The 72,089-nt window shown below is 41.2% G+C and overlaps 6 protein-coding genes across 6 annotated transcripts; 1 reads left to right on the top strand and 5 right to left on the bottom strand.

Moving 5' to 3' along the window:
• Window positions 1-14,833: 14,833 nt before the first annotated feature.
• Window positions 14,834-15,157, bottom strand: GCK72_012395 (uncharacterized protein; the record flags this gene model as incomplete). The annotated part of the gene is made up of 1 exon (XM_003101778.2): window positions 14,834-15,157. One exon carries the CDS (start codon window positions 15,155-15,157, stop codon window positions 14,834-14,836), a length of 324 nt encoding a protein of 107 aa, XP_003101826.2.
• Window positions 14,906-16,095, top strand: GCK72_012394 (uncharacterized protein; the record flags this gene model as incomplete). The annotated part of the gene is made up of 3 exons (XM_053729077.1): window positions 14,906-14,977; window positions 15,668-15,857; window positions 15,908-16,095. The coding sequence occupies 3 exons, from the start codon at window positions 14,906-14,908 to the stop codon at window positions 16,093-16,095; spliced, it is 450 nt and encodes a 149-aa protein (XP_053583849.1).
• Window positions 16,096-16,829: 734 nt separating this feature from the next.
• GCK72_012393 (uncharacterized protein) lies at window positions 16,830-17,558 on the bottom strand (the record flags this gene model as incomplete). Its single annotated transcript, XM_003101754.2, has 1 exon — window positions 16,830-17,558. One exon carries the CDS (start codon window positions 17,556-17,558, stop codon window positions 16,830-16,832), a length of 729 nt encoding a protein of 242 aa, XP_003101802.2.
• Window positions 17,559-49,865: 32,307 nt separating this feature from the next.
• GCK72_012392 (uncharacterized protein) lies at window positions 49,866-51,469 on the bottom strand (the record flags this gene model as incomplete). Its single annotated transcript, XM_053729076.1, has 2 exons — window positions 49,866-51,158; window positions 51,425-51,469. 2 exons carry the CDS (start codon window positions 51,467-51,469, stop codon window positions 49,866-49,868), a joined length of 1,338 nt encoding a protein of 445 aa, XP_053583848.1.
• A 12,349-nt stretch (window positions 51,470-63,818) lies between these two features.
• On the bottom strand, window positions 63,819-64,163 carry GCK72_012391 (uncharacterized protein; the record flags this gene model as incomplete). Its single annotated transcript, XM_053729075.1, has 2 exons — window positions 63,819-64,063; window positions 64,142-64,163. 2 exons carry the CDS (start codon window positions 64,161-64,163, stop codon window positions 63,819-63,821), a joined length of 267 nt encoding a protein of 88 aa, XP_053583847.1.
• Window positions 64,164-64,349: 186 nt separating this feature from the next.
• GCK72_012390 (uncharacterized protein) lies at window positions 64,350-65,049 on the bottom strand (the record flags this gene model as incomplete). The annotated part of the gene is made up of 2 exons (XM_003100167.2): window positions 64,350-64,622; window positions 64,672-65,049. The coding sequence occupies 2 exons, from the start codon at window positions 65,047-65,049 to the stop codon at window positions 64,350-64,352; spliced, it is 651 nt and encodes a 216-aa protein (XP_003100215.2).
• Window positions 65,050-72,089: the final 7,040 nt, after the last annotated feature.

The raw sequence follows: 72,089 nt of genomic DNA, 5'->3' as shown, positions 1-72,089 counted from the left end.
TAGTAAAATTTTTGATCACATTTTATAACGATATGATGGAAAAAGTGGATAAGGGAAATATTTTCTCCGAGTTATATCATACGAACATTTATACAACTCTTCAGTAATTTGAAGGAGAAATGTAAAACATGTACTTTGAGATTTAACATTGTCAAACAAAATTTTAAACCTGAATGAGAATAAAGATTGGAATCTGGAACAGCAGAAATTATTCGCAAAAATGTAAATACTAGCCAGATTGCGCTTCGTCTATTGATAAAAACACTGTGAAACAGAATTTCACCAAATCTTCTTCTCACAAAGTAAACAAAAATCGAGAAAATCTCGAGCGGTCTTGAACCACCGACCTTCTGTGTGTTAGACATGCTCTTCTGTTTTTCAGGAATTCAGATATTTGTACATAGAAGTCAAAATTGAAATAACGAACATTTCTTACCCAAATAAATGTTAATCTTTCACTAATGTGTGATGTTTTGTTTTCGGTTGGAGTAATAAAGTAAATAAAAGTAACATGGTATCGCATTTTAATGAACAAGGAACGAAAATTTGATAGTGTGTGACATTAACAGGAGCCTCAAAGTACAATATTTTTCATTTTAAAAAAACGTGTTTGAAGTTTACAGTAATAGCTTCTTCATTCCGTTTGTACATAATTTCTGTTTCAAAGTGTTTTCGTTTCTTTTGCACACACAATGTAAGTCAGTGTCAAATTCGGTTCCGTATCGGAGTCAACAACAAGAATATATTTTCATCGCTTCACAGTTTTTTCTTGAAAAACCATTTTTGTGCCTTTTTCGTTTCTGCTTATCAGTTGCATATAAGATTTTTGTTTAATATCATAGTTTTCTTTTTTCACATTCTTCCGGTTTTTCATAGCAACCTTGCTTATGCACAAACGAAAAACATCAGGCTGTTTGTCAAATTCTCAAAAATAATTCTGCATTTTCAGCAATGAAGTAAATTACCCTGATTGGACACTTGTTGTTTCGTGAAAACTTTGCAGAAATATTGTCAACGTAGACTAACTTTTGGCTTCAAATTCCGGATAATAAGGAATACTTGTAACCGGACTAAAAAGCCATGCATACTTGGATTCTTGAGCTCAATAGTTAGATATTCATTTTTTTTCAAGATCCAGACTACGTATGTATGTGGTGAATCTAAATAAGTAACGTCAGTTATAATTTGAGAAACACTTCACAGATCTGCGCCATTAAATCAAACATTTGAAATATGTACATGTGATTATATTGAAACAGTTTATTAGTCGGAAGAACACTCGCTAAAGAAAACCAATGTTTCAGAATCTTACTATCAATTTCAATTACAACATGTGAACGTAATCTAAACATCTTGAAACTGAAAAATTTTGGGATGTTTAGTGAATTTCTTCTTCCTACTAATGGAATAGTTCTGTGTGTGTGTCCAACGCTTCTTCCTGAATAACTTTTTTCTCTCTAAACCGTTTCCAAAGATGTCTGGGGGTATACCCATGAACCTCCGAGCGCTTCAATTTTTTGGACCACGGGTGTCAGATTACTGTAGGATTACTGTAGCTACTGTAACCCAAAAAATGAAAAGGTGTTCCAAACAGAACGAGGGAAGACGAGACTGGGGTGGTAACAACCTGGACACCTCAGTGAGACACCCAAAAAAAATTGGGCCGGTTACTGTAAGATTACGGTAGTTACAGAGTTTTGAACATTAACAGTCGAACCTGAATATTTTGAAAGGTTCAGATCCCCACTGATGAAGTACGTTGATAAATTTGTTAACTCTGTAACCCTGTACTTTTCCTCGAGAATCTTTGCAGATTTTCCACTGCCATAGCCCTAAAGGGGTAATGTAGCTACAGTAACCCAAAAATCGGAAAAGCAGGTTCAAACTGAAAATACTGGGTCTTGACTTTGGTAGTGACACCCTTGGCACCATAAAACAAGCCTTCAAAACATTTTAGACAGTTTGGCCGCAAGATCCAGAAATTCCCAGAAGTTTCCAGAATGTTCCAGAAACTTCTAGAAAAATAGATTTGGAAACTTCCAGAAAGTTTCAGAAATTTATAGACACTTCCAGAAAATTCCAAAACCTTCCAGAAATTTCGGAACATATCTGGATACCGAAAAGCGTGAGAAAAACGCGGCGAAGCCGCGCCAGCTCTGCTGGTTCAGATTTATTGGTTAAAAAAAGTAAAGCAATGAAGTTACTGTTTCAAAACACAGGCATAAGGGGAAATTGTTATTTTTAAACATTTCCATACGATTTTTGAAGATGCTGTCTGTAGATTTCCCCGTGTGTTTTTCACGATGTTCGAATGAACATTGAGAAATAAAAGAGAACAACTATCAGGCTTGTCGTAGGAAGAATTTGGGTAGAAATTGGAAACGTACTGCGTGAAAGAGAGAACATTTGAAATCCGTGAATCAATCACAGTTTCAAAATATCAAGAATGCCAGAAACCTGGTTTAAAGTAATTAAACTGGAATTAGAAATTCATATTTTCTCACTGAACAGTTCATCGAAATAAAAAAAATACCGTTTCGAGAAGCTCGCATTTCGGGTTCACATATATACATTTTGACTCATTAAAGTAAGACCAGGTTGTTTCGTTTTGTACATCGTTATATTCAAACGTTGTAAAGCTTCAGCTTTGTTTCATTTTTGTGATTCTTCAATAATTTCTTGAGCTCGCATGCCATTTCCTCATTATCCAGTTCTTTTTTGAACGAGAATTGTTCTAGCTTTGAATAGTTTACACATTCTTGAACCCACTTAAAGTTCATAAACGTTGCTGTTGCAATCTGAGGTCATTTGATACTTTAATTGTCTGTTTCATCATCGTGCCCTATTAATGGGAATACAGTTGGTTTCTGTTTACAACATTATATAATATTACGCTCCACGGGAAATATTCCATCAACAGTCAGTTCATTTTTGCGTGGACAAGGCAGGTAAATTTACCGTTGCATTAGTAAAATTTTTGATCATAGTTTATTACGAAAGGATGAAAAAGTGGATACGTGGAGATTACAATTACTCAATTCTTTATTAAATATAAGAAACATATGTAAAACACGAGTTTTGCGATTAAAAATTTTGAAACTGCACTTTAAACCAAACTGAGAACAAAGATTTTGATCTGGATAAGCAAAAAATAATGTTCGAATCCATAACGAATAAAACGCGTTTTAAAATGTAGTTTATTAATAAGAACACAGTGAAACAGAATTTTAGTGCGAAGTGTTCTGTTTCTAAAAGCATGTATATTTTACTCCATCTCAATATTCTTCAATGATATATTATTGTACATACTGTCACGTTATTTGAAACTTCGATCGCATTTTTATAAACATCTGAATTTCCAACACTGTTCTGATAATTGAGCGTAGTTACTGCTCCATAAAATAGAAAAATAGAATATTACTTCCGTTGTTTCTGATAAACTTTTTCGTCGAGTGTTATTGTATCAAATTTTCTTGTTACAAAGAAAACAATAAATCGAGAATGATTTAGGGTCTTCTGTTTCACGTCGAGTCTTTGAAATCTCAATCTCAGTAATTCAAACACTTGTAAAAGTGAAAACATTGAATAATGTACTAAAGTAATTGTGCGTGTCTCACAAATGTGCGATATTTTGTTTCGGTTACAGTTATTTAGCGAATAAAAGTAACCTCGTATCGTATTTTAATGAGCATGTTATAAAGACTTGACGTGATCTGACATCTCACATCTGCAACACGCTGCAAACTTTGAAAAATAAATTGCTATAGTTTTAATAAAAAAACGTGCTTGAAGTCAACGGTAAGCAGCTTCTTCAGCGTCATTGTTTGTACATCTTTTCTGTTTCGAAGTGTCTTTATTCCATATGCATTCACAGTGTAGAGCTGTTGTTTCAATCTTTCTGATATTGAAAATCAGCTGTTCTTTAATGTTTCAGCTTCCCACCTTCAGTATCAGTTTTAGTTCTTTACGGTTTGAGAGTTTCATATTTTTCACTGTTAATTTATTGTACCAAATTTTAAAATAAACTTTTGTTTTAGTTTTTTACCTTCTTCGAACAGTCTTACTCATACCGCAAACGAAAAACATTCAGTTGTCTGTGAAATTCTCTAATTTTATTCTGCATTTTCAGCAATGAGGTAAATTGCCCCCTGACTATTGGAAATTTGTTAATTTGAGCAATAATATTGATAATATCGATTAACCTTTGGTTTTAGATTCCGGATAAACAGGGAATCTTGCAGCCGGACTAAAGAAATTATTATATCAAAATTTTGAAATAGGTACAAATGCTTATATTGAAACATATGATTAGTCGGAAGAACACTCGCTGAAAAAAAAGAAAACCTATGTTTCAGAAACCGACTATCAATTTCAATTACAACATGTGAACGTAATCTAAACATCTTGAAACTGAAAAATTTTGAGATGTTTAGTGAATTCTTCAGATTTATTGGTTTAAAAAAGTAAAGCAATGAAGTTACTGTTTCAAAACACAGCCATAAGCGAAAATTGTTATTTTTAAACATTTCCATCCAATTTTTGAAGATGCTGTCTGTAGATTTCTCCGTGTGTTTTTCAGGTTGTTCGAATGAATTTTGAGAAATCAAAGAGAAAAACTAACAGACTTGTCGTAGGAAGAACACGATGAAAAAAATTGGAAACGCACTATATGAAAAAGAGAGCATTTGAAATCCGTGAATCAATCACAAACATCAAGAATGCCAGAAACCTGGTTTAAAGTCATTAAACTGGAATTAGAAATTCATATTTTTTCACTGAACAGTTCATGGAAATAAAAAAATACCGTTTCGAGAAACTCATATCTTGGGTTCACATCAGTGTGTGCTCTCGATATTTTTTCTCCAAAATCTCTCGAGAGATTCTCGAGGGATTTTTGAGCCTCTCGAGAGATTTCTCGAGAGAAACCGAGAGATAACTCAAAGACTGCTCCCAAAAGAGCACAGTGCGAATTTCGACTCTGGGACATTGCAAACGGACATTTCGATACCAGACATTTTGAAAACGGACATTTCGAAACCGGTGAAACACAAATACCTTTTATATTGAAACAAAGGTACATTCTGTTTTCAGCTTTTTGGTACCAATCTGAAGACAATAGTTTGATCCCCACTGCGGAAAATAAACAATTTATTCATTTTTCACCGGTTTCGAAATGTCATGTTTCGAAAACCAGGAAATAGTCTGTCGAAAGATTGATTTCTCTCGAAAGATATCTCGCGAATCTCTCAAGAAAATCTCGAGAGAAATCTTTCGAAAATCTCTCGAGATATTTTCGAGAGATCTGTCGAGAGATTTCTCGAGAGATCTCTCGAGATGCTCTCAAAGACACATACTGGTTCACATACATTTTGATTCATTCAAAACAAGGTATTGGTGTTCCACTTAGTTTCCTTGTTAACTAACACTCACAGCATAACATTTGTAGAAAACAGATATCAACACGCATACGGCATCAATATAATTCCCATGAGACGCTGCTGTTACATAAATAGCGAAACTGAAAGCCACAGAAGCCAGGTTCTGCAACGGTTGGTTGAAAAAAGTTAATTTTTCCAAATAGACACACACAAGTCAGTCTGTAGTGAAATCCTGTTTTCCCAACTGAAAGTGTAGCGCTTGTTAAACGCGTAGACCCTTTGACTACAATGACTGAAGTTATTCACAAAATGTTGACTTCTGTCACATTAAAAAAACTACTGTTTTAAGAAAGTGTTATTCCGGAGAATACACTGCTCGACATAAGTATACGGCCACTTCATTTTTCAAAATTTTTTCATGAATGAGTAAATCTTCTGCGGAATCTCAAATGCAGAAAAATACTGCTCCGGTGGCATTAAAATATGCGATAGAAAAAATAAGATCCCTTTCTATATTTTTGGAAAAATGTGATTTTTTGTGAAAAATAGCTTTTTTCGACGCGACATAAGTATAAAGCCAGTACTTGAAAAATGAACATAGAAGTTCAAACAAGTGTCAAATCAACAATAATTATATTTACAGTCCAAAAATGATTGTTTTGATGTACTTTTTGACATTTCAAGTTAAGAAAATAAAATATTTTTGGGCACAATATAGAGAAAAATGCATAAAAATTTGCAAGGCATTTATGAAATTTTTATCACTCTGATATGTTCTGTAGGTTATGAGAAAACTACAGATTATATCTAGAATTATTTTTTGAACCTGTTTTAAGAACTTCCATCACTCAACGAAATAGGGATTTGTGACCTTGTACTACTATTTCCTTGTTTTTCATGTAAATTTTCTCACTTTGGTCAAAAAATAACGTTCAGTGTTGAGATTCACGTTGACCCAGTATAATTTTACAATTCTAGGATTCTTTATAAACATTTATTCCACATTTTGCTGGAAAAAAACTTGCTTACTCGAAGTCTGGAAGGGGGTCATTGAGAGAAACCAAATGCCAACCCAAACTGAAAACTGACAAGAGAAGTTTGAGCAAAAAAGATTATTAAAAGATTAAAAATTATTTTAAAACAAAAAAACTAAGTAGTAGTAGTAGTTTTGAATCTTTTGCTGCAGAATAAATGTTTTTATTCGGTTGTTTAACCCCGAACTCAGTTTTCGAATTTGCATCCCACTTTCCTTCTCAAAAATTTCATCCCTGACCTCAAATAAGCAAGTTTTGTCCCAACAAAATGTGGAATAAATGTTTATAAAGAATCCTAGAATTGTAAAATTATACTGGGTCAACGTGAATCTCAACGCCGATTGTTATTTTTTGACCAAAGTGAGAAAATTTACATGAAAAACAAGGAAATAGTAGTACAAGGTCACAAATCCCTATTTCGTTGAGTGATGGAAGTTCTTAAAACAGGTTCAAAAAATAATTCTAGATATAATCTGTAGTTTTCTCATAACCTACAGAACATATCAGAGTGATAAAAATTTCATAAATGCCTTGCAAATTTTTATGCATTTTTCTCTATATTGTGCCCAAAAATATTTTATTTTCTTAACTTGAAATGTCAAAAAGTACATCAAAACAATCATTTTTGGACTGTAAATATAATTATTGTTGATTTGACACTTGTTTGAACTTCTATGTTCATTTTTCAAGTACTGGCTTTATACTTATGTCGCGTCGAAAAAAGCTATTTTTCACAAAAAATCACATTTTTCCAAAAATATAGAAAGGGATCTTATTTTTTCTATCGCATATTTTAATGCCACCGGAGCAGTATTTTTCTGCATTTGAGATTCCGCAGAAGATTTACTCATTCATGAAAAAATTTTGAAAAATGAAGTGGCCGTATACTTATGTCGAGCAGTGTACCATATTAATACAATTCACGTGTGATTAATTGTTGAGAGTTTCTATTTTGTTGAAGAAAACCAAAATAAAAAAACTGGCTCAGAGCTCAGAAAAATGACATTTCGATAAATACGTGCTTAATTTTTAACTCTTTCTCAAACAGGGCACTGACATCAGGAATATTTCATACCACTTGAAAAAATGAAACAATTCCCGTTGTTTGAAAGCTTCAAGTTATTTAGAACTTACAATGCGCGATTTCGACGTTTCTCATACAAGCATCTTAAGTACAAATTCTGGAGATGATAAGTGGAAACAAATTATAGACATGGAGAAACAGAACATGTGTGGTGTTAGGAAAAAAAGTTAACACAGTAAGAGTCGTTGACTAACTTGAGAACTTCAACACGTTAGGAAAAGCTCAGATCGAAACAGATGAATTTTTAGAGAGCTAACGGATGAACAATAGGAAGGACGGGTAAAATGTTTGAAGCAGGGAGATATTTGACTTACAATGCAAAAATACAGTAACCAACAAATTTTTGGAAGTTTGAAACCTTAAATCTTTTATGAAAAATGCCGTTTCAATCGGTTAGTTTTTGAGATATTTGCAATGATAACTCACTCATGCGGAGTTGAAGACATCGATATGTAAAGCAAGAATTGAATGCGTCTCATGGAAACATAATATCAAAAAACAGATTGATCTATGTTTCAGTTCGTCTATTTAGCTATATTATGATTTGCCCATACATTATGAACATCCGATTGGACAAAAAAAACGAGAATTCGATATGTGGATAGTTTGAGATCAAAGTCTTACGGTTGTGGTATAGATCATTCTGAAAATGCTAAAAGTTCCTGTTTCATGATCAATGTAAAAACTGTGATTTGCTTATTTGTTATTAACGTTGAATTGTCCATTATATTTGAATTCAAAAATGGGAAATACACACCGACACACTTCTTTGCTTGTGTGTCATCTCTAGTCATTTGTTGTTAGTTGTCCAGACTTCATACCGTTCATGTTATTTCCATTGTGCTCATTATCTTTTTGTGAAACTGAAAATCAGTCAAACAGTGATCAGTCACAATGCTAAAACGCGCTTATTTTAGTGCGAATGTTCCTGTTTCAAAAACATTACAGCTTTGTGTGTGTTTTTTTTTCTTTTAGTAAATGGTGTCTGTAAGATAAGCCTTTCATTGTCCTCCTGCTTCCATAATAAGTGACATATTCGAAATCTATAGCAAGTTGCTTTTTTAACAAAGCTTTAATTTTGCCACTGAAACAGAAGTTCTCACACACTGAATTTAATCGCTGTTCCAAAATTCTCATTTTATTTAACTAATCGATTACGAATGTTTCAATACCAGTCGGTTCACGTCGCCTAACGGCGACTAAACCTCCTTCTCAACACCACCATTCTAGGTGTTACAGAAAATCGTGATTGGAATCCTCTATTTTTTCTGAATCCGATGAAATCAAAAAATCTGTCACGTCGTCACTTTTTAGAAAACGGCCTGTAACTTTTTATGACGTGGATCAATGCGAAAACGGACGACACGTTTGGAATCCTCTATTTTTTCGGAATCCGATGAAATCAAAAAATCTGTCACGTCGTCACTTTTTAGAAAACGGCCTGTAACTTTTTATGACGTGGATCAATCCGAAAACGGACGACACGTTTGGAATCCTCTATTTTTTCGGAATCCGATGAAATCAAAAAATCTGTCACGTCGTCACTTTTTAGAAAACGGCCTGTAACTTTTTATGACGTGGACCAATCCGGAAACAGACGACACGTTTGGAATCCTCTATTTTTTCTGAATCCGATGAAATCAAAAAATCTTTCACGTTCTGACATGGGTTCGAACCAACTAACTGTAGTCAACGTTGCTTAACTTGCCAGATCGGACGCTGCGACGCACCCACTTGATCCATGTGGCGAGGAGAAACGGCGGCCGGGCGAGGAAAGAAAAGGCGACCGTCTCCCCCCCCTTTTTCCGCTGTCAATTCCCCAATGCTTTATCAGTGTTTCTGTCTCAGAAGACGTCATTTTAAGAATTTTGAAAAAAGAAAAAGACGGGCATTGAGTGGTGAAAGTTTCTGATCTTTTGGTCCAAATTTGAAGAAAATCGGTTCAGTAGGAAGGGCGGTAGGATCGGCGAACCACAGACAAACATACAGAATCTGGTGTTTGTTAATAGTAAAGATCCGTTCCGATTAAGATATCTCATTCCTGTTATGTTCTTTTCGTATTCTTTTCCAATATTTCACATTAGTATGCTCCGAAAAAAGCTCATCTAGTTCAAACGTTTCTATAATTACAATCATTTGCAGTTTCAAACAGTTCCTATTCAAAGAAATACATTTTTGTTACAGTAAAAATAAGTAAAATACAATTTCTCATTCCAAAATATTATATAGCCTTAGTTTGAGTCTCTTGCCGGACTTTCTATCCAAATCATTGAATAGTAAGACTAATTTTTACAATTTTTTTTGGAATGTAATATTTTTTCACAATAAAGAAACACTGTTTCCCAAATGCTACAATTCCATACCGTTACTTCTAGCTTAGTTCCAAATGCAAGAAATTTGAGTCAAATTTTCTGTTTCTTCATTGTGTGATGTATTGCTCAATGGGAGTATACATAATCGGTTCCTGTTTTCAAGACCAACGTTTCACGGCTACAGTAACATATTTCTTTCTCACAAGGATAATCTCACTAAATAACTTTTACATGGAAATCAGCGATTTCGTTCATTAAATAACCAATTTTCATCCCAAATTATTCCTTTAGTATGCACCAATGAAATAAGAAATTGTGCATTTTCCCACATCAACATTTATAAAAATCTATTGTAGACTTAAGAAACAAATGTGAAACATGGGTTTTGGAATTGAAAACTTTTAAAACAAAAATACAAAAAAATATATCAAAAAATGCACTTGGATAAGCATAAATTATTTTAGAGTAGGGAACTTCTCTTTAACGCATTTTTAGAAAAATTGTATTCATCAGAACGCAGTGAAACAGAATTTTAGAATCAAGTTTTCTGTTTCTGAAGCATGTGAAGTTGCATCCTTCTTGTTATCCTTTAATAGCAGGTAATTTTTCGCATTCCTCAAACTGCCTCTGTCTTTTTCAAGGTATGAATTTTATACCTCGAAAAAATAGCGTAGTTACAAACACTGCTTCATAAAAAAGATAAATGAAACATGGATTTTGCAGTTGTTGATAATTCGTATCTACTACTTCATTTTGTTTTGCCTACTTCCGGAATGTTCTTTCATCCAGTATTTCAATTGAAAAAACTCAAGGCATCAAACTTCACTAGCAAAGTAAAAGTAACTGTTTCGTCAATGTAGTTGTCAAGTGAACATCCGTCATAATCCTGGAAGTGTTAAATAGAAACGATGATTTGACGGAATGAATAAATGTCTTATTCAGCTAAGTTCGTTAAAAAAATGCCATAGTTTTCACAAACAGCGTGTTTTAAGGTAACACTAACTAGCTTGTTCAGTGTGTTTGTTTTATTTTGTGTCTCATTTCTGTTTCGAAGTCATGTTTTGTTTTGCGCAGATCAAATTAATCTATTCTGCTATTTTTTTCTTCTAACGCTCCTGTACTGTATGTTTCCAGTAATCAGTAAGAACATTCTGTATCGAAAACTATTTACAAATGCTCCCCAGGTTTCAATTACTTTGTGTACTATTTTGACCATTTTATCGCGGCTGATACCTCCAAACAATAGACTTTCAGTTGAAAATCACTGTTTCTTGTATGTCTCAACTTCCCACCATCAATTTTTGATTCGGTTCATCATCTTTGCTGAGTTCGTTTATTTTTTCAATCAGCAATTCTTACTATTTTTTTTCCAAACAGCTGGGCATTTTCTTATTGTCAGAATGAAGACAGCATACTACTGAAACTTTAAGATTTTTCCGTTTGCCGTTCTTTGATATCCAAAACAAATACCGGTCTCCGATCGATAGAAGCCGTCTCTGTGCAGAATCGAAAAAGTTCGATATCTCAAAAAACTTGATGTTGATGTTTCAATATAAATACAAAAGACTACTGGAAAATTTACTGTAATATTTTAAAGAAATGTGAATTGAAGATTTGCAAATGTAGTTTTTGAAAAAACTCCGCTCCACTAGAAGCTGATTATTGTTGAGAAGAAATTATTTTTTGGAGAATAGGGTTATATTGTTAGAATGGATTTTGAGAAATACTCCATTGATCAGAACGCAGTAAAATACAATTTAAGCGTAAAATTGTCTGTTTCTGAAAGTATGTGAAACTTCATCCTTCTCAAGATCCCTTAATAATAACATCAGGGGTTATCTCTTTCTTCCAACTTTCTTTATCTTCAGAAAAGTATGAATTTTATAGGTTCCTACTTTGATAAAAGAGCGTAGTTATAAGCACTGCTTTATAAAAAAGATAAATAAAAATGGTTTTTGCTGTTGTTTATTGAACTGCGTCTTCTTGAATAACTTCGAAACTCTCAAACTTCATTTTGGTTCGTCTATTTCCGGACCAATTTAATTGAAAATAGCCAAAAACATCAAACTTCACAAGCAAAATAAAAGTGACTGTATCGACAATGTGCTATAGTGCGTTACTGGTTATCTTGTAGTTAACAAGTAAGTTCCTTAAACTGTTTACGTGGAAGTGTTATAAAAAACTAGAAACGATGATTTGGCGGGATTTACCATTGGCATGATAAATGTATCATTCAACTAACTTCGAAAAAAAAAAGTTATAGTTTTCACAAACTGTTTTAATTTGATAATGAATAGCTTCTTCAGTGTGTTTGATTTATTTTGTGTTTAATTTCTGTTTCGAAGTCATTTTTTGTTTTGCACAGATCAAATTAATCTATTCGATTGTTCTATTGTTCTGTTTTGTATGTTTCCAGTAATCAGTAAGAACATTCTATACCAAAAAAACTACAAATGTCTCGCAGGTTTCAATTACTTTGTGTCCTATTTCAAAAAATAAACGTATCTCTGCAATTTCTGGGCGGAATACCTCTAAAGAATAGAATAGACAGTTGTTGAAAATCTCTGTTTCGTGTATGTTTCAGCGTCCGAAAATCGAACAACCTTAGTTTCGTTTCACAAACTCCTACTTTTTCAACTTTTTTTACCTTTCCAATTATCAACTCTTTCCATTTTTATACAAACAATTGAACATCATTTTCTTAATTTCAGAAGGAAGGCAGCTGACTGACTAGTAAGATTTTTCCGTTTCCCGTCTTTGATACCCAAAGCAAATACCGGTATTTTTTCTGTTTCACTGTTGTCACATCTAAACATCAGTAATGTTTTCAGCTGCTAGTTTTTGACTCACATATGCCCTTTCCCTTACCTGTTTTGTTATCTACTGTTTGTCGGAACCCTCATCCATCTAAACACGTTCTCCTATTGAAAAAGGTCGTCTCTGTGCAGAATCGAAAAAGTACGCTATCTCAGAAAAAATTATGTTGATGTTTCAATAATAAGACAAAAGACTACTCGGAAAATTTTCAGCAATCATATCATGTGATTGCTGAAAATATAAAACTTTGGGTGTCTTGGATCCATTTGAATTGAAGGTTTGCAAAAGTACATTTTTTAAAAACTCTGATCAAGCAGAAACTTATTATTGTTGAGAATGACAGATAAAGTAATGTGAAAACGAGTGTCATTTTTATAAAAACTTCTAGTAACCTGGCTATCAAAAGCTCAACAAAAAATACGCCTTCTATTAATGCAGAAATTTGTTAAATCGCGCACATTGTTTAAAAAATAATCATTGAACTGATTGTTTTTGTGAAATGCAGAGAAGTTGAGGTACAACAACATTTGATCATAGATAACCACTAGAAAGTTAGAAAATTGAGATTTTCATAAGGCGCGAAAACTGAAAAATTGATGAGCGGAAAATTAGAGATGTCAACGAAACTGAAATTTTAACATGAGAGATGTGAAAATATGTTTAAAATGAGATGGAGACATGAAAGTTACTCGAAATCCAGTTACATATTTGAAATCATTTCTGATGACTGTGGAAGAAAAATTGTCAAAACGGAAGTGCTTTCTGGAAAATAAGGAAAATCCCCATTCAAAATGTTAGGAAATCGGGGCGAGTAGGAGAGCAGAATTTTGTTTTCATACTAATGAAATGAAGATGATGAAATAGTGAAACTTTTCAAAAAGGGGATCAAAAAGGGTTTGTACTTATTTAGTACGGTACTCACTATTTATTGATAATTCATGTTTTAAACTATTTCAGTTTCACACGAGTGATGACCACAATTGAACCCTGAGAACAAATTATTCTCGCTATCACTTTTTTCCATTTCTTCAGTCACTTGATACATTCACTCTCACCTATCATTTTAATATTCCCCTCTCTCGTTTTCGTGTCATTCTCTTAGTGATTTCCCAAATTATGGTGTAGCATAAATCGCATGGCAATTTTACAATAAACAAATACAAATAAATCGTTTTTCTTGTCACACAAACCACCTTCCCTCCTTCATATCGATTCAAATATTTCCGTTTTTAGATTCTCCTAAATGGCAAGTAACAAGACTTATTAATAGTATTAGTTTCATTTTTTCATATCACATTCAAAATATTTCTTGCATCTTGAAAATGGAGTTCATATCTGAAAAGGACGCCTTTTGTTATCCCGAACTTCACGTTTTGAGTTCGACTTCCTGTTAATCTTGATAGAAACGGAGGGTAGTGGGTGGAATTAAAAAAACATCTTCAGCAATTTGTGAACCAAAAAGATGAGAAGAAATTATAATTTCGAAACAGATAAAATAGAAGTAGACTTTAATTCTATGATATTTCGATTACTGCTTCACAAAATATCTTGATTGGTGGAAATTGATTAGTATGTTTCATGGTACCTGTAAAAGTAAGAGTTTTTTATTTGCATATTCAGATGGAATTGTGAAGGGGACGCTCCCGATGCCCTTCGTTCTAGCTCAACCTTTATCCGATCCCTCGGACTTGGGGTTACGGTAGGACACAAGATAAATAGAAGACAGTTGGTTATTGAATATATATAGGTTTATTATAGTTGAGTAAATATCGAGTGGAGTAACCTTAGTGAGACCCTGAACTACGGGGTTACTGTAGTTTGGGGCCTCATCCCTGGACAGGTGACATCCCAGAGCTAAGGCTATCTCGAGACTAAAGAAACGAGAGGGCGCCGTCCCTGCTCCTTAGAGTAGGGGCGGAGCCTGTCTCCTCCGTCTCTCCTCTTGGTGGTGGGCCGCTAAGAGGAGAGGATTGCGAAAGAGGGGAAGCCAGACTAGAGTCTGGTTCTCCCCGTTCACATCCCCCCCGGTTGAGAAATGTGGCCGTCCCGGTCACCAAAAGGAGGAGACCTACATATTATCAATTAAATATTGTATATATAAAAAAACATTTACATAAAAAGAATGAAAAGAAAGTGATGTTAAATACAATAGACGCTAACCTAAAATTACCTAAATTATTATTTTGAAAAGAAAAATTATCATCCTTGCTACATTCTGAATGGGTATTGTGGGTATTGGGGTGGGAGAATGAATTGTGGGGCGGGTTGTGGTGAGACATAATGGATGGTTGGTTGTGGAATCAATTGGGGTGGAATTTGGGATGGGATTTGGGATGGAAATTGCGGTGGGAAGTGAGGGGCCGTGATCTGTACTACCTGCGGTTGTTGGTACATCGGAGTAGCATACTGGAACCGTTGCTGCTGACGTTGCGCGTTGTTCTGTTGCTTCCTCTTCTGCTGTTGCTTCTTTGCTGTACCTTGGCCTTCCTTCTTCTTAATCCATTGTCCTCCTCTTTTCCCATTGTTTTCCATCCTTGTATTTCCTCCACGTCTCCAATTCCCTCGTCTCGGACCGGTGTTCCTTGGTGGGCTTCGTCTTGGGGAGCGTCTTCTTGCTGGGCTGCGGATTCTGAACGGTCCTCTGCCTGCCGGAAACTGCACCCTTGATCTTAGAGTGGATCTGGAAAATTCTATATTTTTAGTTTCTTCCGACTTTCTTTGGCAATTTTCTTTTTTCGGAAATTCATTGTTCGCGGCAATCAAAAAATCCATTTTTAAATTTCCGCGCAAATGATTTCCCGAGGTGGCCCGCAAGTGCGCTCTACTGGACTGGCGTTTTCAAAAGTTGTTTATTTGTTTTTGGCTATAATTTTCGATTTTTCCTGCTATTTTTCGACGTTTTCTCGTTTTTTTTTCCCGTCGTTTTCCTTCACCAATTCCATTTTTAATCAACAACTTAGCCATTTTCCAGCATTTCCTCGTTTTTCTCGTGATTTCTCTCACGATTTTCCATTTTCCGTTAACAATTTAGCCTTTTTCCAGACTCCCGTCATGCAACGTGTCGCTCTCGGGCTCTGTCCCTCAGACTGCTCAATGCGTGGTACTTGTCGTCTCGTCGGAGGATTTGCCAAATGCTTTTGCCGAAAAGGGTGGACCGGAGCCGCCTGTGAGACCGCGACCGCGGCTGTTGCTTCCACCGTCCTCCCAAGTACTCCGGACTCCAGTATTCTCGGTAAGCTGAAATTCTTAACCAATTTTTTCACCTCTCATCTCTTCTTGCAGTCCCCATCTTGCTCGTCGCGTTGCTGAGCCTGCTCGTTCTCTGCCTTGCGGCCGTCGTCGTCTATCTGATGTCTGGTAGGCGCTCAGTTGGATGTGTCGATTTCGACGCCGAAATCGAGAGTGGCAAGGCTATGCTCCACGAGAAGGCTACTTTCTGGAAGAAGGTTAAGGCTCGATTTGTTAACTGAGGCCCGCGGATTCCTTGAAATTTAATTTTCCCTTCTCTGCTTTCCCTTCTGAACCTCTCACTTTAATTGTTACTTCTTTTACTGCACTGATCTTATTTTCTTAAGTTTTCCATGTTCGATTAAGCTAGATCTCTCTCTTTGATCTTATTTTCTCTTTCGCCGGGTATTTGAGGCGTGTAGCTTAATCCAATTATCTTTTTATCTGATTTCCCCGAAATCTCTCGATTCTACTAGGATTTTTCTCTCATTTCTTCTCGTTCTTCTGATATCTCTTTTATCTCTTCTCATTCTTCTACTCATGTTCTCTGTTATCTCTCCACTTTCTAACCTTTCTTATTTTTTACCCATTTTCTCGATTTCTCTGTACTCTCTCGTTCTCCTGTTGTCTCTCTATTTCTCATCTCACGGGTGTTTCAATTTGTTGACGGGTTGCTTTTTATTGTTACGGCTACACAAAAGAATGAAGTCCCGTTGTTAATAATCATTCTTAGCTAATTTAAATATTCGCTTTTTCAGGAGTTTTTCTCTAGATGAAAGGATTTGAATATTCTTTTGGCGAAACTCTTTTCTTCTGGTAACCAGCGAAACAAAGTGAATGATTCTCTTACGAACTGCCAACCTTCTCGACCACTTTCTATTTTCAGATGACGTTTATTTGAAGGGATAAATTCTCTGGTATATATGGTATTATTCTAAATTATGATAGAGGAGACGAGAAAAAAAAAATTCGACTATTATTCCAAATCGTCTCTCGCCACGATTTCCCATTCTTCGTTCTCCGAATCCTCCTCCTGAGGGTTTCTTCCTTGCTGCATGGTGATTCTTGCGAACCCTCTGAGTGGTCTCTGTCCCTCCGGAAGCCAGACGTATGGGTGTGGGGACCGGAGTAGTGGCTGGAGTCCTGCCTCCTCTGCTGATTGATATCTTGTTACAAAGGCTGCATTCCCCTCCTTTTCTTCCGTCGTGAACCGTCGTGCCATTCCGATGGCAATGGCTCCGTCCCTTCCCATTTGGAGCTCCATGCTCAGTTTTTTCTCCTTCGAGAAGGTCTTGAGCCATGCCTCCACTGCTGAGTTTGTATGCTTGACTTTCGCGAACGGAAAGAATCCGTTGTAGTAGTGGCCCGTCTCCCCGAACCACGGAAACTGATTGTGAAAGAGGACCTTCAGTAGCAGTTCCCCTCCTTTTTGATTTTGGCTGGGAAGGTAGATCGATTGAATTCCTAATTTTTCTCCATCCAATTTAACTTTCCATCCAGAACAAGTTGTTTCATCTAATTCCCCTTTCCTTGGATGGTAGTCTTCGGAATAGACAGTGATTTCAAAGAGCTCTCCTGGTTGCCTTTTCTTTGATTGGTTGTGGATGACTAGGTTTTCTTCGAATTTCGGGGTGAAGAGCATGACTCTTCCTCCTTCTTCCGAGATGACCATAGCCTTGACAATCGTTACGTTGTTGCACGCCATCTTCAAGAAAACTCAATTAGTGATGCATGTCTAGTTCCTTCCTTTAATAATTTTCTTTTCCGACTAGGCCTTCCCCCTTTCGCTCTTCTTTTCGCTGCTCTTCGCATTTCTTTCTCGTTTCCCTTTCTATTACAACTCATTACACTTTCTCTCGTTTTTCACGTTCTTTCTGACCTTTCTGGACGGGGATTTTACTAGAGCTCTTGTTTATTGATTATTTATTTACGCAAATTTTTAAAAGAAAAGAGTAGGTTATATGTTTCTACAACGAAATAGAGTATTTTAATAGCATTTTAACAGTATTTTGAGAAGCTTATAACTGGGCGGCTGTTGACGGTGACTCTTCTTGTGCTTATTTTCCCTCAATGAATTTCTTGCAACGGTCCTTGTGCACCCATGCCTCTCTTCTCTCTCCACTTCTGGTGGCTCTTCCAAACCCTTTGATGGCGATGTTGGGGTCTTCGACCTTGACAACTTCAAATGGACCTAGAAAAGGTGAACTAAGCTTGTCCCTTGGTCCTTTTCTGAGCAGAATCTTGTCTCCAACTTCAAATTGAACGTCCTTTATGTTGTCCTTATTGTTGTAACGGTCGTTTCTCTCCTTCGTTCTTTCTTCAATCCTTGCTCTGCAATACGCTTGTTGCCTTCCCAGCGTTCTTCTGATGTTATCCATATATTCGTTGACTGAAACTTCACCGGTTTTTAAAAGGCTATTTTTCATCGGGGTTCCCGGACTAAACGTGTGCACCACCCGAAATGGCGCAATCCCCGTTGTCGCGTGAACAGACGTATTGTAGGCGTGAACGACCTTCTGCAAGTAGATGTCCCAACATCCCTCGTCTTTATAGGGTCGGAGTGCGATTTCGATGACTTGATTCGCTCGCTCAACCTGTCCATTTTGATGAATGGTGGTATGCCGTGGAGATTTGGTGAGTGACGTTTTTTGAAAGAAGAAAGTGGGCTACCACTTTAGACATAAAGTTAGTTCCTTGATCGGTGACGACGATCTTGGGGATTCCAAATCTCGCAAATAATCTGTCGCTGAGTGTTTGGACTGTTGTCATTGCTGTTTGGTCTTCTAGGGGCTCGGCGACAATGAATTTCGAGAATGCGCAGCACATGACCAAGACATATTTGTAAGAGCGTTCCGTTGTTGGCCAGGGTCCCACGAAGTCGCAGTGGACTCGTTCGAATGGTTGTGAGACACTTTCGAACTCGTGTAGTCGTGCCCTGGTGCGAGCAACAGCCGGATCCTTGGTTTTCTGGCATGTTGGGCATGCTGCAACAACGTTTCTTACAGCAAGCTCCACTCCTGGCCATGTCGCTATCTCCTTGACCTTGTGATATGTCTTATCTCTGCCCATGTGTGCTCCTTCGTCCAAATCTCCATGAATTTTCTCGATCAGTTCCTTTCCATATTTTGTGTCTTTCGGCAGATATACGACTGGTGTTCCTGTCGTAACTTTGTAGACAATTCCATCATGGAGTGCAAAGTGATCCAGTTTCTCATGGATTGCTGCAAAGTCCGGGGCCGTTTGTTGTTCGGCTTTGACAACTTTCATGTCAATCCATGTGGGGATGACCGCGTTAACTAGTGGATGATGTCTTGACAGCGCGTCTGCGATGACATTGGCTTTTCCTGGTCGGTATACTATGGTCACATTGTATTCCTGCAAGATGATCTGGTATTTCGCCAAACGTCCTTGCAGGTCCGTCCGGTATAACAGTGCCTTGAGCGGCGAATGGTCTGTTATAATTGTTGTTTCCGCTCCGTCGATGTATGGACGGAACTTTGTCACCGCAAAGATAAGTCCAAGCGCTTCAAGTTCGATGGCTGGGTACCGTTTTTCATGCTTGTTGTATACTCGCGAGGCATATGCGATCACTCGAGGCTCGATGGCCTCTCGATCTTGAGATTGCATGAGAACGGCTCCAACACCTTTCCCTGAGGCATCCGTCTCGATGATGAACGGGTGTCCCAACTTCGGTGCTGCCAAGACTGGACTTGACACGAGAGCTAGCTTCAATTTCTCGAATGACTCTTTTTGTTCCTCGTCCCAATGGAATTCAGAATCCTTCTTGGTGAGTTCGGTTAAGGATGTGGTGATTTTTGAGAAATCCTTAATGAACCTTCTGTAAAATGAAGCAAGGCCTAGGAATGCTCTTACATCCCTGACCGTCTTGGGTGTCGGATATTCCGTGATCGCCGAAGTCTTTGACGGATCGGGGTGTATTCCTTCTGCGGAAACGACGAATCCCAAGAAAGTAATTTTGTCCTGACCGAACTTCGCTTTGCTTGGTTTCAGTTTCATCCCTGATCGTTGGATCATTCCCAGGACCTCTTCGATGTCACGTAAGTGTTTTTCTGCATTTGGTGACGTGGTGATAATGTCATCAATGTAACAGAATACTCTGGCCTTCAGTGGTCTCAATAGACTGCGCATGATTCTTTGAAAGGTGCCTGGACTTCCTTTCAGACCCATGGGCATTCGGATGTACTCGTAGACACCCATAAAGCTTGCGAATGCAGTTCTTTCACAATGAGCTTCTTCTACCGGGATCTGATGAAATCCTGATGCAAAATCAAGAGTGGTGTATATTGGATTCTGAGCTGTTACATCCAATAACTCCTGAATATTCGGAAGTACTGATTGTACTGGCTCCGTGATATTATTCAGAGCACGGTAATCAATGCAAAATCTCCATGATTCTTTATCAGCCTTTTTCACCAAGACAATCGGTGCTGCAAATGGAGACGAAGACTCCCGAATGATCCCTTGCTTTTCCATCTCTTTGATCTGCTTTTCGACTTCTCGACGTCGTTCCAGGGGAATCCGATAATTCTTTGGTGGGGGAATTATCGCGTCCTTTACGAAATCGATTCGATGTTTGATTGGTCCCGTGTAGCATCCTAAGACGCCATCCGGAGCGACGAAGGCTTCCTTGTGTTGGTTGATGATTTCCTTCAGTCTTCTTTTCTGGTCTTCTGTGAAGATGGATTTGCTGAGATCGATTTCATCTGATGGTTGATATCCTGGAGGAGTTTCTGTTGGTAGGCGCGGCAGTTTCGATGTCCAGTCGGCTTCTGGTGGTGTGTATCCTTCGTCCCAGACTTGTTCATAGATGGTGGCTGTCGCTAGCGCTTGGCCTGCATACAACTGGATTGATTTTGCTGAGGGATTACACAATTGAAGCAACGTTTTCCCTTCGTCATCGGTGTTAACTACCGTTCTGGCAACAGTGTAGATGTCGTCCGATTCTCTTTGGTTGTCCTGAATCATGAACTCATTTCCCATTTCCGTTCGATAGTTCTCCAGTTTGGCTGGAATCAACGCTTCGGATCTTGGATTAACGATGCATTTGAATAGTACCACTACTCTGATGGTATCCCTTTCCGGTGCTAACTCAACGCTACAAATCAATGCAACTTCTTTTCCGATCGTTAGCTTCTTGTTCACCATATCGAAGTTAATGGGGTGTCCTTGTCTATTCAGGTTTCGGACGAAGTCTATGCCTAACAACATTTCAGATGGACAATCGCCGTTTACAGACACTAGTAGTAGCTGATCTACTACGATGTCTCCAATTCGGATTTTCTGTTGGGTGGATCCGATGAACTTGATGACTGATCCGTTTGCTGCATTTGCAATCTGCTTTCCGCTCTCGATTTGTTCTGGTTGGACCATTGATTCTGGAAGGTAACTCACTCCTGCGCCTGTGTCGATCAATGCATGGAGTGTTCTTCCATCCATTTCCACTTGAATCACTGGTAGATGTCCTTTGTTGTGGTGATGTAGAACTGAGTGAACTCCAGGAATAGGATACTCATCCTCTATGTTTGTGGCAACATAGCATTTCCTTGTTGGTGTTTGGTCCACGTAGTTGACTGATCTTAGTTGTTTCGTGGCCATCTCTATCATCTGTCGTGCTGTTACAGTGGCTGCTTTTCGGGCAAGCTTGTATTTGCAATAGGCGTATAAGGTGATTACGAGAATCACAATTACTGCAAGCGGTACAATTATTATCAGCAAAAATTTGGTCACATCGAAGACCACAGTTTTCACTGTTTCGAAAACTCGTTTTCCAGCTTGATTCCATATTGACTCCAGTGTGTTGGCTACTCGATCCTTGTGAACCTTCACTGTGTTGGTGATGAAGTCCTTTGCTTTGACAACATTTTCTTCTAACAGCTTGAATGCGATGTTATTGACTTTTTGACGATACATTTTGCTCAATTCTTCGTCTGCTGCCGATGAGGTTCCTGGACCTAAAAGATCTTTTCCAACAACAGTCGGTGTTTGGAAGAGAAATTGGTTGGCTTCTCTTCTGATTGGTCGATTGAATGTTTGGACCCATGTTTCTGATCCTTTCTCGTTTCTCCAAACGAGATCTTCTTTATGGATTTTCCCCGTTTCTTGTGGTGTCGTACATTCAACTGATCCCGATTCGGCAACCAGGTCATCGGTGCCTTCGAGTAGGAACCATATCTTTCCATCGATCATCATCGGAACCAAGTCGAAACAGGTGTTATTGATTTTCCTGTCCCAAATGATTTCTTCTGGTTCGACGGTCTTGCATTGGGTGACTAGTATTCCTTGTCCTGCTTTTCTGGCTGCTATGTCAGTTCTTTTCATCAGCTGTCTGACTGCTGCCGTAGGGTCAATATTCAGTACTGTTTGGAATAGAATAGTCGCCTCTCGTTGTTGCATGCAAGTGTTCATGAAAAGATCAATAGCTGGACTATGAAACGGTCTCTCTTGTGGTTTCTCGAATACCACATTCCTGTTGCTTTCCGGAATGTACTCTTCCCATGTTTGAACTTGTGGAAGATTGGTTGTTGTTGTTGTAGTCGAGGGTGTCGTTACTGGTGGTAACCTTGGTGGAGTCGGTTTCGGCGGAGGTGTGATTGCTGGTGTTGTTCTCGGTGTTTGTGGTTTCGGAGTCGTTGTTTTTGGTGGATTAGTTGGCTCTGGTGGATTTGGTACTTGGGCTCTTGTAGGTGCAACTGTTCTGGGCACTACTACAGTTGGCTGCTGAGTGGTTGTTGTCGTCGGAGCAATGGTCACGGTTCGAATGGTTGGAGGTACGTATTCTACTTCAATGTATGGAGTTCTGTATTCCATTTTTAATACTTTGTCCTCGTCGAATCTGGGAAATTTGTAGCCAGCATGTGGTGTGGAATCTGTTTCCTCACTTACTCCAAATTCGAGGTCTAGTAGTGGGTCGAACACGTTTACCAGATCACTGCTCATGATCTTTAATAGTTCTGATTCAGCTGCAGTAAGTTCACGTTTCAAGTTGTTCAGTCGTTCCGTTGTTCGGAACTTATACTGCATGATTCTGATACACTTCAGAACAATCAGCTGATGCCCTAGAGAGTTTTTCCTCTCTGACTCGTACCTTTCGGCTCTGGTCATTAGTAACTCATTTGTTACTCCAAACGTCTTGATCTCATTCAGGATCCTAGGATCACTGATTGGCTCAGTCTCGAAACGCTCTATCTTTTCGAGAGCATCTACACTGAAGAGTCTCTGTATGATGGGTACAGCAAACTTTTCTCCCAAGTTTAGAGCCATAGTGATGTTGTTTGGTCCTGGAACCAACAATAATGTCCTTTTCCTTCTGTGATGGCCTTCCTTCATTCGGACATAGTCTGGGATCCAAAGATCAGAAGGCAACTCTGGGAATGAGATCATTTTTCCGTCGTCCGTGAAGTACACGTTTCCAACGGTACATCCTTTTGCTTCTGTGTCCGTGAATCTCATATCTTGCGATATGGCTGCGAACATTCGAAGCTCTGGGATTGCAATATGTTTATCCGAGATGAAAGCATCCGCTGAAGTCATGCGTTGGTATTTACATGACTGGAATGGGGCACTTTCCATCCACACGATGGTGGTTTTCTCGGTCTTGCAGTATCCGGACGAATAGAGACATTTGGACGTATCTCCAAGAGTGGAGATAGTGGTTGCGCCGTCGAACGAAGCGACTTCACCCACCACGATGATGATTTCTTCGTGATTGAAGTGGGTGCTGCCGAACCACGCCGTGTGATTTTCAGCTACCTCCGATGCATGTGCTGAACGGAACACGCCTTTCGGAGATTCGATCAGATCTTTTCCAGCAAACTTCTTCAGTCTCACTGCTTCTCTGCATTCTTGAACGCGAACCGACTGGAAGACATTCTCTCCTGGGTTTGTCATTTTAGCTGTGACGTAGAACTTCAGAAATGAAAAAGTTTGTACTTGGAACGTTTGCTTATAGCAAGAATGAGCAATCTGTCTCATTGGATCTGATCTGAGTTCGAAGATGTCCGCTTTTGTGGCTACGATTGGTGTTTTCGGTGGCTCACAAGGCAGAACTGACGGTGGCACGAACATATTACCTCCTTGCTGAAAACCACAAATTTGGGGTTTGCCTGCCTGGGCTAGACCAACCAGCATCATTGATATCGTGAGGTATGCGAGCAGCTTGTTGGGAAAGCCTCTTCCACGGTGGAAGTTGCGCTCGTCCTGAGATCTTTCCTCGTTACGATAGTTGCGACCTGGTGGTTGCTCTGGGCGAAACCTGTTTAGAGGGGATTCCATAGGAAATCTACCTCTGGGAGGTTCCATCGGGAATCGATTTGGTGGGTACTGAAGTGGAGGACCTCTACCTCTCATGGGTGGCCGATTATCTTGGCGATAATTTGGACGATCGTTTTGGCGAAAATTTGGGCGAAAGTTTTGGCGATCGTTCCTTTGGAAGTTTGGCCGACCTCCATTTCCGTAGTTTGGTGGGTCTCTTCCTCCGTATCTCCACGATGGTTGGGTTCCAGACTCAAGTGGAGGCGCACTAGGTTGACGATAGCTTGGGCGGCCGGTCATTTCCCGATCTTGATCCGGTGCTGGTCTCATAAGCTGACTCATGGCAGCAACGAGCTGTTCGTCTTCCTTTTCCTCATCGAGGTTATGGAGTCTTTGGAACCGTTCCGCTTTGCGGATCATTTCCTCCAAGGTTTTTGGCACGTTCTCCATCTGGAGAAGCTTCTTCCGGAGATGGGGAGCAGCATGATGCATGAAGTGATTGAGAAGGAGACTTTCTCTCACGTTCTCTGGCATGCCCTCATAGGCATACTCACCCAGCGTTCTGAGTCGTCTGGCGTACTCAGTGATCGTGAGCTCTCCTTGTTTCAGAGTCGTGATTTCCTGCTGAGCAAGTTCACGATCTCCTGGGACTTCGAAAGCTCTAATCAAATTCTCCACCACATCTGTCCACGTTGCCTTTTGAGCGGCGGGCAGTTGGTGATAGCGCTGCTTCGCTAACCCATCTAGGAAAAATGGCAAGATCCTGGCCCCGGCTTCTTGCTTAATGTTGAGGTTGTGGAGGGCAAGCCTGTAATCCACTAACCACCTTCGCAGTGCTGCTGTGTTCCCTTTGCTGAACTTGGGAACGTGGCCAGCAACTGCCCTCAAGGCCTTGAGAGGTTCCGTCTCTGCGGGCGAATCCTCTTCCCATTGCAGATCTCCTGCGAGCTCCTTTTTCTCCATGTCTGGTTTCTCCGGTTTACGAGTAAAGCTTTTTTCCTCTTTTCCGGGTTTTCCAGGGGGTGTGGAGTTAGGAGTGGGGTTCTTCTCCTTGAGGTCACTTGGATTCGGTGTTAACACTTCCTCCTGTTCGTTCTCAGTGGACTTTCCGCTGGTCTGGTCCTGTGGGTCTTCCTCCGAATTATCAAAGAACGAGAGAAATCTGGCGAAGAAGTCTCTAACCTTATGAGTTGGTTGAGGTGAACCAGTTGGACCTTCCCGGCGAGAAAGTATAGGAGTTTCTTTGAGAGGAAATTGGGATGGAGTTTGGTAATTACTCCCGGGGGATGAAAAATCCTCTACCGGATTCGCAATATGCGCGCGGGGTGTTGGTAGTTCTGCGTTCAGGAGCTGTCCTGGCGTTTGCGGTAGGGTTGCTGTGAGATCCCGTGGGGTGCTATCTGCTGGATTCCCACGGACTGGTCTGCTAGCCTGTTTTGGCTTTTCAACGCTTTTTGTGAACGCGTCGAACTGCTCTTTCTCCCTTCTTTTCAAGCGCTCTTCTCTTTCGCGATTTGCTCTCCTCCTATCTTCTTCGCGCTCTTCTTTACTCCGGTTCCACTGAAGACTCAGTTTGGCCGAATCAGTAACTCTTACTCCTTAGATTTCTCTTTAGGAGTAGGAGTAGGAGTAATACGGTAGAAGTGAGCGGTTCGTCAATTATGTGACGAGAGGAAACGAAACCGGGAATGGTAATGAATGAGTGATGAGCAATCAACAATCAGCTGTGTCGTGTTCTTTATACAGCTGGTAGAAGAGAGATAGAGAAATAGATTGAATGAGCAGGAGAGAGTAGCAATAAATCAGACGCAGACCGCGCTCAAATCCCAACTGGTGGAAAAGAGAGAATTGAATGAGCGGTTAGGAACAGCGATAATCAGAATTGAACGCGCCCGCTTTGCAACTGGTGGAGTTCGAGAGAGCGAGAGAGAAATAGATAGAGAGAGAATTGACTATGACTGATGAACTGATTTTTGAAGTACCTATAAGTTGACTCTTATTTTACTTATCTATTATTTTCCTAGGCCGGAGAAAAGAAATAATTAACTCACTTGTATCGGATGTTGGACTGTCTTGGCGCAGGCAAGTGACTCTTCTTTTGATCGTTTTCCGTTGGGAGGGAACTTTTGACTTTTTGTAGCACGTGAGCGAAATCAAGAATTACACAAGTCTGGAAGAATCTTGATGTTGGTAACGTAAGAAGGAAATGAGGAAAAATGAGGCTTTTCACTGCTTCATCCACCTTTTTATACTTCCCACGTTACCGTCTTCCTGGGCGGAGCCTATCCTCATTGGTTCTCCGGCTTCTGTTCCATCTTCCCTTCGGACCCTTTTTGTTTGTCACGTCTTGCTGACTGATAACCCTTGACCTGCCTATTGCGTCGACGGTTCATCCTTCTATCCGTTCTCGTAAACAAGTGGCTTCTCATTTTTGATTCCGGAACCCCTTTCCTGTTTCTCTTGCGTAGCTCTACTATTTCTTCCTCCTGGTTCTTCGTTTCTTTCCTTTACGAATTTTCGTCAGGTGGTTCGGTTTGGCTCTCGGATCATGAGATTTCTCCTATGCCTCTTCTTTGGTTCCTTAGTCATTTCTACCGTAGTCCTCTGTTTTCCAAATATCCAACATCCTCACATCTCAGAGATCTTTCTGAGGCGACCAAAGTGTATCTGTCCTCTCACAGATTTCACTCCCATCTAGTGTCTATTTTTAGATATACGTGATTAAAATGTGGCTAAAAAATTTGAGTAAGATGATGGGAACAATTAACCAATCTTTTGTTTCCCTGACTCTGCCCTAGGATCATTGGTATTTTATGGGCTGGCCCTTCAAAGAACAGCGAGAAAAAACTTCTTAAACTTATTACACAACTTTCTAACCATGTTTTTCTAGTGAGTCTGAACGGCCGATTCAGGTTGTTCACCCATGGTGTGGGGCCCTCTTAAACTTAACTCTAGGAGAGACTCTTTTCCCGAGGTCCTTTTCGGGGGTACGGACGGGCAGTGGTCCCATTTCAGATTCTACTTCTTAAGATCTTATAATAGTTCCTTCCTGAATCTGCCTAGAGCTTCTCTGCATACCGCTATGGAGAGGAAACTACATGGTGTTGGTTAGCTCTTACGTTCAAAGATCTTATCCTCCATTTCTGACTAGCTATACCTTTACACCATCTACAATTATTTATGATATGTGAGGTTAACTTGAAAATTTTGAATTTGCTTATATTTTCATAGCGGCACGTCCTACTGTTCTTTGGTGATAAACATGATAAACTACTAGATACTGAACCTAACTCCATAGGTTACTGGGATGGGCGTGACTTTCTGAGCAAATTTTCACCTGATACCGTAGTCTTCTGATCCAGAGAACGGCTACGTTCAGTAGATTACCGTAGTTTCAAGCAAGATACTAACTATGTTCTTCTAGTTTTCTCTTTTTGTGCCACTTCTTCACTCTGAATGAGACGTGACGTTGCCTGAGAACTGTATTTCGTTCCCGTCTTTTTATGCTTGACTGCCTCTGACCCAGTCTTGCATAACTTTCTAGGAATACTGTTCTGCTACCGTAACATTTGCTCAGTGTGATGATAATTGGTTTTGGCTCGGTATGACTTTTGTTAGGAGAACCAAAGGTTAGTACTTCTCAATCAGTATGTTCATCAGTGTTTCGTACTGTTTATAATACTCTTATAACCTTTTTACCTAGTAAAACCCGTCAGAACGTAGATATTTTAAAACGAGAGATATGTACTGTTTAACCCGATATTACTAACACGTTTTAAGAGATATTTTTATGAGAGAGAGATTTTAATGAGAGAGATTTTGATGAGAGATATTTTAATGAGAGATATGTTTAATGAGAGATATCTTGATGAGAGAAATTCTAATGAGAGATGTTTTAATGAGAGATTTTGAGAGAATTTTTCGAGAGATTTTCAGAACATTACCCTTAGAATGTAGTTTTCCTTTCACATGAAATCGTAACCCTAGTATATCTTCTGTCGTGAATAACAATTTGGAGCTACAGAAGACATTCCCAAGTCTCCGTTTCGGAATGTAAGGGAGATTTGAACTGTTCTAATTGTTCAGTTCCTTAAGCGTACCTGCATCTCGTCTTAGTTGTTGGACCTTCTCCAGAGTGTGTTTGCAACCACACCCGGGAAGTCGACGAGACCTACTTGAATCCTTTGACATGTGACATGAATAAAGTACAAACGTGAATAAATAGAATAAAATGTGAAATATGAATAAAGAATGGTTCAAGTAGAGGTAAAAATTTTCAGATGAAGTGAAAATTTAAAGGTGGGACCTCCATGTGAAGGGGACGCTCCCGATGCCCTTCGTTCTAGCTCAACCTTTATCCGATCCCTCGGACTTGGGGTTACGGTAGGACACAAGATAAATAGAAGACAGTTGGTTATTGAATATATATAGGTTTATTATAGTTGAGTAAATATCGAGTGGAGTAACCTTAGTGAGACCCTGAACTACGGGGTTACTGTAGTTTGGGGCCTCATCCCTGGACAGGTGACATCCCAGAGCTAAGGCTATCTCGAGACTAAAGAAACGAGAGGGCGCCGTCCCTGCTCCTTAGAGTAGGGGCGGAGCCTGTCTCCTCCGTCTCTCCTCTTGGTGGTGGGCCGCTAAGAGGAGAGGATTGCGAAAGAGGGGAAGCCAGACTAGAGTCTGGTTCTCCCCGTTCACAGAATTTTCGATAAACTCATTTATTAAAAATCTCAGTCTTCTGGCATGTCTATCCTCTCCCAAATCCTATCCCAAATAAACGGCGATTTCAAAAAAGTTACGCCATAATGGAGGACACCCTTGGAGTATACGGTATGTCCCTGGTACAGGAAGAGAAGATATGTGGAGACGTGAGTAGGATGATGACTGGACTAAATGGTAAAATTTGCCCATGATTATACTAATTCGAGACGAAAAGTGTTTTTATTGGAACAGAAGAATTACGAGACAATTTGGTTTAGAGCTGAAATTATTCTACCAGAAAGTGGAACATCGTGTTTTTTGCGAATTCCGGTATTTATGCAATAAATTATTATTATTATTATCAAAAGTAACGGTTTCGAAACGGACCTTTCAGAGCTATTATTAGAATTGCAAACTGATTTTTTCGTTAATAACACGGATTGAGAACACATGTTTTAAAGTTTCAGGCGACATTTCTATTATATTATTTAAGTGAAAGTACTATTGTTTGAACTTTACCGCGTAAAGCGGAAAAGTTCAGTTTTTTTGTAATTTTGAGCAGAAGCCGTCTGAGATCATTATGGACAGTCAACCATTTTATGGTTAAAAGAAAACGTATTGCACGTGTAAGGAGGCTAATAATTGTTCAGGTTCAACCGAAGACCTCTGATTGGTGACCACTATATACTGTAGCAGAAACAGAGGAAGAGTAGCCATACTTCGGGAAATATTGGTAAGAGATCTTTCTACTTTTCGCTAACACAAAACAGACGGTACTGAAAAGAAATTTCACATCAAGTCCTATTGTATAATTGTTTGTTTCGTGGTATACATAAATGTAGTGAAACAGTCATACTTCTAATACTTGGCAGTTCATTGGAAATCGGTTGAAAGATTATCGAAGCACTAATTACATAAACGACTTCTGTAAGAACAACCAAAGTTATCGATCTGAAACAGACACAAAAAAGACAATTTTATAATCTTTCTCACTGACTAAAATTCCCAAAGATTCATAAACGGATTTCGATTTCACAACCAATTTTATTTCAGTTTCAGGCATGGCTCAATATTTTATATCTGCTTCAACAAACTGGTATGTATAAATCGGAATGGGACTCGAAAGAGTATGAAAAGTTTCCATTTTTGAACAATTTCAGAGTGTTCACTAAACGTAAACATCTGCTCTCTGTTTCACTGTCTCCATAACCGAACAGGGTGATAGCAATAACGTTTTGACCAAAAAAGGAATTTACCCTTTACCAACCCGTTTCCTCGCTTGTTTCCTCTTGTTTCTGATACAAAACAGAACCGTAAGAGTAAATTATTATAAAATTTCGGTACCGTATTCCATCGAAAATTGTCGGTGCCTCGTTGAACTGGTAGAATGACGATTGTAGCCGCAAACTTTTGTTCCAGTTTCAAACTAGTTTCACATGTTGATCGAACGGTAGTTCTGAGCTTGGAGTCGGATATTATCACGGCACGTTTCTTACAACCACGCTATCTCGAAATCGAAGAAAATTGAGTGCCAAATTGATAGACTCAGCGAAAAAGGCATTTTTCAAGGGCATTTCGGTGAAGCGTAATTGTAAGAACTGTGCCGAGCTAATTATTGAGTAATGTTCTCGGTGATAGAAAATAGTAAAAGTGAAATGAGTGATTTTTGAAAAACGGATAAGTTGCAGAAGTGTCCAAATTCAAACAAAAAGGTGACCCAATCATTGAGACATTGGGCGGACTAACTATAAGTATAACGACTAGCTGTAGCATAAATTGTTTGGGAATCAGAAATATCTGTTACAAGACCATGTCAAACTGAATGGAATTTGGAAGAGCTTAGTGTTTTGGTCGATTTCTGTTTTTAAAACGCCGTTAACACTAAACAGATAAACGACTGCACGGTGGAAAAAAAAATCCTTCATAGAAAAATTGTATGTTTTTGAATATTTGGAAAAGTTAGATATATATATTAAAAAGCTGATCCACTCTATATCAACGGATCAAACCTATTTAGCGGCAACATGAAAAGAAAAAACATTGTCCTATGGATGGGTGTCCCTAATTCACAATCATTTACAACTTGAAGAGAATCAGGTGTTTTTGAGACAATTTGTAGGGGAAACAAGAAAATCTTTGACTAGACTAGGAAGGAAAAACAAATAATGACCTTGTTTCTTACAATGATGAAAGCAATGTTAACTAAGAAAGAAACAATAAAAACATTCCAAATTCAACATATGAAAGTAAGAAATTAGGTCGAAACTGAAAAAAAAAACCTGTTTCATTAAGTTGATATCAATGGAGTGGCCTAGCTGTTTAGATCACTTCATAAATGATTTTTTATTCAAAGTTACTGTTTTAAAACTAATACATGAAAGGCAATATACGTAGTCGACAATTTTTTAAGGCATTGATAACTTACATAACAACTCGTATTCGGTATTTGTGAAAATAATTGGAACTGTATATAAACCAAATTATAAGTTCTGTCATGAGACAGGTGTTTGGATTAATTCATGGATGTTTCTTTGAAGTATATGAAAATAATGTATATGAAAAGCACCGAATTCGGTTGCGGTAGTTTATTTTTCAAACTGGAAACAGAAAAAACTGATTCAATGAGTTGGAATATTGCGGAATGTGATGACGGGATAGTCCGACGAGAAACATTGAAATTTCTGAAAACAAAACATGATCGAGAACATTTTCAGAAATTTATTTCCAGATATTTTCCACCAATTTCAGTTTCACCATCTCCATATATGAAGGGGTACTATCAATGACATTCGGATCTGATTTTCTACTTCAAAAGGCGCCTCCGACACCCCAGCCCTCTCATTATGAGACAACAGGTAATCGATACTCCGCTCACCGAGGTTTTTCAGGTTTGAGGAGTTTGATTTTTGAATTCGGTAATCCTAGAATAACTGGGGTTTCGTTTCGGAAGTTTTTTGAGTTCCGCTTAAATCGATTTTGTTTCTTTGGGACCGTCCTTCTTGTCAGACTGATGATCGCTTTAGTTTAGTTTTCAATATTTATTTCTACCGTAGTCACCGTTTCAGCTATATGACATAAGTTTTGGTTAATTATCTAGTGTTAATTTTATCGATGTTCGGTTAATTGTGAATGTACGAAAGCATTTTACACTGATTACTGAAATCGCCCAGAACTAGGTATCCCAAAATTTCTGGCTCTGATATATTGACTTACTGTTTCCTTACTTTCATAGAATGTTGAGTGAAAACTGGCAGTCTGATCATATTCTCTTGGAAATTCTCAGCTTGTAGATACTCTCATGGAACATTTTTGTTACTCTTTCTTCACACCCAAATTAGTTGAATTTTCCGAAAAGCTTCGTTGCCGTATCTTATGAAATTTTTCTCTACTCGGTATCAGATATTCTGTATTTACTCCTTACCTTTTTCCTCTGTTGCTTTCCTATCTGACCTAGCAAATATACTACAACAAGTAGAAAAATTTCAGTTTCACAACTACTTTATCAGTTTTGAGGCAAGTTTCGGTTTACTTGTCCATATCTTGACTATCTGCTTCTTATCAATTTTCTTTTTTGACTATGAACTCACTGACAATCAAACTTCTGAAAGTTTGTTCAGTTTCACCATATAGTCTGCAGTTTTTCGTACACCGTACAGTTCTGCTGTATCCGTTCAAGTTCTCATTCCAGTCAGCAACAACACAACCCTAGAGTGTTCTTCTTGTCTCATTGAATTGTCACGTGCTATCAACTTCCAATTCCGTGCTTTTTTCACGGAAGATCACACCTAAAGCTTCAATTTTGTGGTCGATTTTTTTTTTGAACAAACACTCCGTAGAGAGTTATATCCGACCGTCGACCGACCGCCGACCCGACCGACTGCCGACCGACCGAGCCGACCGAGGTCCGCATTTGTGCGTGAAGTGTTTGCGTATTTATCGGCGGAAGTTTAAATTTAGTTTATTTTTTTCATAAATTTCAGAATTTTTCAAAATTCAAGTTGTGAAAAGTGCGCTGAAAATTATGTCAAAACATGATTCACTTTGAAAAATTTGACGAATTTCGAGTGATTTTTGAAAATCGGAATAATAAACATGTGGTCATAAAAAATTGCACTATGACCGAAAATTGGTATTAAAAATTGTTGGAAGTACTAATTTTGTTCAAATTATTCCTAATTTATTTCATTTTTTGTCATCCTTGCCCGGAAAAATGTCAGTTTTCAGCCGGATTTCTTTTCAAAATTTGCCGTCGATTATGGCGTATGCAGACAGAAAAAATTGCGTAGGTCGGCGATCGGTCGGTCGGGGGTCGGTCGGGTCGGCGGTCGGTCAGGTCGGTCAAAAATTGGACCGAATGGAAGCTTTAATCGGGACCCAATACATTTAAAAAAATGCATTTCTGCCACCTCAGTCCGTTTCACAACCTACGTGTGCTGTTTCAAAACAGAAAAATGAAAGTAAATTAGAATTTATGTCTCGTTAATACCGCGACAATACCAATAAATACCTCGTTGAACGAGTAAAATGACACTTGCATCCCAAAAAAAGTGTTTCAGTTTCAAACAAGTTTAATATGTTTTTGTTTTTATTAAAATTTAGTGGTGGGTTTGGATTATTAAAAAAATCGGAAGAAGCTCGGCTTGTTTCTTTAATATTTTTACCCACTTTGCAGACAGTTGCCATTGGAAAACTATTTGAAAACTCCAAAACGAGACCAGTTTGTAACCGAGATCATTAGAAGCGATTTTCAATTTTGTATCAGAAATGACTGTTACTGAAACTTATGAAGAGTAGAAATGTTTTTGGAGTATTGATAATGTCATAGACCTACACCATTTTAAGCCATTATTCACATAAAACCAGAGGTAGCCGATTGTAAATTTTCTTAATACTTTCTTAACCGACTTTAAAAAGGATGTTTCATAAAATCTGCATATAATCTTAGCTAACTCGTTTTCTAATGCATATCCGTGAAACATAGGACCTGTGATCGCCGTCATCAAAAAATGCCGTGCCTCATGGATGGGTGTCACTTACAATCACTTTTAACTTGACAGTCAGGTGTCAAACTTTTAAAAAGCAATTAGAATTCAGTTCTCGATTATACAGACGGTGGTATAGAAGCACGACAGACGACTTGGAATATACGCAAGACAGAAGACTTGCGTGGATGTCTGGTGGATAAGGAGACAACGTGTTGGTTGATGGAATGGATCCTAAACAACTTTTTTCAGTTTCAGACTTGTTTCATTTTTCTGGTTTGGGGGTGAAAATGATCGTTCTGCATTTTGAGCTACTACTCGTTTTCTGGAAGAACTAGTCATTCTCTTATTTGTATGCAATTTTAATGCATACTAGGAAACAAAACAAGGTTTGGGATTGCCAAGTAAATGAGAACAATGAAAATGGGGAAGCGAGGGAGCGATTTAAAAAAAACAAATACAGCATATGGATGGATTATTAATTGGAAAATTCCAAAATGGTAAAAATGTCCAGATTGAAACGGTATAGAACTCAAGACAGAAGACTTGCGTGGATGTCGGGTGGAAATGGACTACGTGTAGCAGAGTTGCACGAAAGTGATTTTTTCTAAAACGGAAGTCGGAAGTAAAATTTTGAAAACGGAAGTCGGAAGTCGGAAGTAAAATGTCTAATCCGGAAGTCGGAAGTGAAAAAACGCCCGGAAGTCGGAAGTTGGAAGTCGGAAGTCGGAAGTCGGAAGTAGATTTTTTCGCAAAGATTCAAAAACTCCTAGAAAGAGTTCATAAAATTCGCGAAAATCAGTGAAAAATTAGTTTTTGGCTGAAAAGAAGCCTATTTTCTGTCCTTTTAGACCATTTTTCCTTGTATTTCTGCAAAATATACTTTTCGGAAATTCCACAATTATGGAATGACGGAAATCGGAAGTTAACATCCGAAAACGGAAGTCGGAAGTCGGAAGTAAAGTTTTGAAAACGGAAGTCGGAAGTGAAAAAATGCCCGGAAGTCGGAAGTCGGAAGTCGGAAACCGGAATTCCGCGCAGCTCTGACATGTAGGTTGATGGAATGAATCCTAAACAACTTTATTTCAGTTTCAGACATGTTTCATTTTTCTGGTTTGGGGGTGAAAATGATTAGTCTGCATTTCGATCTACTATTCGTTTTCTAGAAGAACTAGTCATTTTCCTGTTTTGTATGCATTTAGAATGCATACAAGGAAACAAAAAAAGGTTTGGGATTGCCAAGTAAATGAGAACAATGAAAATGGGGAAGCGAGGGAGCGACTTAAAAAAACACAGCTATGAGAACTAAACTCAATAGATTATTAATTGGAAAATTCCAAAATGGTAGTAAATGTCTAGATTGAAACGGAAAGAAATCATCAAAAAGTATAAGGAATAAAAATTTATTCCTATTTCAGTAAACTTTTTCTTGCTCCTTCCAATAAGAGATAGTGTTGAAATACATAGGTGTGCGCCATCTGACAATTCGGAAAGAACTCGAAGATTTATCCACAGTTTGATATGTAGAAAGGTGTGCAGTCAAAAAGGAGTGTTGTAGGAGATTCCAACGAAGAATCAACTTGAGAAATCACAAAAAACTATAAATGTTCCAGTTGAAACCGATATCACTTACAGGACTTTGGTTGAATGACTGTTTCAAAATCTCACCAAAAAGTACAACTTTTTTTTTGAAAGTACTAAGATCCTCTGAATTGTTATTTTCTTGGAGTAAGTTATTTGGCGTTCAAAAAATAGAAGGATTTAAATTTCAGAAAAATATGAAAATGTTGTACTTCCAGAAACTTGATGTTTCATCAGGAAGGACAAAATCACATATTTTTTTTAAAGGAGGACTGAAGTCAATTTATATCGTAAAAAAAGAAGAAAAAACACGAAATTATGTTGAAAAAAACAAGAAAACGAAAAATAGAGAAATAAAAAGAAATAATATTGTCCGAGAGGACTACACGAGGGCAAAAATTCGCGTGGGAAAACTCTTCCACGAACGCTCCTTTTGAGCCGGGAAAACGTGAATTTAGGGCGTTTAGAGCGATTTTTAGCACATGCTCCGATTATGAAAGTTATTCAGAATTTTCTGTAGTATCAGAATCTGAATTAAAAAAAAATGACTTCAGTCCTCCTTTAAAGCAGTGAGCTCCCACTTTTGATTTTGAACTTACCGTTTCAGTACAGACTAATGGGAAACACTCAACAGTGATTATGTTGATTTGTTGATTGTTAGGGGTCCGATGAAATATATAACTAGAAACTGATTACTGACACTAGATCATTGAGAGCAGTACGGTAAGTTACTGCTACAAATACCAGTTAAAACGTTTTTTGTTTAATCCTTGGACTTCTAGAATTTCTAAAATATCCGGAAGTTGAAAATCATAAAACCTGTAAAAATTCTACCCCGTTATCGGCCCCCATCAAAAGAAACACCTAGTCTCATGGATGAGTATATCCGATTTACAATCATTTACATCTTGGAGACAGTCAGGTGTTTTTGCGACAATTCGGATATCAGGGAACTTTTCAAACAAGTGGTCCGTTTTTGAAGGGGAGGTGGACAGTTTGGCTAGGCTAGGAAAGCAAATAACGACCGTGTTTATTACAGTAATCGACGATATCATCATGATGTGATTTTTATCTTTTCCGAATAGAGAAAACACCTTTGTATGTCGGGGAAGAGAGAAAAGAGGTGTTTTACCAGAAAATTTGAAAAAATTATCACAGAATATTTCCAGATAGAACAATAACATTAGAAATTTGATCCAAGAAAGGAAGAAACTAGGTAAGAAACTAAAACATTTATTCATTGAGATATCAATGGGAATGAGATGGGAGATATCGATCCTTTCTTAGAATGACAAAATCCCACGCATTTTCAAAAACGAATTTCAGTTTCACCATCTCCATATCTAAAGAAAGACCTATCACTGACATTATTATCATAGATGTTTCCAAAAAACCGCGCCCCCGACACACCAGCCCTTCTTTCTCTCCTCGTTATGTATTTTGCGTTATGTATTAAGGAACCCTAAAACTTTGGTATTGATATTTTTGGGGACCGCCCATTTTTGGCCGGTGTAGGTTACCATAATCACCGTTTCAGCTATATTTCATAAGTTTTGCTAATTTACTTAGTGTTAATGGATCTTTGTAAATTAAGCAAGTTACTATAATCACACCGTTACTATAATTGTTGATTCATTAGTTCTCAACCTACTGTTTTACTACTTTTATAAGAGGAAGAGTTGAAACCGGATGTCTAATTGCTGATTTACTAGAGTAACCAGATGGTTTTAGTAATAGAAAACTGAAAAACTTTCGGATAATCATTATTTCATCAACCGTTTTATACGTATGATGTGATTCATCTTATTGTGGCGCTGCCCTTGAATCTAAATAAAGCGCAAACAAGCTCTTCAGAGAATTCTGTAAATTTGAAAAACTTCCGTTTCACAACTATCTTATCACTTCTGGCTAAAGCTTTTGATTACTGACCCTAGATGCACGATACTTGACAACAATATATTCAAATATTCCATTCTCTAACGTGTCTATCCTATCCCAAATAAGCGGTGATTTCAAAGAAGTTACGCAAGTTATAATGGGAGACACACTTGGAGTACAGTACCGTCTGTCACTTGCAAACATGGAAAAGATGGATTTGGAGACGGGGGAGGTGGTGGTGGAGAACGATGGAAATGAGAGGAGTATACCGTCTGTCACCTGCAAACAAGGAAAAGACGGATTTTGGAGAAGGGGGAGGTGGTGGAGACGGTGGAGATGGAAATGAGGGAACAGGCAGGTGGGTACTAATTTTTTATGAACAACCAGTTATTTAGAATCCGGATTGAAACAATCTTTTTTCAGTACATTGTTCTAGCTAATAAGGAATGTTTCCCAATAGACTTATCAAGATCAGTTGGAATTCCGTGTCGAGAACACGTGTTGAACAAAAAAAACGGATCCCAAACAAGTTTATTTCAGTTTTAGACATTTTTCATATTTATCTTCTGGAATTCACAGTATTCGTATGAAAAATGGGACATTTAAGTTATTTTAAAGGGATTAAAGGGAGTAAAGAAAAAACTTCGAAAGGTAAGAAACGCTCTGCTTGAAACAGATATGTATAGCTAAAACGAATTATGATTGATAACCAAAACTGATTGCTTTGAAAATCTATGAAAAAAGTTTACCCTCTTTTTGAAATTTCGATCGACTTGAGGATGAAATTGATTCAAACGCCCGTGTTTTGTATTTAGTGGGATTATGAAACCGGTGAATATTCCTCTCTCTTATCGGCCCCATCAAAAGAAACACCGTGTCTCATCGATGGGTGTCCCTAATTTACAATCATTTACAACTTGGAGACAGTCAGGTGTTTTTGCCGCAATTCGGATATCAAGGAACACTTTCAACAGGTGGTCCGTTTTTGAATGGTGTTAGGGAAAAGGGACAGTTTGGATAGCCTAGAGCAAATAACGACCTTGTTTATTACAGTAATCGACGATATCATCATGATGTGATTGTTATCTTTTCCGAATAGAGAAAACACCTTTGTATGTCGGGTAGGAGAAAAGAGAGGTGTCTTATCGGGAAATGTATTCAAAAGTATGACAAGTTGCATTGAAAATCCAAGAAAGCAAGAAAAATAATCAAAAAATCAGGACATGCGATAGACGATACAGGTACATTTTCAGAACCCAATTCCAGATATTTTATACCAATTTCAGTTTCACCGGCTCCATATCCAAAAAGGGTGCTATCAGTGTGAATCCATGATCTAATGAGAACGCGCCTCCGACACCCCAGCCCCTTCCTGTTTTACTTTCTCTCCCTCCCATCAACTCATTATGTGCATTTTCCAAGAAGGCGATATCAAGGATATTACGAGTCGCCATGGACCCCCACCTAAAAATATGATTTTCTGACACCTCAGCCCGTTTCCCACACTATATTTTACCTTTCCTGTTTCGAAACAGAATCATAAGAGTAGATAACAATAGTGATCTCGTTCTTTGGATAAAATTTTTTTCAAACAACTTTCTTTCAAGCTCGGGTTTTTTAAATGCTTTCAATCAATGTGCAGACAATTTCTGTTGGAAAACTACTTGAGAACTTCAAAACGTGAAAACTAGCCCGTTTGAAACCGAGATCATTAGAGGGTGTGGCCACCCCTTCTAAGGATAGAAGGCCGCCGGTTATTAGCCGTCGAGGGTGTCACACGTCTCGGTGGTTTCCTGCCAATTCAGGTGGTTCAGTGGAAGGCAGGACCCGATGTACTGTTACGCGGTTTATTCAACAACCAGTTTATTAAGGGAAAAGCATGACACGAGGTGTCGGCATTAAAACCTTTAACTGATCGAGCTCTTACATCAAAGCATAGAGATAATGGGGGGAACGAGGTAACTGATTAGAAAGCTACTGCGGTGGAATTCTCTGTAGAGAATCCTCGCGGTTTCTTACTAAGAGCTCTCAGCGAGTTCATACCAGCGCTTCCTAGAAGGATTCGCGGTAAAAACCCACTTCTCTCGTGGTAAAAAACAACAACTCTAAAAGGGGTAATTAATTATAGGCCAGCGAAGATGTCGGTCAGCTACTGTGGCAGTCGTTTCCCGTGTGTCGTGGTGGGAGTTCCTCGTGGTGGAAACGGCATGCGCCTTGAACTGTAGTAGAGACGCAGACATCGTAGTTGGCGGCGATTTGAACTGTAAGAAAGGAATAAATTCTTAATACAGTAATAGTGAAAAACAAGGAAAAAAGGGAATTAATAACAGAAAGTAAAATACATAAATATAATTGAATAAATTAGAATAATTTATCCAATCAATTAATGCATTTTAGTTTGGAGTGGGACAGAGGCCTGATCGGGGACCTGGCAACTGTCAACACTCCGGGGGGTCTGAGGCTCGGCGGCTTGAGTTATGAGAACATAACGTGCAAGCTTGGCTTTCGCTTTACGAGGTTGATAAGGCCGGACGCGGTGAATGGCAATCGGATTTTCGCCCAGTCGTCAATGGTACGAGGTCTCTTCAACTTGACGTTTTGAGAGTACTCGGAACCTGATGACTTCTGGTCATCCTTGCACTTGGATGCGCCTGAACGACTAGCTCCAAGAGTCGGATCGGACTGTTTAGTATCTTCCGTGGTTGTGCCAGATCTACTAGCAACCACTTCCGAACTAGTGCCAGATGAATCGATCGTTGGATCGAAACAATAAGACTTTAGTCCAATTCTCCTCCTGTGTGTCTTCGACCGACGGCTACTCAGATTCGGAGCGAACAGACTGGATTCTTTCGTGGATGCGCCTGAACAACTAGCATCCAGATTCGGGACAACGCGGTTGAAACCTTTTCCAGATGTGCCTGAACGACAAACATCTGGGGCCGGAATCGCACACTTCATCCTTCTTCTGGTTGCGTATGAACAACTAGCAGCCATGTCCGAACCAGTGTCAGATGAATCGATCGTCGGATCGAAACAACATGACTTTAGTCCAACTCCTCTCCTGGTTGAGCTCGACTGACGGATCCCAAGATTCGGAGCGAACTGATTGAATTCTTTCGTGGATGTGCCTGAACAACCAGCATCCAGATTCGGGGCGGCGCGGTTGAGTCCTTTTCCAGATGTGTCTGAACGACAAACATCTGGGACCGGAGTTGCACACTCTACTCCTCCTCTGGTTGCGCCTGAACGACTAGCAGCCACGACCGAACCATTGTCCGTTGAGTCGATCGTTGGATCGAAACAACAAGACTTTAGTCCAACTCTTCTCCTGGATGACTCCAAGGCGGTAGCATCCTTATCCGAGGTGTGTCCTGATTTGTCCGCGGTAGTGAAGTTCCTGTCCTTGGGTGCGCCAGAACGACAAGCATCCAATTCCGGGCTCTTCAAAACTTTAGGGCCTGCATTAATCAACTTCTCTCCGACGCGGTGGACTTTCTGATCTTTATTCCGAATTCCTTTGTTCTTCGAGGTTGGGGTATTGGGATTCTGAGAGTGTACAGGAAACGTTGCGATGTTCGGGGAATCTGGCGGAACAAGAAACTGTTGATCACTCTCCACCTGCTCGGAAGCTGGTGGGTCATCCGCTGGATTGACTTCGAGTGGGATCAACTGATTTACTGCACGCTCATAGAATTTATCCCTGCATCGAACAGTAGCAGTACGGACTGAGCCGTCTTTACTGTATTTCAACGAATCAATAACTCCAAGAGGCCAATTGTGACGCGGTGATTTGTCAGTGTAGATGAGCACTAGTTGACCGACACGTGGTTTCAACAAGGATGTACGTTTCTCGGGATGTGCATTTTCCCGAAGATATGCTAGATATGCACTGGACCAAACATCCCATAAACGCTCTATTACTTCGTCGAGCCCTGCGAGGTGATCGAGGGTTCTCCGTTCAGTAACCGAGGTATTCCGGGTAGGATCAAACTGTTCGTTAGACTTCAGTCCGTCGCGTTCCGAAGGAAGATCGATCAGAACGGTCGGAAGTATGAAATCCATCGGACGGAGTGCAGGTAAGTCATTGATATCTCGCGGGTTGGGCGTCAGAGGTCGGCTGTTGATCATAGACTCAACTCGTACAATCACGTGGTTCAAAGAAAAAAAGGATTTCGTGGTCTTTCCAATTTCTTTCCGCATTTGATGTTTCACAATACCTACTACACGCTCATAAATTCCACCCTGCCACGGTGCGAGCGGAGTGATATAATGGAAATTGATATCAAAGGTAGCAAGAAAATTGGTGAAGGACGTACTAGGTACATACCTTTTTAGATCATCCGAAATAATTTTAGATCCGAGAGTAAATGTACGGGCGTTATCCGAATAAATGGAATGAGGAATCCCTCTGCGAGAAAACACGTTTTTTAATCCTTGTACATACGTTTCCGCGGTTCCATCAGGAATCAACTCAAGATGAGTTGCCCGAGTGACGAGACACGTATAGACAAGGACGTATGCCTTGCCTAGACTGATACCGTCATCGAGACGATAACTCAGAGGACCCATGTAATCGAGACCAACATGCTGGAACGGAACGGAAGGAGTAGTACGGAAACGCGGTATTCTACGAGCAAATGGATACGCAAACGGTTTATTATTGACCTTCTGACAGGGAACGCAACTGCGACAAACGGAGTCTGCAAGTTGCTTATCCGACAAGATCCAGTATCGTGTCCGGAGTGCTGTTACGAGGTAAGTCGCGGGAAGATGCACATTTTTCAAGTGCGTCTCTTCGACGAATAGTCTCGCTAAGCGATGTTTCTTGTGAACAAGAATCCGCTTATACGCATCACTGGCCAATACTGGCGATGGCACTCTCCGATGGGTTCTTACGATACCATCAGATCCTTCCACCGGTAACAACTTTGACGGAAATTCCTGCCCTTGGCTAGCCGCTTCCTTATAATGTTCGATGAATACAAGTCTCCGAGCAATGGCTCTTCCCTTAAGACCCATCAAAGATGTGTCCGGAATAGACTTGGACTTGACGAATTCCTGCATAATCGGACTCTTCCACTCATGTCGCTTAAATAACTTCAATAAGCAATTCAGCGTGGAATGAGTGTAAGATACGACGCGGGATAAGGAGTTGCTTCGCTCATACGGCACGAACGAGACGTACTGATCTTTACGCTGTGTCACCATACACATGCCCTTGAGGGCGTCAGTCAGGGCGTCAAATTCTGACTGACCTACTGATTGCTCAGTAGAGTCCGTGGTATCAGTGTTCTTCTTTGTCGCTATTATTTCCGAAGAAATAAGTTCGCGAAAGTCCGAAGGGCAAGTAATATTGCCTTCGAGGCGACAAGGCCACTTGCTCGGGTCTTCCTTGAGAAAGCCTGGACCGTGGAACCAAAGAGTACAATTCTTCAATTCTTCACTTCCCATTCCTCTCGTAGCAATGTCTGCTGGATTGAGGTCGGTGGGGCAATGATGAAACGTGTTCGGAATCTCAAGAGATTTGAGACTATCGCACACCTCATGAATACCTTTCACGCGGTTACTAACCCAACATTTCTTTTGCTCATTTCGGAGTACCCAGTACAAAGCGACCATCGCATCAGAGAAGAATCTGACGGAGCAGGGATGCTCAGAAGTCATCGCTTTAACTACAGACATAGCAATCCTCGTGCCAATTTCGATCGCGAGTAATTCGAGACGCGGAATTGTCAGAGTCTTACTAGACGATGGCTTGATTTTCGATTTCGCGGTAAGTAGCCCAATCTCTGGTTCTCGATCGTCGTATTCATACATAATGTAGACTGCACAGGCGTACGTATCTTTGGAAGCATCCGAAAATACAAGAAGTTGAACGTTCTTGTAACCACCACGCGGTCGCAATAATCGAGGAATCGTAATTGATAACTCAGAAAACTGCTTCCTAATAGCGTCCCAACGCGGTAGAAGGGATTTCGGAATGCGGTGTTTCCAGTCGATACCATCGACCCATAAGTCACGCATCAATAGTTTGAACGAGACAAAGAGAGGAGCAAGATTACCAAGAGGATCGAAAGTCTCAGCCATACGTGAAGCCACCTGACGTTTGGTCGGGTGTGTCTCCAGTAGCTGCGCTAACTTGATGGTATATGTATCATGTACAGTATCCCAGAGATACCCGAGTAATTTGATCGTGGTCTCGCTAGAAATCTCATCCTTAGGGAATTTCTCCATTTCTCCTGGACAATTCGTGATATACTCTCTGAGCCGCATATTCATTTGATTGAATGCTTCTTTCGAGTCTATACGAAGAGACTGAATTTCCTCGCGGTTGTTCGTGGTAAGCATTACATTATCGACATAGATATTTTCTCTGATTCTCTCCGCGATCGGATTCTTCATATCATGTAAGAAATGATTAATCGTGGCTGCGAGAAGAAACGGAGAGCTCGTCATTCCGAATGGAATGCGTGTGAATCGGTATTCGGCAATGTTACTACGGACCGGAGGCTTCGCGATATCCTTTAGCCAAAGGAAACGCGTACAGTCTCGATCCTCGGGTACCATCCGTACCTGATGGAAGGCTTTTTCAATATCAGCCACCACCAGGTAGTCTGGCATCCGAGAACGGATGAGAATGTCGAAGAGATCTACTAGCATGGACGGACCAGCTTCGAGGCAGTCATTAAGACTGAGCTCGCCGCCTTTCTTACTACTGGCATCTAGAACAATCCGTAACTTCAGAGAAGTTAACTTCTCAACAACGCGGTGGGGAATGTAGTATCGTGGGTCTGTATTATCATCCATCTCTGGGGTTACTAATTCAATGATTCCGCTGTCCAATTGTTTACGAATAATCTCGTCATAGTCCTGCAATAAGTTATTCTTCTTTTTCAAGGAGATAACCAACTGCTCTAAACGTTTGACAGCAACACCGCGGTTAGACGCAAGACGAAGCTGCTTCCCGTTCCACGGAAGAGAAACCAGAAGGTTTCCCTCATCGTCGAATCGGACGTTCTGTTCGAACCATGCAATGAGATCTTGTAATTCTGTCTTTTTCCCCTCAATAGGCCCCGGCTCCTCAATTCCCAAGTTGTCTAGATTCCACAGCTGAGAGATCTCCGAATGAAGACGATCAACTGGATCTTTCGAATCCGGCGGGGTCGTCAGAGCTGTGATGAATCCTTCACTAATGAAGGCTTCGATCAGAGTGCGGACGCTTTCCGGCGGGGGAAGAGAGGAACGCGTAGGAGGAAAAACAATCGGAGCGAACGGAGTGAGCTCGACGAATCTTTCAGACGGAAGCAGCAGCCTCCTCGAGGTTCCCAACAATCGAGCTAACAGATCATTACCCAAAATCATGTCGATGAACTGACCATTGAACTTTTGATCAGAAGAGATGACGTTGGTATTAATCTTATTATCTCGAAGGAATCCTAGATCTTCAGAACTCAAAAGAGGACTGATGAATCTAGTCTTCGGGAGCTGAGGTGCGCCAGCAATTAGCATTGAATAAGGGTCCCCATCTGTAGAGAAAGACATCTGGTAAATGTTAGACTCTTCTGTTGTCGTTCTGCTGTAACCCGAAATTGTCAAAGTTTTAGTGGCTAGGATGGCAAGACCAAAGCGTTCAGCACTTTCGTGAGAAAGTACAGACAGCGATGCTCCGGAATCAACTAACGCCAAAACTCTGTGACCATCCGTAGTCCGGAGGGCCGCAAAGGGCAATTTCGATATCTGTCCTGATTCTCCAACAAGGGATGCGTTGTGAAGACATTCTTGTGTGAGACGATCAAGGAAGCGCGGTAACGAGGAACAGAGAGAAGAAGAATTACCAGAAATTGAGCCCGAAGGCTGGTCTAGAGACACTGCTGTGGGCGAGGCAGCAGTTGGCACGCAGGCCTTGGTCGGCCTGGGGCCTATCCCCAGATGTTTATTGTGAGCCCCCGAAGGGGCCACGAAAAAACGTGGACAGAATTGGAGAAGGAGCTTCAGCTGGATAGTTGCGTGGATCGCGGTAGTATTCTTTCAAGGTGCACGCTCCAGTATTATGCTTACCTTGACAGTATGCACATGTACTGTAGCTCGCGCATTCCTCCGTACGGTGATTACGTTGCGCACAGTTGTGGCACGAATTCGATTGACGGAAGAATTGGCGCACGTCGTATGACGACAGAGCACATTGAAGAATAGAATGACCAGGACCGCAAATAAAGCAGCATTTGGTACCCGTAGGAGAATCTCGTGGGAACGTATGAGCGATAAATCTCTCATCATATCCTCTTCCGTATTTATAACACGGCTCAAGAGTTTCTCCTGGTTGACCTTTCGAGATCGGGATACTAGCCTTCTTCTCTTTCTGAGCTGGGGTAGACGCCTGCTTTCCTCCATTTTGTATTCCGTAGCTCGAAGATCCTTGCGGATTCTGAGCCGGGACTCCAGCGTGGGGTGCGTTGCCATGACTCTGGTGAGTCTGATTGTTCTGTTGAACCGTAGCCTGGGAACCGAAGTATCCCATTCCGGCTCCAGCAGAATAGCCTTGATTGACGCGGTTACCCTGAGTGGGCCCACTTGATTGGTTCGCAGTCTTCGACTTTTTCTTCTTGTCATTCTTTTTCGAGGATTGCGCACTGTTACTATTAACGTTCGCGGTGTTCGAATTAGACTTGACTGGCGCGGTAACACGAGTGTTTGCAGCCTGGTTGGACACTTTCGAAGATTGCGTAGGATTACTGAAGGTCCCCTCCGCCGCAAGAACTGCTTCGTCTGGGATCTCTTTCGTCCTCTCAGAGGCGGTCGCCGGACAAAATTTGTCATAGAAGGCTTCTGCCTTTAAGTAGTCCGTATACAATTCTATGACATCATTCGTCGACGGCTGAGCGTTGTTCGCATACAGCTCTCGAACAAGTTTGAAAGCTGAGCGAGGTAGCTTTTGGGCGAGTGAACGGACAAACCCGGGAGATACAACATCCTGCCCCAGATCTTCGAGTGTCATAATTAACGTATTACACTCAAGAAGTTCACGGGTGGCTTGTTTGTAATTGGTCTCGTGGAACGTGAGCTTTTGGAATCGGGCAAGTGCTTCATTAGCTCCAGTACTATCGTCCTGGAAGGCAGCGCGAAGTGCTTTCAAAGAGGCTTCGACCGCTTTGCGAGCATCTCCGACGTTAATGAAATAGCACTTGGCCTCACCAACAAGCTTCTTTTCCAGAAGAGCCAGTCTCAGATCGTCTGTCAAACGCGAGTTTTGCATGACTTGCTTTTCGAACATCGTCATGAATCTCTTGTACTGCATCGGATCAGCAGAAAACTTGGTCAGAATAGTATCGACATCATAGTATGAGAGGTCTTTACTCTTCGATGACATTTTCCTACTATTCTCCGGTTCTCGACACTCGCTGTCCGATTCCTCCTCAACACGAGCAGGTTTCCGAACACGCGGTGGAGAGACTGCACCCGAGATATTACGATTGTTCTCCCTCGCTTCCGTTTCCGGAGGCGATGGAAAACCCGAATCAGCGCGGTCAAGAGGAGTCGAGGCTCCAATAGGTCTTGCCGCAGACATAAAACGACCACCATTCTCCTGAGCCTCCAACTTGGGGGTTCTAGAGATTAGTGATGCCTGGGCAATTTGAATTGGACACTGATGTGTCAAGTGTCTAGCAGACGTGCAATGAACGCATAATTCGTTCTTCGCACAGTAAGCCGAACGAATGGGACTGTTACATTCCAAAATATCATGATCCTCGTGGCAGACCGGGCATGAAACCATCGTTTGGGGAAACGCGGTACCTGGGGCCGTTCTGCTGAGACGAGATCCAATGATGTGGGTTTCGCGGTGTTCGGCATTTGAACGAATGTTCGAAGGAACCGCTGGGAAAACTCCCGTTCTTTCTCCTCCGTCTACTTGATCGGAAGCCGGGGCCTCACGATCGTTCGCCGGTGGTCTAACCGAGCTCGATGCCGAATGAAATTGCTCACGATGAGGCATCTCCAATTCTTCATTTCGCGGGGTTAGGATTACCGATTCGATGTCCGCATCAGAAATGGACGAGTCAAGAAGATCTCTTTCGAGAAGTTCTTCGTCTTCCAAAGGCGAGCGTGCAATCGAATCAGATATGTCCACGGTTTCGGCTGGCGAAACTGCTTCAGTAAATTGGAACTGATGATCCGTAAGGACTTGTTGCAGCTCCAAGATTGACTCCTTGATCGGAGGAAGGTCGACGGGACGTGCCTTCGCGTTGAGGTACGCGGTAACACCATTGCACAGGTCTCTTCTCTCCTTCTCCGACAGAATCGCTTGGAAGTTGTTGACGACGTCATGGAAATGAGCATCCGTCTCGATCATTGCTGCAGCGACAATCATCTCCTTCCTCAAATGGTCGATTGTCTCCAATCCTTGCTCATCGCGGTTGACACGAAGCTCTTCGACGATGAGTCTTGATTCCCTCGCTGCCTTGGTACCAGCAGTCGCAGCTCGGGTGATCGCATTCCGGTAGTGTCGCTGAGCCTTCTTGAAGTTCGTTGACAGTGGACGCGGTCGGTCGGGTGCGGGAGTTCCATCCTCGCTCGGCTGAGACGAAGGATCGATCCACGCGGGGGGTCCGGTACGGGACATGGTTGGTTGTTCGCACAAAGAAGTTGAAAGCTGAAAATTAAAATTATTCTTTAAGAGAATTGAGACCAAACAGCGAGATTATAAAGAAGAAATAGAGAGATTAAACAAAACGCTAGAGATCCGCCTCTGCTTGGGCGAGTATCCTGACATCCATCCTCGAATTGTACACATCCGAAGCTGAACACAGGCGAAGCGACAACTCTCTGGTTACAGCTTTGTCCGGTCTCAATAAGAGGATGAGTCATTTGAGCTCCGAGACGTTGTCTTGGTAGGACGAGTACCAAGTTATCCTTACGTCTAATTCTAACTTAGTTCATCCTATACGGATGTTATACAACGTGAATCTCGTCATTGCTCATCTGACTCATCTCAATCACTCCGCGGTCAAAATAGCTAATTCTGACTCGGAATGTTCGAGACCGGGGAAATCGAAAGCAGATAATTGAAGCGCCGTTGTGTGCACTTGCTCTCCGTAGCTCGTACACTGTAGAGTCCTCGCTGCTCTGAAAATACCTGAAGGGGGGCCAATTCAGTGTGATGCTGGATTGGGGTCTGGGGGTTCGGTTACCAATCGAACACCCATATATTCAAAATCGCGCAGTAGGCTGCTGGAAAACATTTTTGACATGAGCGAAAATCGCGGTGAATTCCGACTTTCATGTACAATGAATTACCAAAAGCACTCAGCAGTATCGCACTTTCTGTACTACGCGGTTGCGTATTCTCCTCGTGCCTGGTGGCTTCTCACCACGACAGAGGAATCCTTCCGGACCCGAATACTTGCAGATTTCCCTGAACATCTCCGTCAAAGGTGAACTGGCTTTGCGTATAGGAGTTTCGTGGGTCCCTCCGCATGAGGGCACTACTACTAGGTAGGGGAGAGAGGATCACTGCCTGTCCATCGAGGACCGTCAGCATATCACAAAATCATCTCCCGATCAAGGTCATAGTAGATTCATGGACAGTGAAACTAGGCACCAGAACCAGTTCCTGCTGGTCTCGTGGCACCCTCTCTGGCGGCAACAATATTGAGATCGCTCGTATCGTGGTCACAGATGTATCAGAGATACAGGACTACGCAAGCTGATTCATTGCAATATCCCCAGAGTGTCGAGAATATATCCATCCTTGACCAGACGATTATTCATCGCCCGTTTACTAGAGACTATCAACTTTTCTCACCGGTACACGGAGTCACGGTGATGGTTGATCTAAGAGACATGGTATGAAAGATGACGTGTTCTCCAAATCCTGAACCAAGGGAAATGGAATCGACAATATTGGATATAATGGAGGGAATCAACCAAACCTTTACCGAAGTATTCAAAGATCTCTAGAAAACTCGTAAAATATCCTCATGTGGAACTTCATCGACTTAACACGCTAGAAAACAGAACGATCTTGCTCCAGGCAGCTCAAACGATCGCTCGAGCCCATTTCCTACTCAATTTTCAGAGTATCTGACATAACATTTTACCCCTTTCAAAAGGCTCGACCTCATAGAAAGGCTTTTGATTCTGCGCGTAAACTTGTAATCTAGAAAGTATTGATTAGATGATTTTTCTGTCTAAAATAGGACCATCTTGTTTTTAAGAATGGTTGTTAATTGTGAATCATCCTGATAACTGGAACTTAGTGCCGACGATGTAGTAAGACTCAACGGAACGGGCACTGAATTATTCTAGTTACTTGAGGACCACTAGGAATACCAAATACTAGCAATACAGCCGGTTGTTCAGGCCTTCTGAATTCTACATACTTGATATTCCGAGTTTTCCCAGATGTCTATTTGATTACCTGAAACTTGTGGCTCCGACTCTCAACACACCAATACTCAATTTCTATTTATTTAAACAAAGCTTGAATACGCGGTGACGGAGAAATACGGAGATGGCCGATGTGGCACAATAATAAAGAGAAGTATTCAATTCTAGTAGGAGACGTGGTGGATAGTTTTGACGAGAAACGCATAACAATGTCAATTTTGTTCTGGTTGGTCTTCCTGATTGCGTGGTTGACGTTCGTGGAAGGTACACGAGCACTGGAGTCCTGATACGCGCTTAAGCTGCGGAACAAGAGTTTTCTCCACCCATAATAACCACCAACCGAGCGCTTCCGAATGGAAGGCACGCATCGTAGGAAAAGCCAACTCGAACGCGGTTTCTCCTCCATGAATCAACTCCATAGTACACTCTGACAACCGAGCTGACGTGGACGCACCGGACTCTACAAACACGCGGAGAGCGTGGAGAATCGCGGTCCAAAACGCACAATAAGCATCGAGGTCTTCAGCCGTGTAATTATCGAGAGATTCAGTTTCTTCATTAGCCGCGGTGATGGTGTCTTGAATCGTTCGGATGCGTCGAATAACGAGGTTCTTCGGCCCGGGGCATTCATTAGACAATAAAATATCAATGATGTCCAGGGTCGGCAGATTCTCTCGAAAATGAGTTCCGATGCGAGCGACGTCGAGCGTGTAGATAACACGAGCGATTTCGCGTTCGCCTTCGGGATCCACCTCCTCTTCTGCGCCATCCTGACCCGGCGCTCTCAATTCCACATTATACGGGAATTGGTCACGCGGTGCATTCTGGACTGCAAAGGACAGAGCCGGAGCACGCATCCATCTACGAACAGCTTCCACCACCGCAGGAATGCGGAAAATATGATACGAAGGAATCAACAAACAGACATTGTTGTACGGGAACCCGAACACGGTTGTGACCAGACAGGTAAAAGAACGCGGTGAGCCGACAAGAGCTGCCCCAAGATCTACCAGATGCGCGTAATACGTGAGGAGCATATTCGTGGTGACACTTTCCGTGATAGGCGTGCTATCCCAGCCACCTGTCATGACCAACTGCCACGTCTCGATTCGTCCTAATAGGGCGTCACGAGAATCAGGCGCGGTCAATGTAGAAAGAGCCTCGATGACTGGTTTAGCGACTCCAAACGAAAATTTGTCACCCGGTTTGTTTCTCACAGTATAGCGGATCTCCGGTAGGATGAGGGATCTCAATGTTTCTTCTCTGTGCGATTCCCAATCTGCGGTCTCAGATCCATCCTCCAACGTCCAAATCGCATCGTACTCGATGACATCGTAGCGGTGCATGTGCTCGCGGATGCGGTCTAGCAGAGCTCCTTCTGGACGGACATGAAGAATCGATTCGGTGAGGAAGGGATCGTGGTTCACCGGAGGATTATTATGAGCATTTACGACATATCTCTCAACAATGTCGTGGTCAACCTCCGAGTACTCAGAGGAATTCTCCTAGAATTTAGGGCTCTTTATGATTTAACGGGGGTTTTAAGAATTAACGGGGGTTTTAAAAATAGACGGGGGTTTTAAGAATAGACGGGGGTTTTCAGAATAAACGGGGTTTTTCAGAATAAACAGGGGTTTTGAGAATAAACGGGGGTTTTCGGCAAGTTCTATTTACTTATACTAAGAAAACCCCAAAATGGTCAGAAATGACTACAGTCCCTCCATTATACATTTTTTTCTTTTTTTTTTCATTATACATTTTTTTCACAAACCAGGTATTCTGCTGAGTTAGAATTTATGAGTAGTCTCAGCTCCATCTCTTTTTCTCGTAGCTGTCATTCGGCGTCTTCCTTTTTCATCAGTCGAAGAGGACAGTTGTGGAATGCGTGTAGGAGGGACGCACATTCCAAACATATCCCTGTGGTGACACAGTACCTCATGAGTACATCCTTATTCACTGTGCAGGCGAAGAGAGGATGTCTGCCTTCGCAGAGTTCGTACGTGACTAAGGAAATTAAGTGAAAACGAAAGAGAAGTGAAGGAAAATAACATTAGGAAAATAAAATTAGAGAATCCTGAAAGTAAAGAAAGTGAACGAAGAACAGTTTGCGATTATAATTATTTGTTAAAGTGAAAAAAAGGTACGTGTGGTGATTTGCGATATTAAAACCACAGAATTTTATATAAGTTTTAGGCCAGTCATTTGCCACGTTGTTGTGGACTTTCTTTAGTCCTTTAGTCCCTAATGAAAGCGAGGAGAGGGGAAATTACACAGAAAGATAAGAATAATTAACTTAATATAATTAAAAGGAGAAAAAATATCAATTTAGAGAAAAAGGGAACAAAAAAGGGAGAGGTGAAAAGAGTCCGTCGTCGTTCCAACTGATTTGAAAACCAATTTTCCGTCTCTTCCCCTACTATGTTCCTATTCTTATTTCCACTTTGCCTCTTTATTTCTGTACTCTCTTGGACATCTCTATCTGAGAGATATTTTGAGGTCAAGGTGGGAAAATCGTACTCAGTTAAACGTAAGGCACTGTGCGGAGTCCCGCAAGGATCAGTTCTATCGCCCATTCTCTTCGGTATATTTGTCAAAGATGTCCCAAAACCTTTACCAGCTGGAGTCAAATGCCGTCAGTTAGCGGACGATATAAAAATTTATGCCTCTTTCTCCAACTCATATTCTAGTAACTCTCTTCCTAATCATTTCCAATTAGCTATAGACTCTGTAATTCTATGGTCAAAAAAAGCAAAATTAGACTTGAACAATAGTAAAACCGAATGTATTACTCTAGGCAATATAAGAAGCTGTGAATACCAACACTATAGAAGGTAATATTATTTGTCAGAAAACGTTAATTAGAGATCTTGTATTCCTGATAAGCCCACAACTTCACAACTTGAAAAATTGAAAAGTTGCTTTTCAATCTGCAGGTCCACGCTCCCCGTATCGCGGAATCCCTTCAAAGACATCTGCTAGAAATCGGTGAGCTTCCAGGTTTACTAGGAAAAAAGTTTAATAGAGCTAAGACTGGAGCTTCTGAGTCGGGAACCGACCCAGAAGAAGTCGAGTCACTAGGGATAGCCCTAGTCCAAAGCTATGTTCCGATTATCGACGAAAATAAAGGTATCATTGCCGACCTTCTTCGTATTTTAACGGACTATACTGTATCTCATGAATTGAACGTAAGCGTTCCAGCTTCTCCAGAAGAAATTTTTTAGGAGATGGAACGCTCTTTCGAGGAGTCCACCCTCCAAGTATAAGAAAACGAGGTATCACCACCTCGCATTACTGTATCATGCCCCCATGTCATTAGCCCACCACCTAACAATACCAACCCAATCACAAGTGCTGAATCATCCAGCCCCGAGGAAAATAACTCTGTTCACTCTCTACCAAATCAAATACCAGAAACCCCGATTCTTACGAATACGGGAGGAACATCCAACCAAGGAGTCAACAGGGCACCTTAAAAATCTCAGAACCTTTTTTGAATACTAACTTTCGAAACCCAAGAGTACAACAACTCTTCGATAACACGCACATAACACCAACAACTATAGTAATCAACAAGCACGAAACACGCCAAGATATCCAACTAACACCGAAAACTCTGAACAACCTGAACATTCGGCATACAGAGGAAACTCTCAAGATGCCCGTAATGCGCAGAATGCAGAAACCAATCTGGAACGTTCGAGAAGTCATAACAATGAGCCCGTCTCAAATCAACAACGGTTCCTTCAAAGTTATCCACGCTTCCCAAGTGAGTCCAACGACCAATTAGACTCGGAGGTGAACAGCAACATCAAAAACGCCATAAGACAACAGAGACCAACTACATGCGAACTCTGCGAAGGCAGACATCCTTTCTTCGCCTGCACAGTGAATAAGGATGTACTCATGAGGTACTGTGTCACCACAGGGATATGTTTGGAATGTACGTCCCTCCTACACGCATTCCACAACTGTCCTCTTCGACTGATGAAAAAGGAAGACGCCGAATGACAGCTACGAGAAAAAGAGATGGAGCTGAGACTACTCATAAATTCTAACTCAGCAGAATACCTGGTTTGTGAAAAAAATGTATAATGAAAAAAAAAAGAAAAAAATGTATAATGGAGGGACTGTAGTCATTTCTGACCATTTTGGGGTTTTCTTAGTATAAGTAAATAGAACTTGCCGAAAACCCCCGTTTATTCTCAAAACCCCCGTTTATTCTCAAAACCCCCGTTTATTCTGAAAACCCCCGTTTATTCTGAAAACCCCCGTCTATTCTTAAAACCCCCGTCTATTTTTAAAACCCCCGTTAATTCTTAAAGAGCCTTTAGGGCTCTTTATGATTTAACGGGGGTTTTAAGAATTAACGGGGGTTTTAAAAATAGACGGGGGTTTTAAGAATAGACGGGGGTTTTCAGAATAAACGGGGGTTTTGAGAATAAACGGGGGTTTTGAGAATAAACGGGGGTTTTCGGCAAGTTCTATTTACTTATACTAAGAAAACCCCAAAATGGTCAGAAATGACTACAGTCCCTCCATTATACATTTTTTTCTTTTTTTTTTCATTATACATTTTTTTCACAAACCAGGTATTCTGCTGAGTTAGAATTTATGAGTAGTCTCAGCTCCATCTCTTTTTCTCGTAGCTGTCATTCGGCGTCTTCCTTTTTCATCAGTCGAAGAGGACAGTTGTGGAATGCGTGTAGGAGGGACGTACATTCCAAACATATCCCTGTGGTGACACAGTACCTCATGAGTACATCCTTATTCACTGTGCAGGCGAAGAAAGGATGTCTGCCTTCGCAGAGTTCGCATGTAGTTGGTCTCTGTTGTCTTATGGCGTTTTTGATGTTGCTGTTCACCTCCGAGTCTAATTGGTCGTTGGACTCACTTGGGAAGCGTGGATAACTTTGAAGGAACCGTTGTTGATTTGAGACGGGCTCATTGTTATGACTTCTCGAACGTTCCAGATTGGTTTCTGCATTCTGCGCATTACGGGCATCTTGAGAGTTTCCTCTGTATGCCGAATGTTCAGGTTGTTCAGAGTTTTCGGTGTTAGTTGGATATCTTGGCGTGTTTCGTGCTTGTTGATTACTATAGTTGTTGGTGTTATGTGCGTGTTATCGAAGAGTTGTTGTACTCTTGGGTTTCGAAAGTTAGTATTCAAAAAAGGTTCTGAGATTTTTAAGGTGCCCTGTTGACTCCTTGGTTGGATGTTCCTCCCGTATTCGTAAGAATCGGGGTTTCTGGTATTTGATTTGGTAGAGAGTGAACAGAGTTATTTTCCTCGGGGCTGGATGATTCAGCACTTGTGATTGGGTTGGTATTGTTAGGTGGTGGGCTAATGACATGGGGGCATGATACAGTAATGCGAGGTGGTGATACCTCGTTTTCTTATACTTGGAGGGTGGACTCCTCGAAAGAGCGTTCCATCTCCTAAAAAATTTCTTCTGGAGAAGCTGGAACGCTTACGTTCAATTCATGAGATACAGTATAGTCCGTTAAAATACGAAGAAGGTCGGCAATGATACCTTTATTTTCGTCGATAATCGGAACATAGCTTTGGACTAGGGCTATCCCTAGTGACTCGACTTCTTCTGGGTCGGTTCCCGACTCAGAAGCTCCAGTCTTAGCTCTATTAAACTTTTTTCCTAGTAAACCTGGAAGCTCACCGATTTCTAGCAGATGTCTTTGAAGGGATTCCGCGATACGGGGAGCGTGGACCTGCAGATTGAAAAGCAACTTTTCAATTTTTCAAGTTGTGAAGTTGTGGGCTTATCAGGAATACAAGATCTCTAATTAACGTTTTCTGACAAATAATATTACCTTCTATAGTGTTGGTATTCACAGCTTCTTATATTGCCTAGAGTAATACATTCGGTTTTACTATTGTTCAAGTCTAATTTTGCTTTTTTTGACCATAGAATTACAGAGTCTATAGCTAATTGGAAATGATTAGGAAGAGAGTTACTAGAATATGAGTTGGAGAAAGAGGCATAAATTTTTATATCGTCCGCTAACTGACGGCATTTGACTCCAGCTGGTAAAGGTTTTGGGACATCTTTGACAAATATACCGAAGAGAATGGGCGATAGAACTGATCCTTGCGGGACTCCGCACAGTGCCTTACGTTTAACTGAGTACGATTTTCCCACCTTGACCTCAAAATATCTCTCAGATAGAGATGTCCAAGAGAGTACAGAAATAAAGAGGCAAAGTGGAAATAAGAATAGGAACATAGTAGGGGAAGAGACGGAAAATTGGTTTTCAAATCAGTTGGAACGACGACGGACTCTTTTCACCTCTCCCTTTTTTGTTCCCTTTTTCTCTAAATTGATATTTTTTCTCCTTTTAATTATATTAAGTTAATTATTCTTATCTTTCTGTGTAATTTCCCCTCTCCTCGCTTTCATTAGGGACTAAAGGACTAAAGAAAGTCCACAACAACGTGGCAAATGACTGGCCTAAAACTTATATAAAATTCTGTGGTTTTAATATCGCAAATCACCACACGTACCTTTTTTTCACTTTAACAAATAATTATAATCGCAAACTGTTCTTCGTTCACTTTCTTTACTTTCAGGATTCTCTAATTTTATTTTCCTAATGTTATTTTCCTTCACTTCTCTTTCGTTTTCACTTAATTTCCTTAGTCACGTACGAACTCTGCGAAGGCAGACATCCTCTCTTCGCCTGCACAGTGAATAAGGATGTACTCATGAGGTACTGTGTCACCACAGGGATATGTTTGGAATGTGCGTCCCTCCTACACGCATTCCACAACTGTCCTCTTCGACTGATGAAAAAGGAAGACGCCGAATGACAGCTACGAGAAAAAGAGATGGAGCTGAGACTACTCATAAATTCTAACTCAGCAGAATACCTGGTTTGTGAAAAAAATGTATAATGAAAAAAAAAAGAAAAAAATGTATAATGGAGGGACTGTAGTCATTTCTGACCATTTTGGGGTTTTCTTAGTATAAGTAAATAGAACTTGCCGAAAACCCCCGTTTATTCTCAAAACCCCTGTTTATTCTGAAAAACCCCGTTTATTCTGAAAACCCCCGTCTATTCTTAAAACCCCCGTCTATTTTTAAAACCCCCGTTAATTCTTAAAACCCCCGTTAAATCATAAAGAGCCGAATTTAGAATAGAATACTTGAACTTTGATTATTTGTACTAACCGAGTCACGTCTCGGGGAGGATCTCGGACTTGATCTTGTTGATCCAGCTGGCGGAGCTTGGCCTTGAAGCTCTCTCTCCTAAACGATTATCTTTTAGTACGCCACAATCATAATATCGTACCTCTCGATTGTCTTGTTCCAACGGAACCTCAATCGGTGGTTCGATTGCCAATACTTCAACTGCCTGTAATCAAATAATGTGAATTTTTAGCTAATGCTCCACTCCTATACTCACTGGCTCATTTCCGGGCGAATAGATATCAATTGGAAAACGCGGTGCTCTGATCAGGAACGCATGCTTCATGATAAACGGAACGTGGTCACCTTGACGAATTTCGTGGTAGATTTCACGAGCACGGTTTTCCAAGATCATAAACCATTCGGCTTCGTGATCAAAGAAGTCTTGATGACGGAGTTGTTTGTCATGTTCAAGCTCACGGTTTACTAATCCCGGGAACTGTCTCCAGCGATAGACATAAGGCGGAATCCAGTCTAATTCGTCGGCTTCTGGATGAAGAAGCGGGCCGGTGCCTCTAATCAATTGACCTTCTCTAATGACTCGATCCGCTTGGGATTGAATAACTGATGGAATGAAGTCATATGGAAGAGGGAAGGCGAGGAGGCCGCGGTCGACGAGCCATCTAATACGACGACCTCTGCGGATTCGTAATTTCTTCACGCGGTCTTTGAATTGAAGAGGAGACAGATTCAGATCACACACTCCGTGGAAGTGTTGATGACCGACATTCTGTCTGCAACTCTTGCATGGCCTCATCGAGGGACAACGTGTATGACTCGTAGAACGAGAATTGCAGTGCCCACAGAATGAGTACGAATTTGCTACGCAGAATTCGAGCCAATGTTGACGCGGTAGAAATCTTACGAAACCACAGTTGTGTTCTGAATGGTCTTCGAGCGCGATTCCAAAGAAGGAGGAACCGCAAGCTGAGCATCGGGTAGAAGCGAACGCTTTCGCGGTGTTTAAGACGTTCGAGTAACAGCCTCGCATCATCGAAATCACCCACGACTTCAACCTCGGATCATCGAGCAGGTATGGCTCTCTCGCGGTAGCTTCTTTGAATAGAAGTTCCGGATGAGGAAGATCTCCGGTTCTCAGAAACCATAAGAGGTTACCTGAACAACGCGGGTCTTGCAGATGATCGAGGTCGAATTCATCCAAAATAGGAAGACGTTCGGAATACCGAGCCAGCTCTGCTGGTTTCTCCAAGATATCCAACGAGACTGCTAACGCATCAGCCATCGCCTGAGAAGGACACAGAGGATTCGGATTATGACGTTGCATTTGCTAAAAATAGACACAGATTAACACCGATTTTAAACTCATCCAACCAAAAAATAAGGGCGGTGCGCGAGAACAAGATCGTTCGCTAGAAGTGTAAAAAACACGTACTGAACACTATTCTCCGAACCGAGCTTACTCTAGCCGCGTAGCCACGTGGACAAGTTTATTAGAACGCGTGAGAAACTGTTACGCTCTTCCGAGACGTATTAAAACGAGATAGTTCACGCTCTAATAACGTGAATTCTCGTTGTGTCGTTATAATCCAAAGTGAATAGTCTTCGTTGGTATTTCTACTGGTGAAAACATCTTAGAATCAAACGACCACACATGGACGTTTCTCCTTCTGGAGACATCATCGATGCATGAAGTAAAAGGAGATACTCCTTTTGAAAGAGACTGACCCTTGAGCTGTAACACGCTGCAGCTCGATCAAATAGCATTAGAAGGGACTGAGGTTTCACCTATTGATGTACCAAATGGTGATCATCACGACTCAAGGAGGTGTGGAACACCTTTGCCATCGTCGTGTTTTCCTCGATCTACGTCTTGGAATAATCGAGATATTCCTCCGACGGATCATAGCAAAACAGTCCGACCGCCATCCATGAACGCTTTACCTTATCGCGAGGAATGCATTGATGAACGTTTTGAGACTCGAGGTCTCGGTAATCTTGTCACTTCGATTTCAGCCAAGTAGCATTAGGCATCATCAAAGCCGTCTGGAAAGACGTATAGGAATGAACGCGGTGTTATTAGACACTTGTGAATCAGGTTCAGTGAATTTTCAGCGACTAGTGACTTATTCGAGTCCAATGAGCTCCAGACGAATGATTGAGTACCAAATGTGCTGAAAGAGTTAACTTAAGCACTAAATGGTTCAAACAATCCGAGCTGAGTTTCAAATTATGGGTTATCAATCCGTGACTAATCTATTCACCACACTAATGTATCCCCGTGGGAAGGAGTCGTCCAGCTTCCGCCTCGACTACTACATCAATGTATTACCCCGATCGTCGAAAACAACTTTCTGACGCACCGAATGCTATCTCGCGGTCGGTCTGAATCACAATTCATCCTATTTTCTGGCATCCTTCACTAGCAGCATTAGCATCATGGTTCCGGATGTTTCGATTGTTCCTCCTCTAGCAGCATTAGCATCATGGATTTGGATATATCGAGGTTTTATCCCGAAGGAATGGATCGGGTTTTAAAATTCACCGCGAATTACCGAACCGTATTACCCTGAGTCTCGGCTTAACTCTAGGAGCCACCTAGGCATCATCGCTCCGACTACAGGTTTAGATGTTTTACCACTTGAATGTGTCAACTGGACGGGGAGACTTTCGCGATCTTTCGATGCATTGAACAGTTACCAATCGGTTCGACCAATTGATCCAATGCTCGCGTTCCAGTTTTAATACTAACTCAATGCGCAATCAATGCTTCATCGGGCTTTCTCAAATAGTGAAGCTCATTGCTTCACTTGCTCGTAAGCGTATGGAACGTGACGCGGTGTTAGCTGCCTGCTAACTTCTACCCATAACACCAAACTGAACTTATGTAAAAAATTCTTACAAGATCTCAATCTAGTGCGCGGTATGAAAACCATTATCATTTAACTCAGACTCGAAGTCATAGAGACGGATGATGTTCCTTTTAGCCTCTATTGATCCGAGAATCAATAAGAGTATGAAGTTTCTCGTTCTATTCGTAAAAACAGAAGAAGGGAAAGCTCGGTATCGTGATACGTCAGCACTAGACCCTTGGTTAGCCATATTCAGTATGTGTTTGGACTTCAGAAAGTTCAGGTTTTTGTAACGCCAATGGCCAAAATTGTTCTGAGACAAAATCTCCAATAAGGAATTTCGAAAATAGAAAAGGAATTTGTCGAAAGAAGGAGATTTTTAGAATCTGAAAGGGATCTGAAACATAAACCAGAAGATGCTCACGCATCCCAAATCTGAAACGGAAGAAGACAAGATAATTATGAGTTGACACTCAAGACACCAGCACTTATTAACAAATTTCGTAAATCAACAGGTATTATTACAGAAGGTAATAAATTAAAACAAAGAATGTGACAGGAGACGAAACAATTAATCCGTGGTGGAGTTATCTCCATCCATCTTTCCGGATTGGGGCGCGGTGATCTTCTTGTTTCCCCCACGGCGACCTCTGCGTCGATGCTTTTTGGCCGGACCAGATTCTTGCTCGTGAGACGAAGACGCGGTAGACGTTCTCTTGCGAGCTCTTTGGAGTTCCTTTGGCTCTTCGTTGACACCAGAGTGATCATCCTTGGTTCTCTGAGCTGATGTTCCGGCTCCAGACTCTCTAGCTGCTGGTGGTTGTGCGGTGGGCGCTGCCGTCAAGTCAGGAACTACGCGGTTCTGGGATTCGGGAGCACGAAGCTTCTTGTGTCCAGTCCTCGGGCATAGTTCCTGGTGATGCAGGCGCTGCTCCTTTGGAAGCTGAGAACATTGATGGCACAGACGGTCGTATAAACGACATTCTCCCATCATTCCCTTGCATCCAACTTTCGCGCACTTCAAACAACGATTCTGAATCCGGAACGACTCCGCTCTCGAGTCCGGGGTTTGATACTTGTGACATTGATGCGAAAAGTGTTCTCCCGAGCAGAACAAGCAGGTTAACGCTTTCTGAACACAAAGAATATACACGTGGTTTTGAAAATTTTGAACATACTTGACGACGCATGTTTTCGATTCGCAAATTCTCTCGATCGCGGTGTTGCTCCTTCTCTATTTGCCTAACGCTTCTCTCAATTCCTTCGAGGGAGCCGATTGTCTCATTGTAAACGCGGTCGTCTTGATCATTGTTCAAGAGTCGCGGAGCAAGAGTCGAGTTGAGCTCAGATTGGGTACGAGAAACCTTATCCAATTGAGCTACCAAACTCTTCAATCGGCTCTCCTTCTCCAATTCTGAGACTTTCATGGCTATATAAGCTCTGAGAGAGGTGTATAACACTTTGATGTCGTTAGAAGTTGTGTCGAATTTGGACATGGTTGCGCTGAAGATCTCATTCTTCATCTCGACATCTTTTTGCAGTTGTGAGACGACTTTTGAGAGGCGGCGTTGATTTAGAAGGAGTTCACGAAGCGTTGAATTTGCTCCTCCGACTGTTTCAGCGGAACCGCCAAGAGACGAAAGGGGTTGTACCAGCTTTACTAAATGGAGCCACTCCTCTCGCGAGCACGGAGAATCGATGAGATCCGTCGTATTTCGTACAAATTGATCAAAATCCGTGTGGCTAACGAATGTTGGGATATCCTCGCGGTGAACGAAATTTGCCTTCATCTCCCTGATCTCTTCCATGATAAAATTTTGATTGATCAAGATTTTCTTCAGCAGTTCGCTGTCCGCAGTATTGTGAACTCTTTCCATGTCGGAAATGCTCGAAGTGGAGGTAAACAATCCTGGCACCAGTGCTATCGGCCCCGAGGCGGGACGCGATAATGGGCCGTCCATGTCGACATGAGATGTCTTCGTCGGAAGGATTGTGTCCTTCGGCTTTTCCCCACCGTTCGATTCGACTTTGTTCGTAGTCAACTCCGAAGGGATCACTGGCGAACATTGCGGAATGACCGATTGGTTGACTGAAGAAAGAGTAAGGATAGCGTACAAGTGAACAGTGGGAATGAACTAACCATTCGGTGTATCGTTTTTCTCGTGGTTGACAACGTCTGTCGAGATGACGATGACCGGAGAAGAGATAGGTGGAGACTCTAAAAACAATTTTTCATTCACCGCCACTCAATGTCTGATCACAGTACCATGAACTTCGTCGAGGAGACGTTTTTCCTCGTCATCCGAGATGTTCAAAGGCATTTCCGCGGTCGGAGTGTTACCGAGAAGGGCGTCTTCTGGGATATTGCTATCGGACATTTTTACGATGTTGTGTTGGTAGCACGTTGTACAGCTAACTCTGAATTCTAAATTGGATTAGCCAAATTAAAACTAGAATGAGATATATAATAAGGTACGGAACCATATTAATACAAGTCATAAGCGTACATATGTATATCAACAATAACATTTTATTAATCAGACAACAATGATGTTACAGACACATCCTCGGATTCACGCGGTCGGCCATTTGAGTGACGAGATATCTTCAATTGAATTCAGTTGAAGCTCGTGATTGAACCCCAGCAGCGCTTTTTGAGCGACTTTTCGGATTTGACAGCTTCCAACGTGGTCGTGAGTCTCCAGGGCTACAAACGAGGGCAAGCATCCACAAACGAAGGCGTGGGGACGAACCAACTGCATGTGACTCATTCGACATCCATAGACACGAGGACGCGGTAACTCTTCCCCGGCACAATTCAGAATTGCGTCGTGGTAAAGGAGCCACAAACCCTCGGGACTTACGTTCTCAGGAACGACGATCCCAAGGTTTTGAGGAGTTTTACGAAGAAAGAACTCTCCATTCAACTCAAATGCTCTAATAGCGCGGTCTTCGTCTTCATGGACATCAATGAGCACCCAGGTCGACCAGACGCGGTTGTGAATCACAAACTCATACGCTTGAACGGCAATATCTGTCGGCTGACGGATCATTGGAAGCTGAAACTAGAGGCATCGTTAGTTGAATTGTTAGCTACTTCAAGCTAACCCGTGTTGACGCGGTTTCAAACTCTCGCAGTTCGTTGGACAGAAGTGTTACTCGATCAACCAGACGCGGCACAAGAGAGACTCTCTGCTCGATGTCATGGGTACTAGCCAACAGTTCCCTCAGAATACGATTCGTTTGATCAAGGGTTCGAACCACTGAAAGAAGATAACATTATCCACAGGTAGACACTCTTAAAATTATTACTCTGAAGAGCTAGAATTTCGGTTTCATTCTGAGGATCCTGAGTATCATCTTCCATAGTTCGAACGCGGTTACACGGATACTGTAGAAGCATCGGAATCTGAAATGAATATTACCGGGAAATGTCTTCTCATGTAAAGCGAGCAGAACAGAAATACAGAATTTGTTATAGACAACTTCAAGATTACTGAACACATAATAAAACATTTCGCGGTCATAATTCATATCAAAATTAACAAAGGAACAACGATTTGTGACATCTTTCGACGAATCCCAAAATGAACTCGTCCCGAGCGATGACGAGTCGCTGGAGCATCGGCAGCTATACCTGAAAAAATGAAACCCTTTTCACCATAACTGAAAGAAGTCACGGGGGTGCTACCTATCTACTATTCTCGCTAACCACGATTCCCGGTCCAAAAACGGGACTCATGGTTAACGACTTGACTAAAACTTCATCTCTTTGGATCTAAACCATACAATCGACGAGGAACTTGATCGACCTCAGGTGCGTAATGAGCTAGCTCATTAAAAACGACTACACCGAGATTGTATCTAGTAACATGCATAAAGCATCAGCTGCCTGCTGGCTCGTGAAGAGTTTAGAATGAAGTGCGCTTCCTTCCCAACTCTCGATATTTATAATTCATCCACCGAAATGACTATATAACCAAATGAACATTAGTAGTTAGCTGTCATACTTCGTGAATTCAGCAACAAATTAGACAAAATAGATCAAAAATACGAGCTTTCTTTTTCTTATGAAAATTCGGTCATACGTTCACATTATGAACCAATTTGTCGCGGAATCCACAAAATACAACAATTTAAAGTCCGGGGACTCTTAGAGGCTGGCAAAAGAACTCACTCTATTGCCTTCTGAACTGGCAATAGAGTTTCCTGAACTGCTGCGCGAACGATCCACTCTGCACACCGTGGTCATAGTCGTTGAATTCGTGGTCTCACATTTGAAGTTGTGCTCACTGCTGTCGAAATCGCAAGATTCCTTCGTTCCAGGAGCAACATATTCTTGTGGATTCGAACTCATTTTGACTCGAACGTCCGAACGTTGGAGATTTCTAAAGATATCTAAAATCCGAAAATTTTAAGTATGTCTGGTAGGTACCAGTTAAACCATAAGAAAATATGCAATAACACAAAAAACACGAGTTCGCGGGAATTGGCTCATTATATCAGAACATATTTACTAAAGAGTAAACACAAACAACAAAAATTAACGGATAGAAGATGATCCTAGATTGTAGTCCGATGAAGTGAAGATGTTGCAGCGAGGTGTAGGTCAGAGGTATTAGAAGAGAGAGATATAACACGCGGTAGAAGTCGTTGTATGAAAGGAAGATACGGGTTCGTATGATTAGGTCTCGTAATTGAGCGTATAGCCGAGAAAGTCTTCTGGCTGGGCTCCATCACGTGGTCTAACATACGGCTCTTCGAGCAATGCGACCGAAACTTCGTACGGGGAGCTTGGCTCGCCGTCAGAGGCTTCTTTCGAATCTCTTGAAGACTCCGAATCTGCTTCCATGGTTAACATGGCATCGAATAAGTCGATGCCAGTATCGACTTCCGCGGTGCTGACCTCTCCCTTCTGGATGCCAATAGAAACCTTCTCGTAGAATTTCGCAAATTTCTGCAACATCGGGGTTTGACGTTGGGATATTTAGAACAAAATTAGTTACCTTCTGCGATTCAATTCGGGCGCGCAAGATGCGAAACTCCTTCATAGCGCACGAGGTCTCTCCTTTTTCTTGTCTCAACTGCGCAAGGACTTTCTGAGTGACGCGGTTCTCGATCTTTTCCATGGAGTTATCCTTCATGAAGTCGTTGAGTCGGTCACTGATCAACGTAGCCTTATCGATGGACTCGAGAAGACTGTCGACCGTGGCCTCCACCGTTCGAGGGACTGGGCGTGAACTACGAGTTCCATCAGCAGATCTGACAAAATCTAAAACACCATCATCTGCATTTTCTCTCCTAGAATCCTGGTTAGCCTTACTGTGAACGTGGTGCGCTGTCACGATTCTAAAGTTTCGAGAAGACTCGTCGCGGTTAGCCATCGTTTCCGTCGAGGTCACTTAAAAAACAAGGGTTAGATCAGCGAATCTCGAAGGAAAACGAGTTCTAACAACAACGACAACGTGCACGGCAGACTCTACAAGATTCAAAAAAGAGAAAATACTGCGAATTCGAAAACGCGAAGGTCAGAATGTTGGAAGATTAATAGAACGCTTCTTTCGAAGGAGTCACCTTCTCAGATTCACTCTATCAGAGCAACACGAGAAAAGTTCGGCGCAACCCAAACTTAACCATTCTAAAGCTAAGCGAAAAAGCAAAGATACAGTAGCCGAAGCCACCATACTCTAAACTTACTAGAGGCTTCAAGATCATGACGGATCTTGCGATGAATTGTAAACTCCGTGTCTTGTGTGATCTACGTACTAAATTCAGAACTTCCGAATTCCTCCGTGACCTCTAAGAGAATTGAGAGTTCCGTGAATAATTTCGTCGATGTCACGAAGCGAAGAAGCTCGAAAACCTCACCCTTCTGATATGCTCAATGACTACTAAACGCGTCCTTTCGGACACCCCCTTCGCCAGATCTATACCCATCTCGGAAATTACTCACGAAGATCTCTCTCAACTGCCAACACAACGAAGAAAACAACTGCACCGCGTAGTTTATGCTCTTTCTCTAAACGGAATTGGAGTAATCGAGTCTGAATTCAAGCTTCGCGGTAAATCTCACTCCGGTTTCTTTCGTTACTCTCGTCACTAATGTGTATAAAAGGCAGTACACAAAAGCCACGCGACGTGACGGGATAACGATACGAAACCGCGGTGAGAAAGACAGCGCTGATAGAAACGAGTTTCTACGGAGAATGCTCCCAAGAATTCACGACCTGAGGCGACCACGGGGTTCTGAGATATCTCGTAAGCCGAGACTTCTTATAGACCCGCTATCTCCTCAACTCAATCACTCAAAGTCGTTATTAGATACTCAGAGTTCTATATTGAATCAGATTATAAATTTCGTAAAGATAGTCTCGCGGTACCGAATGATAACACAAGAGTAGACAAAGAGATTCATCGAGTTTCGGACATTCCAGTTGCTGTATTGGTCCTCTGGAGCAACGGGATTCCAAAGAATACCATTGCTCCGGGGGGCCAGAGGATGCGAGTGCACTCTCTACCCGAGTATCCTCCTTCACAAGTGAAGTAGAATCCTCGAATGAAGCTACTGAAACACCGAATCACGAGACTCACTGTATCTACTCCATTGTTAGAATCCTCCCGTTACGCGGTTACCCACGCTCCGGGGGCCAGAGGATGCCTGCAAGACATCCTCCTCACGCGGTACTCTGAAACCTGTATACAAAATATGAATACAACAAAAGGAATACAAAACATACAATCTGAACAACATAGCCGACTGCTCCGATTAATTCGGGAGTTAATCGCCAAAGGTAAGACAGCAGTAGCCATACCTCCGGGGATGTTACCGGAATGTCGGAATAACCGGGTGGACTCTTTCAGTTCACGTCATAAACGCTATTGAATATGTCCTGTCGCCCGAGCGCTAGAGAATAGTCTCCAGCTCTCGAACTCAGTCTTCTGCTCCGAAAGGTGCAGTTCCATGTGGAATGCGCCCACTCGATGCTTCGTTTCTCACATTCTCCGAGAGATACGAGGTCAGTTCCAATCGCGGACTCGAATACCATATCGAAAAGAATCGATACAATATTCGGGTACCGGAGAACCGTCCAATCTCTCAAATTATGGAGCAACTCACACCAAATGTGCTCGCGGTCAAAACCCCTCGTTCATCCTCCTATTACGTTATGCAACGATCAAAGAGAATGAGCGATTAGCCCAGAACGCAGAGCATTTCATTACAGAAGACAGTGTGAAATTACAACGTGTATCTGCGATCGCGGTGAGTTTTTGAGTTCAAGAGTTCAAAATGATCATACAATTCCGGAATATCCCCAACTCTCGCCCTGAAACACGTGTTTTCCAACTGCTCGATCGCCGAGAGACTCTACTCGCAGTGTGACTGACAAATTGCAGACTGCTTTCGAGATCAGGGCCTCAGCCGGAACTCAACCAGTTTCAGAACGAAATTTACGGACCCTCGGAACTATCGATCGATTACGATCTCTATTCCTCAACTACTCTGAAAGCGCGGTAAATTCTCAATAAGTAACACCAGAAGAAATACACTGATAGATTAGCGGATCTGCGAAAATCCGACGCCTTCGCCAAGCGAAGGAGCGGACTTCGGAGACCCAGCACCTCCATCACTCATCTCTCCATATTGCGCTCGCTACGGGAGCGGAAAGAAAATCGATAATCGACTTCTTCTGGCCCCGGCAGCGATCGCAAATGCTACCGACAAGAATCTACGCGCTACCCAATAGCGTCTTACAACACACGAAGCCCTCAAGCATGTCGGAAATAATTGTGGTAAAGTCGTGCTCTCAATCCTCAAACGACTGCCGGTTACTCTCAAGCGATCCTCAAGCATTGCTGCGAGAACCACGAGAACATCCGACGAGGAGAGAGCGTCAACTCCTAAAGTGTTTCACGACCACTTGCTAGTACTGTTCTGAGCACATGGCCCCGGCTATGCAGCCTGGGACGGCTTACCCCTACCTGAACAGTTGTTCTCGCGAAGATATGACTTTCCCCGTCTCCTGGCTGACCGTTAGTACCCGAAGGTGCCGGTGGTCACATGGGGAGACTAAGGGACTGACACAGAGCTTCGCGAGCCCCGGTCGCTCCGAAGAGCAACCGCTAGCCCGTACTCGTGAGCACACCCACAACTACTCGACATGCGAGGCTTCACACAAGGGGGCACGCCTGTAATCACTCAAGAAGCGCAAAATCCGAGCCGCGAGGATAGAAATCCCCGCTTCCCCGACTCCACACTTCGAGCTGATCACCGACCCAAGGCAGCGTCAGCGCTATCGATTTTTCAGGAATCGTTCCCGAAGAAAAAATACCTTAAAACCGACCGCGCCAGCGCTACCAAGGGCCCCCGGTTTTTTTTAGGACTTCCTCGCGGTTTCGAAACTACAGAGCTCCGAATCGGCGTGGATTTCCACTAGAGACATTTCAGACTCAAAGCAGTGCTTCTCAGAATTAGATCGTATCGATTTTTTCCGGTTTCGATCGATTTTGGCATTTTCGAAAATTTTCGAAATATTTCGAAAGTCCGAAATTGTCCAAAAACTGAACCGAAACGAGGAAAAAATGCGAAACGAACGCATCCAGAAGCCACACTGAATCCGAATATACACCGCGGTCCATATTTCTTCGCGAAAAAATGATAAAATTCTCAAAAAATTTCGAAATTTTCGAAAAACTTCAAAATTGGAGCTTTTTACCCATTTTCGCTACAAGAAATAGCGATTTTCGGTATGTAAATCATTCTATTTTGCCGAAAAATCCCAAAAAATGGCGAGCACTCGAGAAATTTTCGAAAAATTTCGAATTCTCGAACCAGAGGAATTTTTCGAGAAAAAAGAACGATTTTTCGCGGTAAAATCCGATACATCGGATATTCGCGGTCGAAATTCGCCTTTTCGTGCGGGTTCCATCGGATTTTCCGCGAAAAATCACGAAAAATCGGACGAAATCGCTCCGAAAAGTGAACAGAAAATTGTTTTTCGCCGCTCGCGGTAATAATTCGGGCCTAAAACGGTCCGTCTCATTAGAGCGCGTTTGCTCCCGATTTAAAGGACGCTGCCTCATTGGCGCGAAATTCAAATCGAGAAGCGACGAAAATTACGAAAAAGGAGCGGAGAACCCAGTTTTCGACCCATTCACGCCATTTTCTCAAGAAAAAACTAGCGAAAATGTACATAAAATCGAGTTAACGATTTTTAGGGCCCAAAAAATTCGAGAATTTTTTGAGAACCGATGAGCAACCGACTGGTTCGCTCGCGTCGGAGAAAAAATCAATAAATTGATTTTTTCGCCTACGCGAGACCGGAAACACGGTCTGATGCACCAAATGTGGCCACCCCTTCTAAGGATAGAAGGCCGCCGGTTATTAGCCGTCGAGGGTGTCACACGTCTCGGTGGTTTCCTGCCAATTCAGGTGGTTCAGTGGAAGGCAGGACCCGATGTACTGTTACGCGGTTTATTCAACAACCAGTTTATTAAGGGAAAAGCATGACACGAGGTGTCGGCATTAAAACCTTTAACTGATCGAGCTCTTACATCAAAGCATAGAGATAATGGGGGGAACGAGGTAACTGATTAGAAAGCTACTGCGGTGGAATTCTCTGTAGAGAATCCTCGCGGTTTCTTACTAAGAGCTCTCAGCGAGTTCATACCAGCGCTTCCTAGAAGGATTCGCGGTAAAAACCCACTTCTCTCGTGGTAAAAAACAACAACTCTAAAAGGGGTAATTAATTATAGGCCAGCGAAGATGTCGGTCAGCCACTGTGGCAGTCGTTTCCCGTGTGTCGTGGTGGGAGTTCCTCGTGGTGGAAACGGCATGCGCCTTGAACTGTAGTAGAGACGCAGACATCGTAGTTGGCGGCGATTTGAACTGTAAGAAAGGAATAAATTCTTAATACAGTAATAGTGAAAAACAAGGAAAAAAGGGAATTAATAACAGAAAGTAAAATACATAAATATAATTGAATAAATTAGAATAATTTATCCAATCAATTAATGCATTTTAGTTTGGAGTGGGACAGAGGCCGGATCGGGGACCTGGCAACTGTCAACAGAGGGAGAGAGAATTTTCAATTTAGTATTAGAAATGACTGTTACTGAAACTTATGAAGAGTAAAAACGTTTTTGGAATATTGATTAGTCATTTTCGGCTGCAATCAGTTTTTAACAGAAAACCAGAGGTAACCGATTTTAACTGGTTATGATACACTATTATATTTTAACCCATCAAAAGAAGCATAATCGGCTGTCATCATGATGTGTTTGTTACTTTTTCCGAATATAGAAAACACTTTCATGTTGGGAATATTCAAAAGTATAATATAATATTTCAAAAGAACTATGAGAGGTGTCTGTTCAGAAAACATTCTTGAAAATATCATTAAAAATTTTATGGCGAAGTAAACTCTCAAACTTCTTTTTTGTTAACAAAAAACAAGTCCGAAACTGAAAAATTAAGTAACGTAGGCATTTTTGTCTTGGATAGGTACCGTTTTCTAACAAACTTTTAGAAAACAATTTGAATTCAATTTACGATTATACAGACGGTGCTATCAAGACGGACAATTGGCAAAATACGCAAGACGGAAGACTTGCGTGAATCTCTGGTGGAAATAGACTACATGTTTCTACAAGAAGAAAATACGAATAATGCATGTTTTAGTTAGTAGAGAACAGCGAAAACATGAAAACGAACTAGCTGGATGGTTAAAAAATAACAATTTAGTTGTACAATACTGTAAAAATATATTTTTCATTTATTCATTTTATGTTAGACATCATTGTTGATTCATTACTTCTCAATGGCCTACTGTTTTACTACTTTTATAAAAGAAGAGTTGAAATCGGATGTCTAATGCGCCAATGTTATATATAAGTTAGTGACCAGACTAACCAGATGGTTCTGGTAATAGAAAACTGAAAAACTTTCGGATAATCATTATTTCATCAACCGTTTTATATGATGTGATACGTCTTATTGTGGCGCTGCCCTTGAATTTAAATAAAAGCGCAAACAAGGTTTTCAGAGAATTCTGTAAATTTGAAAAACTTCAGCTTCACGACTATCTTATCATTTCTGGCTAAGGCTTTTGATTACTGACAAATAGACGTTCGTTGTTGATTTTTGGGGGTCCGATGAAATATATAACTAACGTGTCTATCCTATCCCAAATAAGCGGTGATTTCAAAGAAGTTACGCAAGTTATAATGGGAGACACACTTGGAGTATACGAACATGAACATCGGAACGGAGCATGTGTTAAAAAAAGATCGCATCCCAAACAATACCGTTTCGGTTTCAGACATGTTTAATTATTTCATTATGGAATTGATATTATTATGATTGGAGCCTCTTCTTGATTCGAGTCAGAGTGACTTAAAACAGATACGTATAACTGGAAAGAATTCAGATTAGACACCAAGAATTGTCTGTTACGAAAACCTAATGAACGAACCTAACGAATGTAACGAAAGGTATTTTTGTACTCATTTTTCATTAAAAATTATTTCAACCGTTTCATGTGGGAGGATGAAATCTGTAACAATTCTACTTCTCCACCATCAAAAGAAACACCGTGTCTCATGGATGGGTGTCTCTAATTTACAATCATTTACAACTTGGAGACAGTCAGGTGTTTTTGCGGCAATTCGGATATCAAGGAACACTTCAAACAGGTGGCCCGTTTTTGAAGAGTGTGAGGGGAAAAGAGACGGTTTCGCTAGGCTAGGAGAGCAAATAACGACCTTGTTTATTAGGTGGTCATGACGTGATTGTTATCTTTTCCGAATAGAGAAAACACCTTTGTATGTCGGGGAAGAGAAAAGAAAAGGGGGCAGAAAAAAATATGCTTCAATAGGTGGCATTAATGGAAATGAGATGGGAGAGATAATGTGACGAGACACACATTCGGAATTCAGAAAATTCGCTCAATGAAAATTTCGGAAAACAATTTGAAAGCAATTTCAATTTCACCACTTCCATATCCAGAGAGAGGGCTATCAGTGACATTAATGGATTCACCACAAACCAAACTATAAGATGCAGCGAGAAGAGAAGGAACATTCCAATTTCGGTCCACGAAAGAAAGAAACTAGTTCGAAACTGGAAAAATCTGTTGCAATAAGTTGATATCAATAGGAATGAGATGGGTGGGATTGTTTCTTTCTTAGAAACCCATATTTTCAAATAACAATTTCAGTTTCACCGTCTCCATATAAGAATACATAATCACAACAGATGTTTACAAGAATACATAATCACAACAGATGTTTCCAAGAGAATGACATAAGTTTTTCTAATTTACCTACTGTTAATAATTCATCCTTTGCATTCTATTTTTCTAAGCTAGTTTACTGTAATAGAACCGTCCCTGAAAATAAAAAATTAACAAAGATAATTTCAGAAACC

The sequence above is a fragment of the Caenorhabditis remanei genome, chromosome IV (assembly GCF_010183535.1).
Source record: "Caenorhabditis remanei strain PX506 chromosome IV, whole genome shotgun sequence".
NCBI classification, from domain to species: Eukaryota; Metazoa; Nematoda; class Chromadorea; order Rhabditida; family Rhabditidae; genus Caenorhabditis; species Caenorhabditis remanei.
This window is presented reverse-complemented; position numbering and strand designations above follow the sequence as displayed.